The sequence below is a fragment of the Haematobia irritans genome, chromosome 2 (assembly GCF_050003625.1).
Source record: "Haematobia irritans isolate KBUSLIRL chromosome 2, ASM5000362v1, whole genome shotgun sequence".
Lineage (NCBI taxonomy): Eukaryota > Metazoa > Arthropoda > Insecta > Diptera > Muscidae > Haematobia > Haematobia irritans.
This window is the reverse complement of record NC_134398.1, coordinates 187,329,525-187,401,613: the sequence shown is the minus strand read 5'-3', so window position 1 is coordinate 187,401,613 and position 72,089 is coordinate 187,329,525. Positions and strand designations below refer to the sequence as shown.

The following is a 72,089-nucleotide window of genomic DNA, read 5'->3' as shown; positions in this document are numbered from 1 at the left end:
CGACGAATTTATTTTTTTATATTCTTCTTAATGACCAAATGATTGCTTAAGTGATCATAAATGTAGTTTTATAAGATTTTTTATGGACTTCAAGCTTTACCTTTAATCTAGCCGCCTCTTTGGAAAAATTTGAATAAATGTCAACACTCCAAATTTATGCCTATATATTATTTTCACATTTCGATTTTCGATATAATTGACATTTAAATCATTTCGATGATTATTGTAAATTAAGAATTTAAAAAAAATTTTTTTTTAATTATTTTATCATTATAAAATGTATCGTAAAATTTAGTAGGGCAAATAGCCTGGACTATAAGGTGACACAAAATGCTAACATGATCACACGTGGTATATTCAAAGTGCGTTAACAAGGTCACCGATTCCTCCGAAAAAAATATATAATATGCAAAATGGTAAATGGTAAATAAAGAACATCTTCATACCATATTTTTTTCAAAAAAAAAACATTGTATGTGTTTTTTACAAATTGTGGTTGTATCTTAAAAAGTACGGTGCGAATTAAGCCATTTTTTCTTACAAATAAACAATTTGATTTTAGTAGAGAATTTAAATATTATTTAACTCCCAATTTGTAGTTTTTGGAATTTTTGGTCAAAATTTGATTTTTATTTTTGACTTCAGATTACTCAGAAGTACAATAAATTTAAAAAAATAAAAAAATAAAACAAATCATATTTTTAGAAATAGGGCTATAATATATTACACAACAAACATGCTTTCATAGAATTCGGTCAAAACTTTAAGACGCACGAATTTTTTTTTGGTTGTATCTTTAAAGATACAGTGCACATTTAAGGTTAAGTATGTGATCAGTTTTAATTGTTATTTTAAAACTTCATATCTATTTACGCTTATGATCTATAGAAGAAAGTCCTAAGCCCCAGCCGAAGGCCACCGCTTATACCACTTTGATATCGCGTTGGCGCACTTGTCCTTAGGAAAAAATCTTAAAAATGCAAAAGCTTGAACCCGCTTGTTTTAAGTTCGCGTTAACCTCGCCATCCATATCAAATCTGTTGCAATACAATGGTATTCCGAATAAAAACCTTAAAAATTTCTCTATTTTATTTTGTAATCGATTCTTTTCACATGTTGTATTTTCGATTGTATTAAATTCTAAAAAAAAATTTAAATGCCTTAAAAATTCGGGCGAATTTTTTTAAAAGCTTTTTGCAATGAAACCTAGTAAGCGATTAATCCTCACAAATTAAAAGAGGCCCCATTGGGATTTATTTCATCATGAAGCGTCTCTCCACATTAGTGGCCCTGTTCCATTTGGGTTTTAGGGCTCTTTTTCCTGGGACCCATTTTCTTACCTTAGGGTGTCCTTTCCTAATAAAAAATAACACACTAAGGTTTATTATGGAACAACACCCCAAAACCCGAATATTGATAGAGTGGTAGAATTATTGATGTTTTGGTAGATTTTGCAAATTATTCCTCTCTAACTAAGTCGTACCTCATAAATTTTCTATAGAAATAAAGTCTTGAGAAAGTTTTCTATAGAAATAAAATTTTGAGAAAATTTTATATAGAAATAAAATTTTGTCAAAATTTTCTATAAAAATAAATTGCTCACAAAATTTTTATGTTTTGACAATTTTGACAAAAATTTCTTTAGAATAAAAATTTTAATACAATTTTCAATAGAAATAAAATTTTGACAATTTTTTTTATAGAAATAAAATTTTGAAAAAAATTTTATATAAATAAAATTTTGAAAAAAAAAATTTTATATAAATAACATTTTGACATAATTTTCTATAGAAGTAAACTTTTGACAAAATTTTCTATAGAACTAAAATATTCACAAAATTTTCTATAGAAATAAATTTTTTCTGGTTGATTATCGTTGACCTTTTTATTTATTTTTAAGAATTATTTTTCATAGTTTCGGCTAAAGGTCGATTAAAAAACATAGATATAATGTTTTATTTTATTTTTATTTCCAATATTTCGGTTGACTTCGCCAAAGCCGTTTTCAAGGCTGAAGTGAAACAAAAAATAGATTTTTTTTAATTTAATTACAAAAATCACTAACAAACAAATATATAATAGTTTAATAATTTATTGTTTGGTTTTGTTTGTTAGTGATTTTTGTAATTAAATTTAAAAAAAAAAACAATCTGTTTTTTGTTTCACTTCAGCCTTGAAAACGGGTTTGACGAAGTCAACCGAAATATTGGAAATAAAAATAAAAACAACATCATACCTATGTTTTTTAATCGACCTATAGCCGAAACTATGAAAAATAATTCTTAGAAATAAGTTTTTGGCAAAAGTTTTTATAGAAATAAAATTTTGACAAAATATTCTATAAATATAAAATTTTGACAAATTTTTTTATAGAAAGAAAATTTTGACAAATTTTCTAAAGAAATAACATTTTGACATAATTTTCTATAGAAATAAAATTTTGACAAAATTTTCTATAGAAATAAAATTTTGACAAAATTTTCTATAGAAATAAAATTTTGACAAAATTTTCTAGAGACATACAATTTTGTCACAAATTTCTATAGAAATAAAATTTAGACAAAACTTTCTATAGAAATAAAATGTTGACAAATATTTATATAGAAATAAAATGTTGACAAAATTTTCTATAGAAATAAAATTTTGACACAATTTTCTTTAGAAATGAAATTTGGCAAAATTTTCTATAGAAATAAACATTTGACAAAATTTTCTATATAAATATAATTTTGACAAAATTTTCTATAGAAATAAAATTTTTACAAAATTGTTATAGAAATAAAATTTTGACAAAATTTTCTATAGAAATAAAATGTTGACAAAATTTCTATATTAATAAAATGTTGACAAAATTTTCTATAGAAATAAAATTTTGACAAGATTTTAATAGAAATATAATTTTGAGAAAAATTTCTATCAAAATGATGTTTTGACAATTTTGACAAAAATTTCTATAGAAATAACATTTTTTATACTATAAAAATTTTAATAAAATTTTCAATAGAAATAAAATTTTGACAAATCTATAGATATAAAATTCAATTTATGTTTGTTTATTTGTTTGTTTGTTTGTTTGTTTGTATGTACCGAGTTGGCTCCGAAACGGCTGAACCGATTTACTTGAAACTTTCAGAGATCGTAGGGGGCGTTCATATGGTGAAAATAGGGTACCTCATTTTTTGACACCTGGTCGCGGAGGGGGGCCTCCCATTCGTCGGACTTTTTGAAAATTGGACCAAAGTTGACCGATTTGGTTGAAATTTTCGTTGAAGATTGGGGTTGGCATCTAGACAAAGATCCGCTACTTTTTATTTCGATATTTGGCGGCGGAGGGGGCCTTCCCTTTCTTCGACTTTTTTTTAAAGTACAGTGAAAAAACTGAAATTCTCTAAATTATCTGAGATTTACAGAAAACATGTGGTGAGGTTATGGAATTAATATGGGGTACCCGATGATTTCATATGTGGATGGGGAGGGGGACCTCCCCTTGCCCTACTTTTTGAAACTTGGAACAAAATTATGCGATATGCTTGAAATTTTCATTGAATGTTGGGGTTGGCATCTAGACAAAAATCCGCTACATTATTTTTCGATATTTGGTCGGGGAGGGGGACCAACCCTTTGCCCGAATTTTTGTTTTTTGAAAGTTCAAACGAAACTAAACTCCCCCGACTGAAATTTTACGGAAAAAATGGGTTATGAAATTTATATCAGGTTCCTGATTTTTTAATAAAAATAAAAGGGCATAGGGAGACATCCGCTTCTCTTAAGTACATACAGAGAAACAATTAAACTTTACCGAGTTACTTGAAATTTACAGAGGACTGGGGAGAGGTTACGATATTAATAGTTGATACCTGATTTTGTGATATTTGGACGGAAGAGAGGCCGCGCTTTAGGCTTATAATTTGCTTGACATTTTCTGGGACGTTTACAAAAGATACGCTACATCACTTTTCGATATTTGGTCGGGGAGGAGGTCCTCCTCTAAAACTGCAAAAAAAATCTTAAGTTTTCTTGAAATTTACAAAAGCAGTTGGGGAAGGTTATGAACGAAGAGGCAACCTTCCTTGCCCCACACTTGAAGGAAAGTTTCAAGAATTTTCACGGAAGGTTAAGGGTGCTATTCACTACGGTGTTTGTCGATATTGTATCGGGGAAAGTGACGTCCCTTTAAGATAATAGAAAAAAATTTAAACATTGCCGATCTACTTGAAATTTACAGGGAACGTTGGATGAGGTGATTAAATTTATACATGATTTTTAAATAAGTATATGATTTTTTTATATCTGGTTGGGGAAGGGGAAAATTGAAATAAACTGTGTCGATTTACTTCGATAGAATTTATAGGGACCATTCAGTAGTTGCGAAATTAATAACGGGTACGTGATAGTCCGATATCAGGTCGGAGTGGAGCAAAGGTGGTGAGAGGGTTCCCTTTTGTCCTTTTCCGTTTTTTTTTTTTTTTTTTTTTGCTTAAATTGAAAGTAGAGGGTTGTCCGTAAATGGGAACTCTGTACATAATTTTATGATGTTTTCACACAGGCTTCTGCCAGACTTCTTTTTAGTAAAGAACTTAAATTTACATGAAATTGGTAGCCAACGTAGAGGGTGCATCATTTTCCAACATTTTTGCAAATGTTAATGTGGTAAAATTTTTTACTACTTTTGCTTTCCGATTTTACTTTTCCCGATTTATTGGATGGGAAACAGTAATTCTTGTATGTTATTATAATATAGTGCTTAATTTTCAGATATGTTGAGGAGAAGGATACCTTTCCTTGACAAAGCACACTTAAAATTCACAAGAAATATAGAAGATTGTCCAACTACTTGAATGCAGAATTTGGAGGAAAAGGTACACCCTCTCACGCCGTATTTGTACCTATAAACGAAAAATCAAGTAGTCCGATTTGTTTAAAAGAATTCAAATCTTTTCGAATTTGTTTTCAGCACCAAGGATATAGTTGACTAAGTTAACGCAAAATGTTCCTCCAACGCTTCGTAAGGCGCAGCGAAGCGGGCCGGGTTACGCTAGTATTTATATAGAAATAAAATTTTGACAAAATTTTCTATAGAAATAAAATTTTGACAAAATTTTCTTTAGAAATGAAATTTGGCAAAATTTTCTATAGAAATAAACTTTTGACAAAATTTTCTATAGAAATAAAATTTTTACAAAATTATCTATAGGAATAAAATTTTGACAAAATTTTCTATAGAAATAAAATTTTGAAACATTTTTTTGATAGAAATAAATGTTTGGCCTAATTTTCTGTAGAAGTAAAATTTTGACAAAATTTTCTATAGAAATAAAATTTGACAAAAGTTTTTATAGAAATAAAATTTTGAAAAACAATTCTATAAATATAAAATTTTCTATAGAAATGAAATTTTGACAAAATTTTCTATATATATAAAATTTTTACAAAATTTTCTATAGAAATAAAATTTTGAAAAAATTTTCTATAGAAATAAAATTTGGACAAAGTTTTCTACAGAAATAAAATTTGGACAAAAATTTCTATAGAAATGAAATTTTGACAGAATTTTCTATAGAAATAAAATTTTGACAAAAATTTCTATAGAAATAAAATTTAGAAAAAAAAATTCTATAGAAATAAAATTTGGACAAAATTTTCTACAGAAATAAAATTTTGACAACATTTTCTATAGAAATAAAATTTTAGACAAAATTTTATATAGAAATAAAATTTTGACAAAATTTTCTATAGAAATAAAATTTTGACAAAATTTTCTATAGATATAAAATTTTGACAAAATTTTCTATAGAAATAAAATTTTGACAAATTTTTCTGAAAAAAAGTTTTGACATAATTTTCTATAGAAATAAAATTTGGCAAAATAAGATTTTTTGTTTGGTAGTTTTTTGGTAAAATTTTCTCCAAACTGTGGTCGATTATTTTGGGCTCGAGTGGCAAACGTGGTCTTAGTTCATTCAGGTTTTTGAGGCTCATTTTTATTCTTATGAAAAAGTTTCAATTAAACGAATTTCTATCGTAGATTTCTCAAAAAGATCCAATTGTATTCTTGAAATAATTTAATTTTAATTTATTTCCTTTTTAAAGACTTCGTTTAGGGTTTAGACTTCATTTGCATGGGGTCCATATTCATGCGTCGTTGTTTTGTAGAACTGGAAAAAAGATCGTTCACTACCCAAATTATGTAATTTAAAAAATTATAAATGAAAATCAACCAGTTTCTAAAATATTCAAAATGTATTCAAAATTTTCTTGATAACATTGATATTTAATTTATTTCCTTTTTAAAGAAAATAAAAATTTGTTGCATGACTAAATCACACATTAACATTAAATCTCACACATACTCTTATATTGCCATTATTGACTTTTCACCAGCTTTTGTTTTATCAGTACATCTTTACAGGCGTTAGTGATAAGGTGGTGTAAATACTTCCGTTATATTCAAATTACATTCCGAAATATCCGTTTTGCATTTTCGTATTTTTAAAGAGTTTTTCATACACGCACACACACACCCTCTTGCCCTTATTCCTAGAATTTATTTTATTCAAATCTAGAAACAAAGTAAATTATTTCCGGTTTCATATAAATGGTGTGAATATCTTTATCCATGGTCGATGATAGAAAAGGCCACTTTGCCATATGGTTTTTTTTCTATACTAGAAAGAGGTGTATGTTGTACAACACACCACATCTCACCAACAGCACTGTTACTACATTCCTCTACACCCCCCTTGTATATCCACAAAAATATCCACTTTGTGCATGAATGTTTGGTGTGAAAAAGCACCAAGAGTTGAAATCCTTCATTATTGAAGCCAGTGTTGCCAATTTGGTGCTTTTAGCACCAAATTTAGTGCTTTTTGATTTCTAAAAAGCACCAAATTGCATTTTTGGTGCCTTTTCAAAAAAAGCACCAACTTGGTGCTTTCTGGCATTTTCATTTAGTGCTTTTTTATTTTGAACAGTATTAAGTTTAATTGATACAAACATTTTGATTAGACTTTTAAGAGCCGAAGAAACTCAAATTTATTGCCAAATATAGAATTTGATTGTTATGAAGTTGGTATTGATTATTTTTTAATTAATATTGTTATTTAGGGTATTCTGTAGGAAAGTCGAGCGATGAGTGTCGAATTTTTTAATTTGGTAAAGATGTCATTAAAAACGTTTGTATTAAATCCACAAAAGCACGCACAACTGAAATAAGCAATAGACTCCTTCCACATATTAATATTTTTAAAGTTGAACAATATCACTGATCAAAATGAATTGGACGAAAGTATTAAAACTGATCAAGGTGTATACTTGAATAGCGGTGCATAATGGTGAGTACTAAGTTAGAGTTTTGCCGCTAAAGTGAAAACTATATCAGTAAAAATGGGCATAAAATTATGCATATTTGCTGCAAAGTTTATTATAACTTGATGGGGAAAAGCCAAAAGCTAATTTTCACAAAGTTTGTATTCCTTAAAATGATTAATTAATGAAAAGTAATTGTGAAAAAAATGACTATTTTAGCTCGAAAATTCGTTCATTCATTCATTGAAATTCAATTCACAAAAGTTCTATAATCCATCTTCGGAAGTTTTTTTTTTTTTTTTTTTTTTTTTTTTTTTTTTTTTTTTTTTTAGTAGAACATGGAATTTATAATATTTTTTTGGTGCTTTTTGGCCTTGGGAAGTTGGCAACACTGATTGAAGCTGTTGCTCTAAACTCTCTTAAAGTTTACATTGAGTGTCCATTTATATGTGAGTATGAGTAGTGGCTACGAGTCCCCATAGATGTGAAGTATGACCATCATGATATTCCATTGTATTTGTTGAATGAAAAATTCGGCTTATATCAACACTCAGTGGGAATTGAAACTCAAAAATGTTATGCTAACATTACTTTTGCTTGTGTTGGTTATATTGATGAATCGAAATGAGATGAAAACATCGGTTACGTTAGCCAGAGTTGCAATCTGTTAACAGACACTAAACTAGAGGACCAAAGTGTTATGATGATGAATATCGAAAAGGGAGATTTTTTACTTTTTATATTTCGAGACTTGGCAACCCTAGTATTTCAGTTTGTAAACTTAGAGATTTTTGGGGCTAAGTACAAAAATAAATGCTAAATTTAGCTGCAAATTTATTTTTGCTGCAACATTTTATTTCTGTAAAAAATTTTGTTAACATTTTTTTTAAATATTATTTCTATAGAAAATTTTGTCAAAATTTTATTTCTATAGAAAACTTTGTCAAAAATTTATTTCTTAAGAAAACTTTATCAAAATTGTATTTCTATAGAAAATTTTGTCAGAATTTTATTTCTATAGAAAATTTTTTCAAAATTTTATTTCTATAGAAAATGTCAAAATTTTATTTCTATAGAAAATTTTGTCAAAAATAAATTTTTTGTCAAAGTTTTATTTCTATAGAAAATTTGTCAAAATTTTGTTTCTATAGAAAATTTTTGGAAAATGTTTGTTTCTATGGAAAATTTTGTCAAAATTTTATTTTTATAGAACATTTTATCAAAATTTTGTTTCTATAGAAAATTATGTCAACATTTTATTTCTATAGAAAATTTTGTCAAAATTTTATTTCTATACAATATTTTGTTAAAAGTATATTTCTATAGAAAATTTTTGTCAAAGTTTTATTTCTGTAGAAATTTTTGCAAAATTTTATTTCTATAGAAAATTTTGTAAATTTTTATTTCTATTGAAAATTTTTGCAAAATTTTATTATTATAGAAAATTTTGTTAAAATTTTATTTCTATAGAAACTTTTGTCAAAATGTTATTTCTATAGAAAATTTTGTCAAAAATAAATTTCTATTGAAAATTTTTTCCAAAAATTTATTTCTATAGAAAATTTTGTCAAAATTTTATTTCTATAGAAAATTTTTTCAAAATTAAATTTCTATAGATGTTTTTCAAAAATTTATATTTATAGAAAATTTTGTCAAAATTTTATTTCTATGGAAAATTTTGTCAAAATTTTATTTCTATAGAAAATTTTGTCAAAAAAAATTTCCATAGAAAAGTTTTTTCAAATATTTATTTCTATAGAAAATTTTTTCAAAATTTGATTTCTATAGAAAATTTGTCAAAATTTTGTTTCTATAGAAAATTTTTTGGAAATTTTTTTCTATGGAAAATTTTGTCAAAATCTTATTTTTATAGAAAATTTTATCAAAATTTTATTTCTATAGAAAATTATGTTAACATTTTATTTCTATAGAAAATTTTGTCAAAATTTTATTTCTATACAACATTTTGTTAAAAGTTTATTTCTATAGAAAATTTTGTCATAATTTTATTTCTATAGAAAATTTTATCAAAAATAAATCTCCATAGAAAATTTTTTCAAAAATTTATTTCTATAGAAAATTTTGTCAAAATTTTATTTCTATAGAAAATTTTGTCAAAATTTTATTTCTATAGAAAATTTTGTCAAAAATAAATTTCCATAGAAAATTTTTAAATGCTAAATTTAGCTGAAAATTTATTTTTGCTGCAACATTTTATTTCTGTAAAAAATTTTGTTAAAATTTTTTTAAAATATTATTTCTATAGAAAATTTTGTCAAAATTTTATTTCTATAGAAAACTTTGTCAAAAATTTATTTTTTAAGAAAACTTTGTCAAAATTGTATTTCTATAGAAAATTTTGTCAGAATTTTATTTCTATACAAAATTTTTTCAAAATTTTATTTCTATAGAAAATGTCAAAATTTTATTTCTATAGAACATTTTGTCAAAAATAAATTTTTTGTCAAAGTTTTATTTCTATAAAAAATTTGTAAAAATTTTGTTTCTATAGAAAATTATGTCAACATTTTATTTCTATAGAGAATTTTGTCAAAATTTTGTTTCTATACAACATTTTGTTAAAAGTTTATATCTATAGAAAATTTTATCATAATTTTATTTCTATAGAAAATTTTTGTCAAAGTTTTATTTCTATACAATTTTTGCAAAATTTTATTTCTATAGAAAATTTTGTAAATCTTTATTTCTATAGAAAATTTTTGCAAAATTTTATTATTATAGAAAATTTTGTCAAAATTTTATTTCTGTAGAAAATTTTGTCAAAATTTTATTTCTATAGAAAATTTTGTCAAAAATAAATTTCCATTGAAAATTTTTTCAAAAATTTATTTCTATAGAAAATGTTGTCAAAATTTTATTTCTATAGAAAAATTTTTCAAAATTAAATTTCCATAGATGTTTTTCAAAAATTTATTTTTATAGAAAATTTTGTCAAAATTTTATTTCTATAGAAAATTTTGTCAACATTTTATTTCTATGGAAAATTTTGTCAAAATTTTATTTCTATAGAAAATTTTGTCAAAAATAAATTTCCATAGAAAATTTTTTTCAAATATTTATTTCTATAGAAAATTTTTTCAAAATTTGATTTCTATAGAAAATTTGTCAAAATTTTGTTTCTATAGAAAATTTTTTGGAAATTTTTTTCTATGGAAAATTTTGTCAAAATTTTATTTTTATAGAAAATTTTATCAAAATTTTATTTCTATAGAAAATTATGTTAACATTTTATTTCTATAGAAAATTTTGTCAAAATTTTATTTCTATACAACATTTTGTTAAAAGTTTATTTCTATAGAAAAGTTTGTCATAATTTTATTTCTATAGAAAATAAAATTTCTATAAAAAATAAATTTCCATAGAAAAATTTTTCAAAAATTTATTTCTATAGAAAATTTTGTCAATATTTTATTTCTATAGAAAATTTTGTAAATTTTTATTTCTATAGAAAATTTTTGCAAAATTTTATTTTTATAAAAAATTTTGTCAAAATTTTATTTCTATAGAAAATGTTGTCAAAATTTTATTTCTATAGAAAATTTTGTCAAAAATAAATTTCCATAGAAATTTTTTTTCAAAAATTTATTTCTATAGAAAAATTTTGTCAAAGTTTTATTTCTATAGAAAATTTTTGCAAAATTTTATTATTATAGAAAATTTTGTCAAAATTTTATTTCTATAGAAAATTTTGTCAAAATTTTATTTCTATAGAAAATTTTGTCAAAAATAAATTTCCATTGAAAATTTTTTCAAAAATTTATTTCTATAGAAAATTTTGTCAAAATTAAATTTCCATAGAAATGTTTTTCAAAAATTTATTTCTATAGAAAATTTTGTCAAAATTTTATTTCTTTCGTTAGAGAGAAATATTTTGCAAAATAAAGAATTCTACCAATATGACAAATCAGTACAGATTTAAATTTAACTCTCTACTATAGAAGGTGGCTCATAGGTAATGCAAGAAATGAAGGCGCAATTTTTTTTAAATTTGTTTGTTCAAAAGCAAAAAATCACGTAAATAACATAAAATTTTATAATCAGTTTAGATTTGCTACGAAATATGGTCTTCAAACGACCGACAAAGCTACCACATCCTGCACAAAAGTGGCTCTGTGGTATTTTGTCCCATTCCCGGCGAAGAGCCGGGAATTAGGTGATCGACACTTTTTAAGTGTCAACCTTACTCTCCAAAATGCCCCAGGCGCAAAAGTCGAACGGATTAAAATCCATTGTCCGTACGTCCATAGAAATCGCCGGTAGAAGTGAAGCGAGCTATACCCTTTTTAAGCCAATTTGGTTGCCACGAACTGTGTGCAATGGTTCGGAGCCTGAAATTTTTGGCTGCCCTGGACTTTAATACTGTCTTTAGGAAATTTTCCCTATAATATTTAGCATTTTTATTGACCCCACGGCCAATGAATACAAGCGAGAAGCTACCATCAGCCGTTACGGTGGCACATCATTACCTTCGGCGCTTGAGTTCTGGTTAACCCATACCGGGTTAAAAGCATGCCTTGATGACAAATACACTTTTTCCAAAATTTTTGTCGAACTAATGCATGATATACTTTATTCGCCTACATTGGAGCTGATCTCTTTTACTCCTCACTAGGACCCACCCTAATATCCACCATCACTTTCATTCATGCACATATGTAAGTGTATACTTTTAAGTGTGTACATTAAGTTTTTAAACACATAAAACCGCTGGAACCGCTGACATTTTGAACTTCAATAGCCACTGAACAAAAACGTGGAATAGTGATAGTCCAAGCAAACCAAACAAAAGCTCCTTTCAGTGGCCACTCAGTTAGACGAATGGAACGGCAGCAGCAGCATCGGTATCATCAACATTGTCATCATCATCGTCAATCCTATTTTGTTGTATATTAACTTAGCTCACTCAGTTGGGAAAAGTTGAAAAGTTTATTTTCCAAAAATTGGCACAGCGAAAAGGGATATTCAAAAGTGGTCAAGGTTCATTAGGTTAGATAGGGGCAGCCCTAGACTATTCAGTTCATTGTGATACCACAGTGGTAAACTTCTCTCTTATCACTGAGTGCTGCCCAACTCAATGTTAAGCTCAATGACAAGGGTCCTCCTTTTTATAGCCGAGTCAGAACGGCGTTCCACATTGCAGTGAAACCACTTATAGAAGCTTTGAAACACCAATATCTGTCTCTTGGAGGAAACCCATAACCATAAACAGGCATCCCAAACATTTTATTTATAATCGTGTAGTGTACAAATAGAGTAGGCGATACATTGTGGATTACGTATGTGGGTGAATCCTCTTTTTGTTATAGTGTAAACTTAGTGGCGGCTATTGTAAAGGGTGATTCTTTTGAGGTTAGGATTTTCATGCATTAGTATTTGACAGATCACGTGGGATTTCAGACATGGTGTCAAAGAGAAAGATGCTCAGTATGCTTTGACATTTCATCATGAATAGACTTACTAACGAGCAACGCTTGCAAATCATTGAATTTTATTACCAAAATCAGTGGCAGAAAATCCGCTTTTTTATCGACAAATTTTGTTCAGCGATGAGGCTCATTTCTGGTTGAATGGCTACGTAAATAAGCAAAATTGCCGCATTTGGAGTGAAGAGCAACCAGAAGCCGTTCAAGAACTGCCCATGCATCCCGAAAAATGCACTGTTTGGTGTGGTTTGTACGCTGGTGGAATCATTGGACCGTATTTTTTCAAAGATGCTGTTGGACGCAACGTTACGGTGAATGGCGATCGCTATCGTTCGATGCTAACAAACTTTTTGTTGCCAAAAATGGAAGAACTGAACTTGGTTGACATGTGGTTTCAACAAGATGGCGCTACATGCCACACAGCTCGCGATTCTATGGCCATTTTGAGGGAAAACTTCGGAGAACAATTCATCTCAAGAAATGGACCGGTAAGTTGGCCACCAAGATCATGCGATTTGACGCCTTTAGACTATTTTTTGTGGGGCTACGTCAAGTCTAAAGTCTACAGAAATAAGCCAGCAACTATTCCAGCTTTGGAAGACAACATTTCCGAAGAAATTCGGGCTATTCCGGCCGAAATGCTCGAAAAAGTTGCCCAAAATTGGACTTTCCGAATGGACCACCTAAGACGCAGCCGCGGTCAACATTTAAATGAAATTATCTTCAAAAAGTAAATGTCATGGACCAATCTAACGTTTCAAATAAAGAACCGATGAGATTTTGCAAATTTTATGCGTTTTTTTTTTAAAAAAAGTTATCAAGCTCTTAACAAATCACCCTTTATTTCGTTCATCCCTTATGTTCAAATATTCACCGTCGAGCATATACATCCCCAACAAAATAAAAATGGACATGTTGAGTATCATTTTGAAACTACGCATATCAATGGATGTGAAGGACGTGTATACTCGCAGGTTGAAAACTAACAAAAATGTTGCGGAAAATAAAACAAAACCTAGGCGAAACCACTCACAATACTTCCCAATCTCTATATTGAGATACAAGCGACCAGAAGCAGTGGTTGGAAGCACAGAAAGACTGGAAATCATCTTCAATAGAGTACCTACAAAACAGTAATATCTCAGTCTCAATAGAGACGTCAGCCTCAATAGTATCAGGAAGACATTAGTCTCAATAATCTCAGAGAGACCTCAGTCTCAAAGGAGACCTCAGTCTCAAAGGAGACCTCAGTCTCAAAGGAAACCTCAGTCTAAAAGCAGACCTCAGTCTCAAAGCAGACCTCAGTCTCAAAGGAGACCTCAGTCTCAAAGGAGACCTTAGTCTCAACGAACAACTCAGTCTCAAAGAAGACCTTAGTCTCAAAGGAGACCTCAGTCTCAAAGGAGACCTCAGTCTCAAAGGAGACCTCAGTCTCAAAGGAGGCCTCAGTCTCAAAGGAGACCTCAGTCTCAAAGGAAACCTCAGTCTCAACGAACAACTCAGTCTCAAAGAAGACCTTAGTCTCAAAGGAGACCTCAGTCTCAAAGGAGACCTCAGTCTCAAAGGAGGCCTCAGTCTCAAAGGAGACCTCAGTCTCAAAGGAAACCTCAGTCTCAAAGGAGACCTCAGTCTCAAAGGAGACCTCAGTCTCAAAGGAGACCTCAGTCTCATTAGAGACCTCAGTCTCATTAGAGACCTCAGTCTCATTAGAGACCTCAGTCTCATTAGAGACCTCAGTCTCATTAGAGACCTCAGTCTCATTAGAGACCTCAGTTTCATTAGAGACTTCAGTCTCAAAGGAGACCTCAGTCTCATTAGAGACCTTAGTCTCATTAGAGACCTCAGTCTCATTAGAGACTTCAGTCTCAAAGGAGACCTGAGTCTCATTAGAGACCTTAGTCTCATGAGAGACCTCAGTCTCATTAGAGACCTTAGTCTCATTAGAGACCTCAGTCTTATTAGAGACCTCAGTCTCAAAGCAGACCTCAGTCTCAAAGGAGACCTCAGTCTCAAAGAACACCTCAGTCTCATTAGAGACCTCAGTCTCATTAGAGACCTCAGTCTCATCAGAGACCTCAGTCTCATTAGAGACCTCAGTCTCATTAGAGACCTCAGTCTCATTAGAGACCTCAGTCTCATTAGAGACCTCAGTCTCTTTAGAGACCTCAGTCTCATTAGAGACGTCAGTCTCATTAGAGACCTCAGTCCCATTAGAGACCTTAGTCTAAACGGAGAACTCAGTCTCAAAAGAGACCTCAGTCGCTTAGCAGACTTCAGTCTCAAAGGAGACCTCAGTCGCTTAGCAGACTTCAGTCTCAAAGGAGACCTCAGTCACAAAGGAGACCTCAGTCTCAAAGAAGACCTTAGTCTCAAAGGAGACCTTAGTCTCAAAGGAGACCTCAGTCTCAAAGGAGACCTCAGTCTCATTAGAGACCTCAGTCTCATTAGAGACCTCAGTCTCATTAGAGACCTCAGTCTCATTAGAGACCTCAGTCTCATTAGAGACCTCAGTCTCATTAGAGACCTCAGTCTCTTTAGAGACCTCAGTCTCATTAGAGACGTCAGTCTCATTAGAGACCTCAGTCCCATTAGAGACCTTAGTCTAAACGGAGAACTCAGTCTCAAAAGAGACCTCAGTCGCTTAGCAGACTTCAGTCTCAAAGGAGACCTCAGTCTCAAAGGAGACCTCAGTCTCAAAGAAGACCTTAGTCTCAAAGGAGACCTCAGTCTCAAAGGAGACCTCAGTCTCAAAGGAGACCTCAGTCTCAAAGGAGGCCTCAGTCTCAAAGGAGACCTCAGTCTCAAAGGAAACCTCAGTCTCAACGAACAACTCAGTCTCAAAGAAGACCTTAGTCTCAAAGGAGACCTCAGTCTCAAAGGAGACCTCAGTCTCAAAGGAGGCCTCAGTCTCAAAGGAGACCTCAGTCTCAAAGGAAACCTCAGTCTCAAAGGAGACCTCAGTCTCAAAGGAGACCTCAGTCTCAAAGGAGACCTCAGTCTCATTAGAGACCTCAGTCTCATTAGAGACCTCAGTCTCATTAGAGACCTCAGTCTCATTAGAGACCTCAGTCTCATTAGAGACCTCAGTCTCATTAGAGACCTCAGTTTCATTAGAGACTTCAGTCTCAAAGGAGACCTCAGTCTCATTAGAGACCTTAGTCTCATTAGAGACCTCAGTCTCATTAGAGACTTCAGTCTCAAAGGAGACCTGAGTCTCATTAGAGACCTTAGTCTCATTAGAGACCTCAGTCTCATTAGAGACCTTAGTCTCATTAGAGACCTCAGTCTTATTAGAGACCTCAGTCTCAAAGCAGACCTCAGTCTCAAAGGAGACCTCAGTCTCAAAGAACACCTCAGTCTCATTAGAGACCTCAGTCTCATTAGAGACCTCAGTCTCATCAGAGACCTCAGTCTCATTAGAGACCTCAGTCTCATTAGAGACCTCAGTCTCATTAGAGACCTCAGTCTCATTAGAGACCTCAGTCTCATTAGAGACCTCAGTCTCTTTAGAGACCTCAGTCTCATTAGAGACGTCAGTCTCATTAGAGACCTCAGTCCCATTAGAGACCTTAGTCTAAACGGAGAACTCAGTCTCAAAAGAGACCTCAGTCGCTTAGCAGACTTCAGTCTTAAAGGAGACCTCAGTCGCTTAGCAGACTTCAGTCTCAAAGGAGACCTCAGTCTCAAAGGAGACCTCAGTCTCAAAGGAGACCTCAGTCTCAAAGGAGACCTCAGTCTCAAAGGAGACCTCAGTCTCAAAGGAGACCTCAGTCTCAAAGGAGACCTCAGTCTCAAAGGAGACCTCAGTCTCAAAGGAGACCTCAGTCTCAAAGGAGACCTCAGTCTCAAAGTAGACCTCAGTCTCAAAGGAGACCTCAGTCTCAAAGGAGACCTCAGTCTCAAAGGAGACCTCAATCTCAAAGGAGACCTCAGTCTCAAAGGAGACCTCAGTCTCAAAGTAGACCTCAGTCTCAAAGTAGACCTCAGTCTCAAAGGAGACCTCAGTCTCAAAGGAGACCTCAGTCTCAAAGGAGACCTCAGTCTCAAAGGAGACCTCAGTCTCAAAGGAGACCTCAGTCTCAAAGGAGACCTCAGTCTCAAAGGAGACCTCAGTCCCAAAGGAGACCTCAGTCTCAAAGGAGACCTCAATCTCAAAGGAGACCTCAGTCTCAAAGGAGACCTCAGTCTCAAAGGAGACCTCAGTTTTAAAGGAGACCTCAGTCTCACAGGAGACCTCAATCTCAAAGGAGACCTCAGTGTCAAAGGAGACCTCAGTCTCAAAGGAGACCTAAGTCTCAAAGAACACCTCAGTTTCAACGGAGACCTTAGTCTCTTTAGAGATCTCAGTCTCATTAGCGACCGCAGTCTCATTGGAGACCTTAGTCTCATTAGAGACCTCAGTCTCATTAGAGACCTCAGTCTCAAAGAACACCTCAGTCTCAACGGAGACCTTAGTCTCATTAGAGACCGCAGTCTCATTAGAGACCTTAGTCTCATTAGAGACCTCAGTCTCAATGGAGACCTCAGTCTCAAAGGAGACCTCAGTCTCAAAGGAGACCTCAGTCTCAAAGGAGACCTCAGTCTCAAAGGAGACCTCAGTCTCAAAGGAGACCTCAGTCTCAAAGGAGACCTCAGTCTCAAAGGAGACCTCAATCTCAAAGGAGACCTCAGTCTCAAAGGAGACCTCAATCTCAAAGGAGACCTCAGTCTCAAAGGAGACCTCAGTCTCAAAGGAGACCTCAGTCTCAAAGGAGACCTCAGTCTCAAAGAAGACCTCAGTCTCAAAGGAGACCTCAGTCTCAAAGGAGACCTCAGTCTCAAAGGAGACCTCAGTCTCAAAGGAGACCTCAGTCTCAAAGGAGACCTCAGTCTCAAAGGAGACCTCAGTCTCAAAGGAGACCTCAGTCCCAAAGGAGACCTCAGTCTCAAAGGAGACCTCAGTCTCAAAGAAGACCACAGTCTCAAAGGAGACCTCAGTCTCAAAGGAGACCTTAGTCTCAAAGGAGACCTCAGTTTTAAAGGAGACCTCAGTCTCACAGGAGACCTCAAAGGAGACTTCAGTGTCAAAGGAGACCTCAGTCTCAAAGGAGACCTCAGTCTCAAAGAACACCTCAGTCTCAACGGAGACCTTAGTCTCTTTAGAGATCTCAGTCTCATTAGCGACCGCAGTCTCATTGGAGACCTTAGTCTCATTAGAGACCTCAGTCTCAAAGAACACCTCAGTCTCAACGGAGACCTTAGTCTCATTAGAGACCGCAGTCTCATTAGAGACCTTAGTCTCATTAGAGACCTCAGTCTCAATGGAGACCTCAGTCTCATTAGAGATCTCAGTCTCAATGGAGACCTCAGTGTCAAAGGAGACCTCAGTATCAAAGGAGACGTCAGTCTCTAAGGAGACGTCAGTCTCAAAGGAGACGTCAGTCTCAAAGGAGACCTCAGTCTCAAAGAAGACCTCAGTCTCAAAGGAGACCTCAGTATCAAAGGAGACGTCAGTCTCTAAGGAGACGTCAGTCTCAAAGGAGACCTCAGTCTCAAAGGAGACTTCAGTCCCATAGGAGACCTCAGTCTCATAGGAGACCTCAGTGTCAAAGGAGAACTCAGTCTCAAAGGAGACCTCAGTCTCAAATGAGGCCTCACTCTCAAATGAGGCCTCAATCTCAAAGGAGACATCAGTCTCAAAGGAGGCCTCCGTCTCAAAGGAGACCTCAGTTTCAAAGAAGGTCTCAGTCTCAAAGAAGGCCTCAGTCTCAAAAGAGGCCTCAGTCTCAAAGGAGACCTCAGTCTCAAAGGAGACCTCAGTCTCAAAGGAGTCCTCAGCCTGAAAGAAGGACTCAGTCTCAATAGTTTCAAGGTGACATCAGTCTCATTAGATACCTGAGTCTCAACTTCTTAAACTGTGAAGAGAAAATTGAAAATCTCGAAAGTGACAATAATCTCCAAAATAGACTTTAGACTTCCAAGAATGCCTCAGTCTCCATAGAATGTTCCAATAGACCTTACTCTCCGAAGAGAATAGACCATATGCTCCATGCAAATACACATTATTATCCATAAAGACATACAGGATTTGTCTTTACATTCGTAAAATCTCTAAAGGGTCATCGCTTTCTTAAGATATTATAGAATTTCTTCATAATCGATTATGACATTCCGACGAAGCCACTGTGCGCTACTAAAAAATATATGTGAGTGTCATCATGTGAGGTTAGACATAATGGGAACATATCGCCCATGCTCGTATTGTTAATGTATCCAATGCTGATGTTGCATTAGTGAGGATTGGAGTAACAAAATAACATTGGTCCTAAAAAGATCGGCCATATATAGATAAGACTGGAAGTGTGTTTGGACACACACAGCCACAACCACACACACATACTCACAAACAATTTCTATTCATACCAAAAGGGGATATCAAGATACGACCATTGAAACCAATATTTGCTTATCACACATTGATAAGCGTTAATTTGTTTAAGCTTATTATTCGTGTTCTGTCTAAAGTCAGAGTTTTTGGAGAGAATGACAAAGACCAAGAGGATTGAGTTTCCAACACATACACACCCAAATTAGTTCAAAAGTGAAAAGTTCGTTTCCTCATTGAAGTACATATTCTGGATGGTAGGCAAGTGTGCCCAAGTGTGTTTGTGTTTTGCTTTTTCTTTTTTCCACATTCAGAATTGTGTGACTTGGCTGTAACCTTTTTGGGATAATTCCCTTAGAGCATGCCATCAACATTGCTCCAATTAGAAATATACATCTTTATGTTGGAGCATACATTGGCCCTATATTGTACATTGTACATCTATTCCATATTCGTATGAAGTGTTGTTATCTTCTTATCTAAAGTTTTTGAAATTCAAATATTAGTTTAGCATTTTACATTTTTATGGAATTAGTTAACACCTTAAAATTATGTTGGCATTTGCCAGTGACACAAATTCAGTTGATTTGCCATAAGCCATGATGTTCTTTTGTTCAATTTTACTCCACCCACTTTTACACTCATCTTTGACTAATGAAGCATGGATTATGGGTGTTTAAGTTTTTATGACAAAGTCATTAAACAAAAAAAAAAACAAAACTTCCAAATGATATCATATGCTTGAATTGAATAAATATTATTTTAATATTCTAAACAATTGGAGATTATTTAATGAGACAATATTTGTGTTTTGTGTGTGTGTTTTTTTTGTTATTTGCTTCATATATGTTTAAGGCAATACAATGTGTAAGATATATTAAATTTATTTTTTAAATTAAATTTAACATTAGTTTTGAGTCATAACATGCGCTATAACAAACAGGGATATTTTTCGACAAAGCAAACCCACACACAACAAATATATTTTTTTCTGATTCAATCACGAAATTAATTGATCCAATTAATTTTTCAATTGCAATGTTTTCAATCACAGAAATGATAGTATCAATTAAAAAAATTAATTGACAATCAATTAATTGAACCAATTTAAAAATTAATTGATACTATTTATTTGTATGATTGATTTTTATTTCAATTAAAAAATTTGTTGAATCAATTACATTTTTAATTGAATATTTTTTATAACTCAATTAAGATTTTAATTGGAAAAATTTTCGTGAAATTTTTTTTTTCTGTGCAGTAGCTGTGTACGGATGTCACGTCTAGTGGCCACAGTTGGTAGATTTCTACCGAAAATGGTAGATTATTTACGGTTTGGAAGATTGGTAGAATTCTTGATGTTTTGGAAGACTTTGCAAACCATTTCCCTCTAACTGAGAGGTACTTAACAAATAACATTTTTGCAAAAATTTTTTAGAGAAATAAAATTGTGACAAAATTTTATATAGAAATGAAATTGTTACAAAATTTCCTATTGAAATAAAATTTTGAGAAAATTTTCTATAGAAATAAAATTTTGACAAAATTTCCTATAGAAGTAAAATTTTCAAAAAAAAAAATTATAGAAATAAAATTTTCGCACAATTTCCTATAGAAATAAAATTTTGACAAAATTTCCTATAGAAATAAAATTTTGAAAAAAAATTTTTATAGAAATATAGAAAAAAAATTTTATTGAAATAAAATGTTGACAAAATGTTAAAAAAAAATTGACAAAATTTTGTATAGGAATAAAATTTTGACAAAATTTTTTATAGAAACAATATTTTCTATAGAAATAAAATTTTAAAAAAATTTTCTATAGAGATAAAGTTCTGACAACATTTTCTATATTGAAATAAAATTTTGGCAAACTTGTCTATAGCAATAAAATTTTGACCAAATTTTCTAAAGAAATTACATGTTGACCAAATTTTTTACAAAAATTTCTATAGAAATAAATTTTTGAAAAAAATGTTCTATAGAAAAAAAAATTTTTAAATTTTCTATAGAAATAAAATTTTCACAAACATTTCTATAGGAATAAAATTTTGACAAAATTTTCTATAGAAACAAAATTTTCTATAGAAACAAAATTTTCTTAGAAATAAAATTTTGAAAAAATTTTCTATAGAAATAAAATTTTGACCAAATTTTCTGTAAAAATAAAATTTTGACAAAATTTTCTATAGAAATAAAATTTTGACAAAATTTTCTGTACAAATAAAATTTTGACAAAATTTTCTATAGAAATAAAATTTTGACACAATTTTCTATAGAAATAAAATTCTTCCAAAATTTTCTATAGAAATAAAATTTTCGCAAAATTTTCTATAGAAATAAAATTTTAACAAAATTTTGCATAGGAATAAAATTTTGACAAAATTTTGTACAGAAATGAAATTGTTACAAAATTTCCTATTGAAATAAAATTTTGACAAAATTTTCTATAGAAATAAAATTTTCGCAAAATTTTCTATAGAAATAAAATTTTGACAAAAAAAAATTATAGAAATAAAATTGTGACAAAATTTCCTATTGAAATAAAATTTTGACAAAATTTCCTATAGAAATAAAATTGTGACAAAATTTTCTATTGAAATAAAATGTTGACAAACTGTTCTATAGAAAAAAAATCGACAAAATTTTGTATAGGAATAAAATTTTGACAAAATTTTCTATAGAAATAAAATTTTCATAAACTTTTCTATAGGAATAAAATTTTGACAAAATTTTGTATAGGAATAAAATTTTGACAAAATTTTCTATAGAACCAAAATTTTCTATAGAAATAAAATTTTGAAATAATTTTCTATAGAAATAAAATTTTGAAAAAATTTTCTATAGAAATAAAATTGTAACAACATTTTCTATATTGAAATTAAATTCTGGCAAAATTGTCTATAGAAATAAAATTTTGACCAAATTTTCTATAGAAATAAAATTTTGACCAAATTTTTGACAAAAATTTCTATAGAAATAAATTTTTGAAAAAAATGTTCTATAGAAAAAAAAATGTTGACAAAATTTTCTATAGAAATAAAATTTTGACAAAATTTTCTATAGAAATAGAATTTTGACAAAATTTTCTATAGAAATAAAATGTTGACACAATTTTCTATAGAAATAAAATTCTTCCAAAATTTTCTATAGAAATAAAATTTTCGCAAAATTTTCTATAGAAATAAAATTTTAACAAAATTTTGCATAGGAATAAAATTTTGACAAAATTTTGTACAGAAATGAAATTGTTACAAAATTTCCTATTGAAATAAAATTTTGACAAAATTTTCTATAGAAATAAAATTTTCGCAAAATTTTCTATAGAAATAAAATTTTGACAAAAAAAAATTATAGAAATAAAATTGTGACAAAATTTCCTATTGAAATAAAATTTTGACAAAATTTCCTATAGAAATAAAATTGTGACAAAATTTTCTATTGAAATAAAATGTTGACAAACTGTTCTATAGAAAAAAAATCGACAAAATTTTGTATAGGAATAAAATTTTGAAAAAATTTTCTATAGAAATAAAATTTTGACCAAATTTTCTGTAAAAATAAAATTTTGACAAAATTTTCTATAGAAATAAAATTTTGACAAAATTTTCTGTACAAATAAAATTTTGACAAAATTTTCTATAGAAATAAAATTTTGACACAATTTTCTATAGAAATAAAATTCTTCCAAAATTTTCTATAGAAATAAAATTTTCGCAAAATTTTCTATAGAAATAAAATTTTAACAAAATTTTGCATAGGAATAAAATTTTGACAAAATTTTGTACAGAAATGAAATTGTTACAAAATTTCCTATTGAAATAAAATTTTGACAAAATTTTCTATAGAAATAAAATTTTCGCAAAATTTTCTATAGAAATAAAATTTTGACAAAAAAAAATTATAGAAATAAAATTGTGACAAAATTTCCTATTGAAATAAAATTTTGACAAAATTTCCTATAGAAATAAAATTGTGACAAAATTTTCTATTGAAATAAAATGTTGACAAACTGTTCTATAGAAAAAAAATCGACAAAATTTTGTATAGGAATAAAATTTTGACAAAATTTTCTATAGAAATAAAATTTTCATAAACTTTTCTATAGGAATAAAATTTTGACAAAATTTTGTATAGGAATAAAATTTTGACAAAATTTTCTATAGAACCAAAATTTTCTATAGAAATAAAATTTTGAAATAATTTTCTATAGAAATAAAATTTTGAAAAAATTTTCTATAGAAATAAAATTGTGACAACATTTTCTATATTGAAATTAAATTCTGGCAAAATTGTCTATAGAAATAAAATTTTGACCAAATTTTCTATAGAAATAAAATTTTGACCAAATTTTTGACAAAAATTTCTATAGAAATAAATTTTTGAAAAAAATGTTCTATAGAAAAAAAAAATGTTGACAAAATTTTCTATAGAAATAAAATTTTCACAAACTTTTCCATGGGAATAAAATTTTGACAAAATTTTGTATAGGAATAAAATTTTGACAAAATTTTCTATAGAAACAAAATTTTCTATAGAAATAAAATTTTGACAAAATTTTCTATAGAAATAAAATTTTCGCAAAATTTTTTATAGAAATAAAATTTTGACAAAATTTCCTATAGAAATAAAATTTTGAAAAACAAAATTATAGGAATAAAATTGTGACAAAATTTTCTATTGAAATAAAATGTTGACAAACTGTTCTATAGAAAAAACAAGTAAGGAAAGTCTAAAGTCGGGCGGGCCGACTATATTATACCCTGCACCACTTAGTAGATCTAAATATTCGATACCATATCACATTCGTCAAACGTGTTGGGGGCTATATATAAAGGTTTGTCCCAAATACATACATTTAAATATCACTCGATCTGGACAGAATTTGATAGACTTCTACAAAATCTATAGACTCAAAATTTATGTCGGCTAATGCACTAGGGTGGAACACAATGTTAGTAAAAAAATATGGGAAACATTTAAATCTGAAGCAATTTTAAGGAAACTTCGCAAAAGTTTTTTTATGATTTATCGCTCGATATATATTTATTAGAAATTTAGGAAAATTAGAGTCATTTTTACAACTTTTCGACTAAGCAGTGGCGATTTAACAAGGAAAATGTTGGTATTTTGACCATTTTTGTCGAAATCAGAAAAACATATATATGGGAGCTATATCTAAATCTGAACCGATGTCAACCAAATTTAACACGCATATCTACAATGCTAATTCTACTCCCTGTGCAAAATTTCAACTAAATCGGAGTTAAAAATTGGCCTCTGTGGTCATATGAGTGTAAATCAGGCGAAGGCTATATATGGGAGATAAAGGGTGATTTGTTAAGAGCTTGATAACTTTTTTTTAAAAAAAAACGCATAAAATTTGCAAAATCTCATCGGTTCTTTATTTGAAACGTTAGATTGGTCCATGACATTTACTTTTTGAAGATAATTTCATTTAAATGTTGACCGCGGCTGCGTCTTAGGTGGTCCATTCGGAAAGTCCAATTTTGGGCAACTTTTTCGAGCATTTCGGCCGGAATAGCCCGAATTTCTTCGGAAATGTTGTCTTCCAAAGCTGGAATAGTTGCTGGCTTATTTCTGTAGACTTTAGACTTGACGTAGCCCCACAAAAAATAGTCTAAAGGCGTCAAATCGCATGATCTTGGTGGCCAACTTACCGGTCCATTTCTTGAGATGAATTGTTCTCCGAAGTTTTCCCTCAAAATGGCCATAGAATCGCGAGCTGTGTGGCATGTAGCGCCATCTTGTTGAAACCACATGTCAACCAAGTTCAGTTCTTCCATTTTTGGCAACAAAAAGTTTGTTAGCATCGAACGATAGCGATCGCCATTCACCGTAACGTTGCGTCCAACAGCATCTTTGAAAAAATACGGTCCAATGATTCCACCAGCGTACAAACCACACCAAACAGTGCATTTTTCGGGATGCATGGGCAGTTCTTGAACGGCTTCTGGTTGCTCTTCACTCCAAATGCGGCAATTTTGCTTATTTACGTAGCCATTCAACCAGAAATGAGCCTCATCGCTGAACAAAATTTGTCGATAAAAAAGCGGATTTTCTGCCAACTTTTCTAGGGCCCATTCACTGAAAATTCGACGTTGTGGCTCGTTAGTAAGTCTATTCATGATGAAATGTCAAAGCATACTGAGCATCTTTCTCTTTGACACCATGTCTGAAATCCCACGTGATCTGTCAAATACTAATGCATGAAAATCCTAACCTCAAAAGAATCACCCTTTATATACAAATCAGAACCGATTTCAACCAAATTTGGCACGCATAGTTACAATGCTAATTCTACTCCCTATGCAAAATTTCAACTAAATCGGAGCAAAAAATTGGCCTCTGTGGGCAATTGAGTGTAAATCGGGCGAAAGCTATATATGGGAGCTATATCTAAATCTGAACCGATTTGGCTGATATTTTGCAAGTTTTTCGAGACTCATAAAATATTCGGATGTACGGAATTTGAGGAAGATCGGTTGATATACACGCCAATTATGACCAGATCGGTGAAAAATATATATGGCAGCTATATCTAAATCTGAACCGATTTTTTCCAAAATCAATAGGGATCGTCTTTGAGCCGAAACAGGACCTTATACCAAATTTTAGGACAATCGGACTAAAACAGCGAGCTGTGCTTTGCACACAAAAATAAATCAACAGACAGACGGACAGACAGACAGACGGACATCGCTAAATCGACTCAGAATTTAATTCTAAGCCGATCCGTATACTAAAATGTTGATCTATGATTACTCCTTCTTGGCGTTACATACAAATCCACAAACTTATTATACCCTGTACCACAGTAGTGGTGAAGGGTATAAAAAATTGACAAAATTTTGTATAGGAATAAAATTTTGAAAAAATTTTGTATAGAAATAAAATTTTCACAAACTTTTCTATAGGAATAAAATTTTCACAAAATTTTGTATAGGAATAAAATTTTGACCAAATTTTCTATAGAAACAAAATTTTCTATAGAAATAAAATTTTGAAAAAATTTTCTATAGAAATAAAATTCTGACAACATTTTCTATATTGAAATAAAATTCTGGCAAAGTTGTCTATAGAAATAAAAATTTGACCAAATTTTCTATAGAAATAAAAATTTGACCAAATTTTCTATAGAAATAAAAATTTGACCAAATTTTCTATAGAAATAAAATTTTGACCAAATTTTTGACAAAAATTTCTATAGAAATAAATTTTTGAAAAAAATGTTCTATAGAAAAAAAATTTGATCAATTTTCTATAGAAATAACATTTTCACAAATGTTTCCATAGGAATAAAATTTTGAAAAAAAATTGTATAGGAATAAAATTTTGACAAAATTTTCTATAGAAACAAAATTTTCTATAGAAATAAAATTTTGAAAAAATTTTCTATAGAAATAAAATTCTGACAACATTTTCTATATTGAAATAAAATTCTGGCAAAATTGTCTATAGAAATAAAATTTTGACCACATTTTCTGTAAAAATAAAATTTTGACAACATTTTCTATAGAAATAAAATTTTGACAACATTTTCTATGCAAAAATAATTTTTTGACAAAATTTTCTATAGAAATAAAATTTTAACACAAGTTTCTATAGAAATAAAATTTTGACACAATTTTCTATAGAAATAAAATTCTGACAACATTTTCTATAGAAATAAAATTCTGGCAAATTTCGAAATAAAATTCTGGCAAATTTCAAAATTTTCTATAGAAGTACTATTTAGACAAAATTTTCTGTATAAAAATCATTTTTACAAAATTGTCTATAGAATAAAATTTTGCGACAATTTTCTATAGAGAAAAAATTTGAGAAAATTTTCTATAGAAAAAAAGTTTTGACAAAATTTTCGATAACATTTTCACAAAATTTTCTATAAAATTGAAATTTTGACCAAATTTGCTATAGAATAAACTTGTCTATAGAATATAATTTTGCGACAATTTTCTATAGAAAAAAATTTGAGAACATTTTTTATAGAAAAAAAGTTTTGACAAAATTTTCGATAACATTTTCACAAAATTTTCTATAAAATTGAAATTTTGACCAAATTTGTTATAGAAATAAACTTGTGAAGAAATTTTCTATAAAAATAAAATTCTGACAAAATTTTCTATGAGAATAAAATTCTGACAAAATTGACAAAAAATAAAAAACTATAGAAAAAGTAAAAACTATTTGCTACAAGTACTTGCAGCAAAACTATCAACCAATTATCAGAACAAATTCTGATAGTTCACCAAACCCAAAGTGAACCACACTTAGGTTAGGTTAGGTTGGGTAGCAGCCCGATGTATCAGGCTCACTTAGACTATTCAGTCCATTGTGATACCACATTAGTGAACTTCTCTCTTATCACTGAGTGCTGCCCGATTCCATGTTAAACTCAATGACAAGGGACCTCCTTCACATTGCAGTGAAACCACTTAGATAAGCTTTGAAACCCTCAGAAATGTCACCAGCACACTTGAACCTTCCGAAAAAATGTTTATCATAGTCGGCTTTTGCCGAAATAAATCTTTGTGATGATGCTGATGAGGAATGTGGTAATTCCGAAACGTGCCTCCATTCAACCATCTTGCAGCCTATAGGGCTTTGCCCAAATAAATTTGACAAACATTCTTTTCCACTGTTGGTTAAACTACAATGCATGGTTTTAAGCTGAAATCAAAAACAACAATAATGATTGAAAAATAAACCAACAATAACAAAACGGATGAAATAAAATTTTAACAAAATATGAAATAAAAATAAAATATTGACAAAATTTTATAAATTCAATAAAAATTTTCAAAAAAAATATTCTGTGAAAAATTTCAGGACGGTAGTTTACTCCAAAAATAAACCCACCTGGATTGCCTTGAAATACGGATTCGACTGTAAATAGGATGTCCCCTGTCATTGAGCTAAACATGGAATCGGGCAACACACAGTGATAAGAAGAGTTCACAACTCTGGTAATTTTATTGTAAAAAATTGTTTGTTTGTAGTTAAATTTTATTACTTTTTTCCACAGCCTAATGAAGTATGTCTCAAAAATATTATGAAGTAAACCTGGGTATGAAGTTCAATGACCATACACATAGTTCAATATGAACTAAAGCAGAATACATTTTTCTTACGATTCCAAAAACTAGTAAGAATGAACTACTTGCTGTATGGTTAAAATGGTCCTGATCTGACTCCAATAAGTTTTTTCTTTACTTTTAATTCATTTTTTCTTCTATGAGAGGGTGTAATTTCGAAAGTAGCCATAAGATTCAAAGCCATGATGGAAGATATATGAGCATTTCTGCCTGATCGCCTTTTTTACCTTCTCAAATTAAAATTACCATTAAAATTACCATTTTTGAAAAAAAAAAAACAATAAAACAAATTTAAATCTTAAGATACGTATTCATCTCCCTCGGTTTTTATGATGATGATGATAATGATGCCTAACCATCATGGATAGTAGGGTAGGTGATCCATGTACGATCACATTTATGTTTGTTTGCAACAAAATGACATCAATTAATTTTCATCATTCTTATCGCACGAGACGACATACTTGAAATGCAAGACTCTTGCCTTTGCCTTCATAATGGCCCTTCATTTGAATTACAAAATTGCTTTGATGATGCATTTTCTAAAAAAAAATAAAAAAAGAGGCAAACCAAAAACAACAATCTAAAATTGTTTCAGTTGCAACCAATGATAATGGAGGAAGAGAGGGCAAAAAGATCAAACAGCCCACATTAAATGAATGCATGCTCCCTAATATCATTAATTTGTTTTGAAACTCATTAAAAAGTAAACATAATTCTGTTATCATACAAATTGTCCCCTTGTAATGTATATGACGATCATCATTATAAAACTGTAATGGGTAGGGTTGATTGGGTTTTTAGTTGCATAGTTCAAATCCATTTGGTGTATGCATTTGACAAACGGAAATATAAAGTTCCTATCACAATCGTATTGAGAAACATAAGAAGAAAATTGACTTGGAGTAAAAATAAATAATAATAATAATAATAATAACATTGATCGACTTAATATTTATAATAATAATATTTCTAATAAGAATAAGAATAATATTTCTTTAGATAGAAAATTTTGTCAAAATTTTATTTTTATATTCCTATAGAAAATTTTGTCAAAATTTTACTTCTATAGAAAATTTTGTCAAAATTTAATTTCTATAAAAAATTTTGTCCAAATTTTATTTCTACAAAAAATTTTATTTCTATAGAAAATTTTATTTCTATAGAAAATTTTGCCAAAATTTTATTTCTATAGAAAATTTTTGATAAATTTTATTCCCATAGAAAATTTTTGAAAAATTCTATTTCTATAGAATATTTTGTCAAAATTTTATTTCTATAGAAAATTTTTGCAAAATTTTATTTCTATAGAAAATGTTTGCAAAATTTTATTTCTAGAGAAAATTATTGAAAATTTTTTTTTCTATAGAAAATTTTGCAATTATCTATAGAAATTTTCTATAGATAATTTTGTCAAAGTTTAATTTCTATAGAAAATTTTGTCAAAATTTTATTTCTATAGAAATTTTTTTCAAAATTTTATTTCTATATAAAATTTTGTCAAAATTTCATTTCTATAGAAAATTTTGTAAAATTTTATTTCTATAGAAAATTTTGTCAAAATTTAATTTCTATAGAAAATTTTTGAAAAATTTTATTTCTATAAAAATTTTTGCAAATTTTTATTTCTATAGAAAATTTTCTCAAAATTTTATTTCTATAGAAACTGTTTGCAAAATTTTATTTCTATAGATAATTTTGTCAAAGTTTAATTTCTATAGACAATTTTGTCAAAATTTTATTTCTATAGAAAATTTTGTCAAAATTTTATTTCTATAGAAAATTTTGTCAAAATTTTATTTCTATAGAAAATTTTTGCAAAATTTTATTTCTATAGAAAATTTTCGAAAAATTTTATTTCTATAGAAAATTTTCGAAAAATTTTATTTCTATAGAAAATTTTCGAAAAATTTTATTTCTATAAAAATTTTTGCAAATTTTTATTTCTATAGAAAATTTTGTCAAAATTTTATTCTTATAGAAAATTTTTTCAACATTTTATTTCTATAGAAAATTTTGTCAAAATTTTATTTCTATAGAAAATTTTGTCAACATTTTATTTCTATAGAAAATTTTGTCAAAATTTTATTTCTATTGAAAATTTTATTTCTATAGAAAATTTTTGAAAAATTTTATTTCTATAGAAAATTTTTGAAAAATTGTATTCCTATTTAAAATTTTTGAAAAATTTTATTTCTATTGAAAATTTTATTTCTAGAGAAAATTTTGTCAAAATTTTATTTCTATTGAAAATTCTGTCAAAATTTTATTTCTATAGAAAATTTTTTCAACATTTTATTTCTATAGAAAATTTTGTCAAAAATTTATTTCTATAGAAAATTTTATTTCTATAATAAATTTTGTCACAATTTTATTTCTATAGAAAATTTTGTCAAAATTTTATTTATATAGAAAATTCTATCAAAATTTTAATTCTATAGAAAATTTTGTCAATATTTTATTTCTACAGAAAATTTTGTCAAAATTTTATTTCTATAGATAATGTTTGTAAATTTTTTTTATAGAAAATTTTGTCAAAATTTTATTTCTATAGAAAATGTTTGCAAAATTTTATTTCTATAGATAATTTTGTCAAAGTTTAATTTCTATAGAAAATTTTGTCAAAATTTTATTTCTATAGAAAGTTTTGTCAAAATTTTATTTCTATAGAAAATTTTTGAAAAATTTTATTTCTATAGAAAATTTTTGAAAAATTTTATTTCTATAAAAATTTTTGCAAATTGTTATTTCTATAGAAAATGTTGTCAAAATTTTATTCTTATAGAATATTTTTTCAACATGTTATTTCTATAGAAAATTTTGTCAAAATTTTATTTCTATAGAAAGTTTTGTCAACATTTTGTTTCTATAGAAAATTTTGTCAAAATTTTATTTCTATAGAAAATTTTGTCAAAATTTTATTTCTATTGAAAATTGTATTTCTATAGAAAATTTTTGAAAAATTTTATTTCTATAGAAATTTTTTGAAAAATTGTATTCCTATTGAAAATTTTTGAAAAATTTTATTTCTACTGAAAATTTTATTTCTATAGAAAATTTTGTCTAAAGTTTATTTCTATTGAAAATTTTATTTCTATAGAAAATTTTGTCAAAATTTTATTCCTATAGAAAATTTTGTCAAAATTTTATTTCTATAGAAAATTGTATTTCTATAGAAAATTTTATTTCTATAATAAATTTTGTCACAATTTTATTTCTATAGATAATTTTGTCAAAGTTTAAATTCTATAGAAAATTTTGTCAACATTTTATTTCTATAGAAAATTTTTTCAACATTTTATTTCTATAGATAATTTTGTCAAAGTTTAATTTCTATAGACAATTTTGTTTCTATAGAAAATTTTTTCAACATTTTATTTATAGAAAATTTTGTCAAAATTTTATTTCTATAGCAAATTTTGTCAAAATTTTATTTCTATTGAAAATTTTATTTCTATAGAAAATTGTTGAAAAATTTTATTTCTATAGAAAATTTTTGAAAAATTGTTTTCCTATTGAAAATTTTTGAAAAATTTTATTTCTATAGAAAATTTTTGAAAAATTTTATTTCTATAGAATATTTTGTCAAAATTTTATTTCTATAGAAAAATTTTGTCAATATTTTATTTAAATTTTGTCAAAGTTTAATTTGTATAGAAATTTTTGTCCAAATTTTATTTCTATAAAAAATTTTATTTCTATAGAAAATTTTATTTCTATAGAAAATTTTATTTCTATAATAAATTTTGTCACAATTTTATTTCTATAATAAATTTTTTCACAATTTTATTTCTATAGAAAATTTTGTCAAAATTTTATTTTTATAGAAACTTTTGTCAAAATTTTATTTCTATAGAAAATTTTGTCAATATTTTATTTCTATAGAAAATTTTTGCAAAATTTTATTTCTATAGAAAATTTTGCAAATTTTTATTTCTGTAGGTAATTTTGTCAAAATTTTATTTCTATAGAAAATTTTTGAAAAATTTTATTTCTATAGAAAAATGTTGTCAAATATTTATTTCTATAGAAAATTTTGTCAAAATTTTATTTCTATTGAAAATTTTATTTCTATAGAAAATTTTTGAAAAATTTTATTTCAATAGAAAATTTTTGCAAAATTTTATTTCTATAGAAAAATTTTGTCAATATTTTATTTAATTTTTTTGGATCACCCTTTACACATTTCTGTCACTTTGTGCCACTCTGTATCTATGTGTATTGCAGCCTAGACAAATGTTATTAGTCAGTCCAACAACCATTAATCAGGATTGCTACGTGCCTCCCTGCTTCAGCGCGTTGTCATAACACCCTGTTTGATTAATATATCATTTTATCAACACCGTGTCATATTTATTGCAGCCGAGACAAATGCTTATAAGCAAATTTTTGAATTTGCCCAATAAACACATACGTTTGAAAAGTTCTAAATTTTAACAATTTTTCAAACATTTTTTCAAAGGATTAGGGTAATATTCAAGTTGAGAAATTGTTGAGAAAATCGTTTTCTCAACCAAAAACAGACGTTACCCTCAACAGTAAAATTCAACACATTAAGGCCGGTATGCACCTCTAGCGAAAAATTTCATTCCCATAAGAAATGCATTGCTATTTATGCTAAAGAAATTTTCGGTAGCGTTCAATTTCGTAAGCTGGTACGCACCTCTAATGAAACGTTTAATTTATTACAATCATTGTGTGCGTAAAAGTTTTAAAAGGTCTGTAAATAATAAACAATTTATTTGAGGAATATTTGGAACATATATTAACACTTTTGAAAAGCGATTAGCTGGTTTAAAATTTGTGTACACAGCCCTGTGTTTTTATTGTAGACTTAAATAAATTTTTGCTACCGAAAATTTCGCTAGAGGTGCATGCCGGCCTTTATCCTCATGTTACGGCTGTAACAAAGAAACGATTTTTTTCCAGAATTTTCTACGTTTGTTGCGGCTGCAACCATGTGTTACGGCGATAACACGTTCGAGGCAGAATTATAATAAAAACGTCACCTTATTAACATGAAATTCCTTTAGGGAATTTTATAAATAAAATGATTTTTTGATTTTCACGAAACGAAAGTGTTTTGTTTTATTATCTAAATAAGATACAAAAAATGGAAGTTACAAAAAATGTAATAACTTTAATCGAAAGGTCTTACTTAATTCTATTCTTCTCGACGTTTTCTGGAAAAAGAACAGTTTGATTCGAGCGGTACTTTCAAGAAACTTATCACAAAGTAAGACAAAATAAAATATAAAAGTGTCAAAAATATGGTGATGTCTACTAAACATAAAGAAATCAAAACACAAAGGAAAAGTGATAAAATACACTAAATAACATAAAACAAAATAAAGCGAATTCAATCTGATCTGATCAATCTGACTGACGTTAGATTTAAAATCAAATAATTAAAAAAAAAGTTATTAAATGTAGACGTTACATTTTAAAATTCAAAAAATAAAATAAATAAATCCGCAACACCTCAAATTGAAATGCATCGCAGTCAATAATATCTCAAACAATTTTCAATGCGAGTCAAATTAAAAATGAACATAGTTGCAAATACTTCTCAACCAAAATTTGTATAAATGATATCCCCACTTCAAATTGAATGTCAAAGCCAAAATTTCATGAATTTTGTATAATTTATTCATTTTCATCTAAATAATACGCTTTACAGACTATCAGTTATTCCGGACGGAATGTCGGTATTTGTAAAGAGTCTTACAGTGTGACGGATCGTTACGACTTGTCGGCGATGACCAAATTATCGGTAAATGTGTTATCGATCCCATAAACATGCAGCAGTATCGCCTTAACTTATAAAGCGCATAAAATACATTATAATACACAACACTACATAATACACTTCAATGCTAGTTGAAAAATAATTATCTTATTAAACATATTAACTAATAAGAACAATACAACAAACAACAAAACTTTAAATATCTTAAAAACTCTTTGTGAACACTTTTGCATATATAATTCGATTTCCTTCCAGTTCCATTAAAATTAATGAATAATAATATTAAAATTAATTAATATGCAGGACCGCGTATTAGAATAGATTTTTAGCAGAAGGAATTCACAAAATATCCATTTTGAACTGATTTTCATTTTCATACAGAAGTTGTTGATTTTAACACTTTGTTGTTTTTAACAATTTTAATTGGTTGCACTTTGAAATGCTTCTGGAAACTTGTTTTGTCGATAAGCCACTAATTTTTCATCTGTCAGCTGCCTAATGTTTGTAAAAATTTAGCATCTAAAGATTTTGGTTTTTCTGCAAAGAGATTTAAGTTTAGTGACTTAAAATTGTATTTCATTTTTTATTTTCACTTTCCTATTATTATAAACTATTTGGTTATTTGTCTAAAATTTTCCATTTTTTTAATTTCTTGCAATTGACCACGAACTTCGTTGCACAAATAAGTATTGAAAACCACATGGTTTTTGTTTTGTTGCATTTTAGGGTAGTGTTTTGTCAAAGTTTTCTCATATTATCTTCAACGCCTTTTCAAAGATTTCGTCAACATTTTGGCAAATTGGAAGTAATTCGCAAACAATTTGAAGATGTATTGAAGATGAGCTATTTCAAGTCAAGTTGAATTTATGTTGAAAATTATATTTACCCTCAAGGCCAGTATGCACCTCTAGCAAAATTTTCGGTAGCAAAAATTTTTTTAAGTCTACAACAAAACAACAGGGCTGTGTACACAAATTTTTAACCAGCTAATCGCTTTTAAAAATTGTTAATATATGTTCCAAATATTCCTCAAATAAATTGTTTATTATTTACAGACCTTTTAAAACTTTTACGCACACAATGATTGTAATAAATTAAATGTTTGCTGCCAAAATAGGTTTTTGACAACCCTGTTATTTTCATTAGAGGTGCATTTCTTATGGGAATGAAATTTTTCGCTAGAGGTGCATACCGGCCTATAAGCATCCGCTCTTGAATGTAAACCTCCCTTTGTATATTACTTCCCAATAAACACAAACGTTTGAAAAATGCCAAATTTCAACAATTTTTCAAACATTTTTTCAAAGGATTAGGGTAATATTCAAGTTGAGAAATTGTTGAGAAAATCGCGTTCTCAACAAAAAACAGACATTACCCTCAACAGTGAAATTCAACACATTAGCAATAATATCTCAAGTGTTATCCTCAAATTGAAATGCATCGCTACTCAATAATTTGTCAAACAATTTTCGATGCGAGTCCAATTCAAAATTAACATCGTTGCAAATACTTTTCAACCTAAATTTGTATGAATAATATCCCCACTTCAAATTGAAAGTCAAAGCCAAAATTCTATGAATTTTGTATAATTTATTCATTTTCATCAAAATAAAATATGTAATAATACACTACACTACATAATACACTACAATACCAATTGATAAATAATAATCTTATTCAACAAATCTTATATCAATAAATAAGAAAAAAAAAACAAACAACAAAACTTTAAATATCTTAAACATTATTAGTAAACACTTTTGCATTGATAATTCGTTTTCATTACTTTTGGTGTCATAAAACAGCATTAAGATTTATTAACAAGCGGGCAATTTGAAATTAGGAACGTACTGGACCGCGTGTTAGAATTGATTTCCAGCAGAAGGAATTCACAAAATATCCATTTTAAACTGATAATAGCATATGAATTAAACTGACGATGTGATGCCCATTTTCATCCAGAAGTTGTTGATTTCAACAATTTGTTGTTTTTAACAATTTTAATTGGTTGCACTTGTAATGTTTCTGGAAACTTTTTCTTGTCGATAAGCCACTCATTTTTCATTGGTCAGCTTCTTAATGTTTGCAAGAATGTAGCATCCAAAGATTTTGGTTTTCTGCAAAGAGATTTAAATTTAGTGACTTCTCTAAAGTGTTGATTTAATTTTTCATATTGACGTACCAATTATTATAAACTATTTGAAGCAGTTCCAGTTAATTGTCCACCATTTTTTCATCGGTCAGCTTTTTAATGTTTTCAAGAACGTAGAATCCATAATTTTAGTTTTCTGCAAAGAGATATACATTTAGTGACTTCCTTAAAGTTTTATTTCATTTTTTATTTTCACTTACCTATTTTTATAAACTATTTGCTTATTTGTCTAAAATGTTCCATTTTTTATTTCTTGCAATTGACCACGAACTTCGTTGCACAAATAAGTATTAAAAACCACATGGTTTTTTCGTTGCATTTTAGGGTAGTGTTTTGTCAAAGTTTTCTCATATTATCTTCAACACCTTTTCAAAGATTTCGTCAACATTTTGGCAAATTGGAAGTAATTCGCAAACAATTTGAAGATGTATTGAAGATGAGCTATTTCAAGTCAAGTTGAATTTATGTTGAAAATTATATTTACCCTCAAACTGAAAAGTTGTTGCAATTGAAAAACGCTCATCCTGTGTTTATTGGGTTGCTAGAGTTGCCAATGAATCGCCCATGGCTTTTCTTTTAAAATACAACACTGTGCTGTACTTTGACAGTTTTCATATGCGCTTGGTGCATTGAGATCTAGTGATGAGAAGTTGATATGCACCAGAGTTGTAAACATTCATATAATTATACGAAAACTTTTTGTTTTTAAATATACAAAAAAATTATGTTTGTAGATAAGTTAGAAATTCTTGTCCGTTTAATTTTGTCAGATATGCCTAACTAATAATGCCTTTTTATATTAATTAAGCAGTATTTTATATGCCAACCTAATGGTATAATTGTACCATTTTCATTCTGACCGTACCACAGCATTGCCGTTACCATCACTATTGACAGAAATGTACATTTTGTGATATACGCTTGAAATTCGTGTAGTGAATTTTGGAAAAGTTATTTGTTTTAGTCAATAAATTGATTGCTTATACAAAGAAATTGTATAAAACTATTAAAAGTTTTATACACTCTTTGCGTAGTATACGGGTTTTCAATACGCGATTACATGAGGCGCTTGCGAAAGCCATCTGCCAAAGGAAAAAGTGGAGACGATACAATAGCAACAACGACGACGAGTAGCAGTAGTGCAAGCGACAATTTGATAGCCGTCACCATCACTGCTGGAATAGAGGACAGTGCGACGCATGATACCAATATTGATAATACTGAATTTGGAACGTCGTCAAAGTCGTTGGTGACAGCAACTGCACCACCAACGAAACCATCATCATCATCGAAAGCATCGAGGCGAGGCGCCATAATGGACACCACAAATGGTGGAGGGACGACAACGAATTGTCTTAGCGCTGATGTTTTCAAACATTTTGAGAAAACGGGAAAATCTGAATTGTACGGAAAATGCTTTCTTTGTTTTTATAACATCTCCTAATTTTATGTGTTAACCACCAACTATCCCAACATCAGCAAAGGCAAAATCTTATTAAAGTCAGTCCTTTTAGAAACATTTGCTTGGATATTAAAAAACACACACACAATTTGTCTTTGCGAAACGCCACTTAAGAATCCTTCACACATTTATACAATAAACACTCGAATCTCTATGTATGTGTGTTGTGCTTGCAGTTCAATGATCTGACTGACTTTTGGTGACAGCATTCTTGAAGTTGATTGTAACCCTCTTGATATTTGGACAATTCATTCTCTTCACTATTAGTATCAAATCTCTATTCCTCACAACAAAAAACACAATCAAAAAAGCATTCCCGTTCTAAAGCAAAAGTTTTCTTCTTGAATAATTTCCTTTTTTTAGTTTAAAATATTTGAAACAATATGTTCGAGACAACGAAAGTCCATATATGGGTGCAAAGAATGAATTTAAATTTGGTGTCTCCAGTGCTATCTACGATCTGTTGTGGCAAGGTGTACGATGTACCTTGAAAAAGGATACGATCTTAAATACACTGAGTGAAGTTGTGGTAAGTATTTATTAATGTATTTATCTAATGTATTATCTATTTGTGCTGTAGTACTGTCTCAAGATACGAGATTATACAGAGAACGTTGTTTTGTGGCTGCTCAGAATAAATCTACTTTGTCCTATTTGTCCAATTTTTGACTAGTCCATCGATTTTTTTGATTTGTTACCCAAATTGCCTTGAAGGCTTTTAATATTACAGCTAATAGAGAATGGCCTATTTCGGAAGTTTCAATTATCACTTACATTTTTTGATATCCAATGCACAAATTTTTCCCAATATGGTATAAAAGATAATAAAACGCTGCCAGCTCATATTAAAGATAAATTCGATTAGATTGCGAATTCAATATAAAAAAATACTTTATAAAGACACTGGGGTTCGCGTTAACTCACTTTGGACTAGTTAGTTTTTACAGGCAGGAATGGCCTAAACTCTACTTAAGCAATACCTCGGAATTTTCTACATCTTCATAGATGGTAGAACTCTTAAGATCAGATTGCAATAACAACTTGTTTCCTGGCGGAAGTAACAGGATAAGTGGTTATTCGGTTATAAAGTATAATTCAATATTTGTTTGTTTTTGATAGAGTCATAAAATGGTATATCAGGTATATTATAAAACAGGTTCTGGACCATTGACATGATGGAAGAATAGGTCCAATCTGATATTAAATTCGAATAAATCGAGCAAATAACATAAAAAAAAATTCCACTCCAACTAAGAGGTACTTCAAAAACTTTTTCCTTTTTTTGACAATATTTTCTATAGAAATAAAATTTTGACAAAATTTTCTATGGAAATGAAATTTTGACAAAGTTTTCTATAGAAATAAAATTTTGACAAAATTTTCTATAGAAATAAAATTTTGACAAAATTTTCTATAGAAATAAAATTTTGACAAAATTTTCTATAGAAATAAAATTTTGGCAAAATTTTCTATAGAAATAAAATTTTGACAACATTTTCTATAGAAATAAAATTATGACAAAATTTTCTATAGAAATAAAATATTGACAAAATGTTCTATAGAAATAAAATTTTGACAAAATTTTCTATAGAAATAAAATTTTGAAACAATTTTCTATAGAAATAAAATTTCGATAAAATTTTCTATAGAATAAAGTTTTTGACAAAATGTTCTATAGTAATATAATTTTGACAAAATTTTCTATAGAAATAACATTTTGACAAAATTTTTTATAGAAATAAAATTTTGCAAAAATTTTCTATAGAAATAAAATTTTGCAAAATTTTTTTATGGAAATAAAATTTTGATAAAATTTTCTACAGAAAAAATTTTGAAAAAATTTTCTATAGAAATATAATTTTGGCTAAATTTTTATAGAAATGGAATTTTGATAAAATTGTATATAGAAATAAAGTTTGGACAATATGTTCTATATAAATAAAACTTTGGTGAAATTTTCTATAGAAATAAAATTTCGACAAAATTTTCTATAGAAATAAAATTTTGACAAAATTTTCTATAGAAATAATATTTTGACAAAATTTTCTATAGAAATAAAATGTTGACAAATTTTTCTATAAAAATAAAATTTTGACAAAATTTTCTATAGAAATAAAATTTTGACAAAATTTTTTATAGAAATAAAATTTTTACAAAATTTTCTATAGAAATAAAATTTTGCAAAAATTTTCTATAGAAATAAAATTTTGACAAAATTTTCTACAGAAATAAAATTTTGACAAAAGTTTCTATAGAAATAAAATTTTGACAAAATTTTCTATAGAAATATAATTTTGGCTAAATTTTTATAGAAATGAAATTTTGACAAAATTGTATATAGAAATAAAATTTGGATAAAATGTTCTATAGAAATAAAAATTTGGTTAAATTCGCTATAGAAATAAAATTTTGACAAAATTTTATATAGAAATAAAGTTTGGACAAAATGTTCTATATAAATAAAACTTTGGTGAAATTTTCTATAGAAATAAAATTTCGACAAAATTTTCTATAGAAATAAAATTTTGACAAAATTTTATATAGAAAAAAAATTTTGACTAAATTTTCTATAGAAATAAAATTTTAACAAAATTTTCTATAGAAATAATATTTTGACAAAATTTTCTATAGAAATAAAATGTTGACAAAATTTTCTATAGAAATAAAATTTTGACAAAATTTTCTATAGAAATAAAATTTTGACAAAATTTTCTATAGAAATAAAATTTTAACAAAATTTTCTATAGAAATAAAATTTTGACAAAATTTTCTATAGAAATAAAATTTTGACAAAATTTTCTATGGAAAGAAAATTTTGACAAAATTTTCTAATCTTTTTCAGAATAAGATTTTTTGTTTGGTAGTTTTTTTGGTAAAATTTTCTCCAAAGTTTGGTAGATTATTTTTGGTTCAAGTCTGACGATATTTTCGTAACAATGTTAGCCGCTGCGCTTGTTAAATCGAAATTCTTCTTAGGAATGGAGATATTAACCGATTTATATCCATATACGATTTAAAAATAAAATTTAAATTTTTTTTTCCAAAAGTTTTAAAGTCTTGTTTTTAAATAATCGGTTCGTTACAACCGGTTTCCGGTTTAAATCCGGGTCTTTTTTATTCTACCCGAAAAAAAACACTTGTAAACAAAAAATAATACTACTTTTCATTGATAATATTAAATTCATCAGTTCATGCCTCCGGTTCTCGCAGAGATATCTGCTCAATTAAACTTTCACCAACAGATGGAAATGTTGGCTACAATTTACGGGTTAGTACCTTTACATTGAACACTTTTTGATTTAACACCGGTTTTGTAAAAAATCGGGTCAAAACTACACAAAAAAATAGTCTGATAAACTCGGGTCACACCTCATTTGAAAGGTGATACCTTTACCTTTTTAAGTATGTTTTTACTTATATTTTAGACCGAATAACCGGTTCTCCGGTTACTTTCGGAAACCTTTTACTTTTACCGGTTACTTTCGGAAACCTTTTACTTTCGACATAAAATTTTAAATCTCTATCGAAAAAAGGTTTTTGTTTTTTGTTTTTAAGAGGTAGAGCTAGACTAGTGTTGCTTCCAGGAATTCGGTTTCCTCATTTTGATTGTACAGTGGGTTTTGTCGACACAACACACAGTTCTGATAGGCTTGTATTTATCCATCGATTATGACAATCTTCTGCGTTCATAGATATTGCCAAAAAAATATAAATCTACTAATGCCATGCCTTCAGGAATTAATAGATAGACTGCAGTTAGATTTTAAAAAATGGAGATATTATACCGCCCTTGAATCTTTATTTCATATTACGTGACTTTTTATCTCTAAATTCCCAAAAAGAGACTACAGTACAAAAATACATAATTCAAGATCCACACACAAAAAAATTTCACGAAAAATTTTCCAATTAAAATTTTAATTGAGTTTTAAAAAATATTCAATTAAAAATTTAATTGATTCAAAAAATTTTTTAATTGAAACAAAAATCAATCACAAAAATAATAGTATCAATTAATTTTTTAATTGGATCAATTAACTTTTTAATTGACCTTCAATTTATTTTTTAAATTGATACTATCATTTCTGTGATTGAAGACATTTCAATTAAAAATTAATTGGATCAATTAATTTCGTGATTGAATCAGAAAAAAAATTTTTGTGTGCAATTTCTCTGTCCCCACCGGTAGAGTGAGTTATGTTACTTAAATCAATGTCTTGTTTGTTTTATTCTTTTTACAGCCCCTACATGAAGACTTTCCCTCCTTAATATTGGATGTTGTAAACGTTTTGGATGCTGAGACCTCACTGATGACCGATGGCATACAAGAGGAGCGTCTGATGTTCTGCCAATTACTTAAAGATCTGGAAAAGGTTATACCTGATAAACTTATAAAAGAGAGACTGGAAATTGACACTCTACAAGAAGTTGGTATAGTTAAGAATAAAGTTTTCTACACGAAATTCATAAAAATCAAAACAAAATTATAGTAAGTAAATTTATTATTAAAAACAAAATAATGTTATCAACTATGTATAAGTTTTGCATGCATTTGTTTTTGTATAATCATACATAGATCTTAGTATTTTTTTGTATAATTTAATAACAATTCGATTACCCAGAATATGAATATTTTTGAGCTAAAGTTTTAGGTCAATCAATTTTTTTTTAATGGAAATCAATGATATGAACATCAAAATACTTAAAACTTAAGTGGAATAATTAAACATTTTTAAATATTCATGCATAAATTGAGTATAATCCTTTCAAGTCTTCAATGTCATATGACCTAGCCAGTGTTTGAAGCCTGTTATAAGGAAAATACATTTTATTTTTATTAAGAAAATAACCAAGACTATAAGCAATTAAGCGACTGTTACAAAAATATAAATATATAATATATATAAAAATATTCTGTTTACATATGTTATGATTTTAAAAATTTCTGTCGATTATTCATCAAGTAGCCTAAAGTATATATAAACGTAATAAATCTTTTAAAAATCGTAGCCAAAGGGTTAATACATGAACCATTACCATTTTATATAATTTATTTTTTACAATTTTATAAATTCATTATACTAACGAATATATCTGTGTTTTCTAATCTTCTTTTAGTTACAAACAACGACGTTTTAATCTATTCCGTGAAGAGAGTGAAGGTTATGCCAAACTTATAACGGAATTAAATCAAGAATTTGAGGAAGATGTTACTTCTGATAGCATTATGGACATTATAAAGTCTTTAATAGGTAAACATATTTTTAAATGTGTTTTTATTTTTATATTGATGAATTTGAATACTTTGCAGGATGTTTTAATTTGGATCCCAATCGAGTTTTGGATATAATCTTGGAATCATTTGAATCAAGACCAGAACGTTGGCAATTGTTTATACCATTGCTAAGGGCTTATATGCCAAATGGTTCTATAATCTGCGAAGTATTGGGTTATAAATTTCGTTATTTTGCTGATACAAAAACGCCGCGATCATTATTTCATGTATGCTCACTGTTATTGAAATATGGTGTAATCGATTTGAATGATATTTACGTATGGGTAAATATGAAAGAAACAAATTATTAATGTCGATTTCGTTTCTGCATTTTGTTAAATATTGTCCGTCCAAAGTATAGTGTCATTGTAAAGCTTTTGCTAATTCATAATATTATGAAATGTTTCGCATTTTTAGAATCGAAATCGCCATAAATTTCGAATAGCAAGAAAAATTAATTTGTTGTTTGTGTTTTTGTAGCTAACACCCACAGATAGTGTGATAATAAGCGAATGGGAACAAGATCTAGCTGATGCTAAGGAATTTGTAAGAAAAATGAATGTCATTGTAACGAACAAAGATAAAGAACCCACCGAGCCAGAACCAGAAAAGGAATACAATTCAGTGAGTATTGCAGTGAATTAAAAAAAGATGAATGTCTATGATCACATATCCACTACCAGGTGAATGTGATTCATTTCCACAATCTTGGTTATATACTCACCATATTCACCTGAATTTTCGTAAAATTAATTCACTACAATAAGTGGTGTTGAAAATCGAATTATATCCGCGATGGATATATTTCCGGTTGAAAAAAAATTATTCAAAGAAATGGTGAAAGGTTTTATTTATAGTGCATATACAGTTTATTATCAATCACGTAATAACTAGGGTTGCATTTTATATTTCGGAATTGGGAACACGGTTGCCACGGTTGGTAGAATTTTACCAAAATCGGTCGGTTTGTTACTGTTTGGTAGAATTGTTTATGTTTTCGTAGATTTTGCAAAATATTCCTCTCCAACCTAGAGGTACTTTACAAATTTTCTATTGAAATAAAGTTTAGATTTCAACAGATTGTTTTTTCTATACAAAACACATTTTGTCAAAATGTTATTTCTATAGAAAATTTTGTCAAAATTTTATTTCTATAGGAAATTTTGTCAAAATTTTATTTCTATAGGAAATTTTGTCAACATTTTATTTCTATAGGAAATTTTGTCAAAATTTTATTTCTATAGGAAATTTTGTCAAAATTTTATTTCTAACAAAATTTTGTAAAAATTTTATTTCTAACAAAATTTTGTAAAAATTTTATTTCTATAGAAAATTTTGTCAAAATTTTATTTCTATAGAAAATTTTGTCAAAATTTTATTTCTGTAGAAAATTTTGTCAAATTTTTATTTCTATAGAAAATTTTGTCAAAATTTTATTTCTATAGAAAATTTTGTCAAAATTTTATTTCTATAGAAAATTTTGTCAAAATTTTATCTCTATAGAAAATTTTATCAAAATTTTATTTCTATAGAAAATTTTGTCAAAAATTTCTATATATAGAAATTTTTGCAAAAATTTTATTTCTATAGAAAATTTTTGCAAAACTTTTATTTTATAGAAAACTTTGTCAACATTTTATTTCTATAGAAAATTTTGTCAAAATTTTATTTGTATAGAAAATTTTGTCAAAATTTTATTTCTATAGAAAATTTTGTCAAAATTTTATTTCTATAGAAAATTTTGTCAAAATTTTATTTCTGTAGAAAATTTTGTCAAAATTTTATTTCTATAGAAAATTTTGTCAAAATTTTATTTCTATAGAAAATTTTGTCAAAATTTTATTTCTATAGAAAATTTTGTCAAAAATTTCTATATATAGAAATTTTTGCAAAAATTTTATTTCTATAGAAAATTTTTGCAAAAATTTTATTTTATAGAAAACTTTGTCAACATTTTATTTCTATAGAAAATTTTGTCAAAATTTTATTTCTATAGAAAATTTTGTCAAAATTTTATTTCTATAGAAAATTTTGTCAAAATTTTATTTCTATAGAAAATTTTGTCAAAATTTTATTTCTGTAGAAAATTTTGTCAAAATTTTATTTCTATAGAAAATTTTGTCAAAATTTTATTTCTATAGAAAATTTTGTCAAAATTTTATTTCTATAGAAAATTTTATCAAAATTTTATTTCTATAGAAAATTTTGTCAAAAATTTTATTTCTATAGCAAATTTTTGCAAAAATTTTATTTTATAGAAAACTTTGTCAACATTTTATTTCTATAGAAAATTTTGTCAAAATTTTATTTCTATAGAAAATTTTGTCAAAATTTTATTTCTATAGAAAATTTTGTCAAAATTTTATTTCTATAGAAAATTTTGTCAAAATTTTATTTCTATAGAAAATTTTGTCAAAATTTTATTTCTATAGAAAACTTTGTCAAGATTTTATTTCTATAGAAAATTTTGTCAAAATTTTATTTCTATAGAAAATTTTGTCAAAATTTTATTTCTATAGAAAATTTTGTCAAAATTTTATTTCTATAGAAAATTTTGTCAAAATTTTATTTCTATAGAAAATTTTGTCAAAATTTTATTTCTATAGAAAATTTTGTCAAAATTTTATTTCTATAGAAATTTTTGTCAAAATTTTATTTCTTTAGAAAATTTTGTCAAAATTTTATTTCTAACAAAATTTTGTCAAAATTTTATTTCTAACAAAATTATGTCAAAATTTTATTTCTAACAAAATTTTGTCAAAATTTTATTTCTAACAAAATTTTGTCAAAATTTTATTTCTATAGAAAATTTTGTCAAAATTTTATTTCTAACAAAATTTTGTAAAAATTTTATTTCTAACAAAATTTTTGCAAAAATTTTATTTCTATAGAAAATTTTTGCAAAAATTTTATTTTATAGAAAATTTTGTCAACATTTTATTTCTATAGAAAATTTTGTCAAAATTTTATTTCTATAGAAAATTTTGTCAAAATTTTATTTCTATAGAAAATATTGTAAAAATTTTATTTCTACGAAAAATTTTGTCAAAATTTTATTCCTATAGAAAATTTTGTCAAAATTTTATTTCTATAGAAAATTTTGTCAAAATTTTATTTCTATAGAAATTTTTGTCAAAATTTTATTTCTTTAGAAAATTTTGTCAAAATTTTATTTCTAACAAAATTTTGTCAAAATTGTATTTCTAACAAAATTATGTCAAAATTTTATTTCTAACAAAATTTTGTCAAAATTTTATTTCTAACAAAATTTTGTCAAAATTGTATTTCTATAGAATATTTTGTCAAAATTTTATTTCTATAGAAGATTTTGTCAAAATTTTATTTCTATAGAAAATTTTGTCAAAATTTTATTTCTATAGAAATTTTGTGAAAATTTTATTTCAATAGAAAATTTAGTCAAAATTTTATTTATATAGAAATTTTTTCAAAATTTTATTGCTATAGAAAATTTTGTCAAAATGTTATTGCTATAGAAAACTTTTCCAAAATTTTATTACTATAGAAAATTTTGTCAAAATTTTATTTCTATAGAAAATTTTGTCAAAATTTTATTTCTATAGAAAATTTTGTCAAAATTTTACTTCTATAGAAAATTTTTGCAAAAATTTTATTTCTATAGAAAATTTTGACAAAAGTTTCTAGTAGTAAAATTTTGAAAAAATTCTATAGAAATAATATTTTGACAAAATTTTTATTGAAATAGAATTTTGACAAAAATTTTGATAGAAATAGATTTTGACAATGTTTACTTGTCTCAATCGTACGACTAGAACTACACAGAGCAGTTAATTCTGAGTGGTGAGTTTCACAAATCACCCGAAAATTCACAATAAGGGAATTGAAAATAAGTGAAATCAAAATAAATTAAGTATTAATTTAATCAAATAAATAATTAAAAATAAAACCTTTCAAGTTTTTTAAGTGAGTACGTTTTTTAATCGGAAATGCATCCATCAGCAGGGACATAATCCAACTTTCACCATGACTTATTGTGAAACACAATGTTTTTTTTTTTTTTTTGATTTGAAATCGTTTGTGTTTTTGATTTGAAATCGTTTTTTATATGTTTCTTTGATATCTTTTACGAAAATTGTGTTTCACTTGTGTTTCACCAAAATTTTTGGTGAATATGGAGAGTGGAGCAAGAATTGATAAATATTCCTTGACACTGGATGTGCAAATATAGGCAAAAAACCTTAGTAACTGATTTGATAGCATGATTATGACTCTTATATTTTCGACAATGTCCACAAGATGCTCTAAATTTAAGACTCTTCAGAAATTTAAGTCATATCTCTCGTGTTATCGAACTTTCCCTTTCTTTACAATTTTAATATGTTTCTTTTAATTCCCTTTATTTCTAACTAAATATTTCCCCCCTCTAGGACAAATATTATGCCAATCAAAAATTTGGCTTATGTGAAGGTCTACTTAAAGTTGGCGATTGGGATAATGCCCGGAAAATAATCAAAAAACTGCCCGAACAATCAGTGGTAGTGCATGAGCCCATTGCACGTGCCCTATCCGAATTGATACACATTAGCATTGATCATGTGTATCGTACGAAATGTTTTAAAATTTCACCAGCAGCTACATTACAAAAACGACGTCTAAGTGATGATTCAAAACTACTGCAGAAAATCAGAGCCAAAGATTTTTGCGATTTGCGAAATTATGTTATACCAATGGTTATAGCATTGGGACCATCGTTACATTTCGATACAGTGCTCATGTATAAATTGATACGTGTTATGCGTTCGATTATCACGGATATGGGAGTGGATAGTCAAAATATGCCTCCACCAAATAGTGAGTCGGAAACGTTGTATAATGAGGTGATGACAATTATGGACGCAGCAATTTTACCCGCCTTATCATATTTGGATTGTAATTGCCCAATGGCTGAGGAAATCTGGACGGTTTTGAAATATTTTCCTTATCATTATCGGTAAAAATGATTTTCTCATAAAATCTCATCTTCCTTTATTTCATTTTTTTCTTCTCTTATAGTTATGCTCTTTATGCCCGTTGGAAAAATGATACCTACCAATTGCATCCTCAGCTTATACGTCGTCGTGGCAAAGCCCAAAAACATATTAAAGCCATAATGAAACGTGTTAGTAAGGAGAATGTCAAACCAGTTGGTCGTCTTATAGGCAAACTTAGTCATTGTGCCCCTGGTTTCCTTTTTGACTATGTGAGTTGTGTTGCAGTTTTTTCGTAATATTTATTTTTCTAATTGTTTTTTATCCATAGATTCTTTTACAAATTCAAATTTATGATAATTTGATTGGCCCTGTCGTTGATTCTCTGAAATATTTAACTTTCCTCTCCTTTGATTGTTTGGGCTATTGTTTAATTGAGGCCCTTACAATGGCCGATAGAGACCGTTTTAAACATGATGGCACTTCGATATCATTGTGGTTACAAAGTTTAGCCTCATTTTGTGGTGCAATTTTTAAGAAATACAACATTGAATTGAGTGGGTTATTGCAGTATGTGGCCAATCAATTAAAATCACAGAAAAGGTAAATTCTACTTTATAATATTGTACTAACATTTATAGAGGACAGAGCTATAGTATCCGGCCGTGCCCGGGCATGGTGTGGTGCTTTTGCACAACAGAAAGGGTCGGAGTGGAGGCGCCCAACGTGGGTCCATTAAAAATTGACAAATCTTCCAAAAATTTTCTATATATATAAAATTTTGCCAAAATTTTCTATATACATAAAATTTTGACAAAATTTTCTATGCACATAAAATGTTGACAAAATTTTCTATACACATAAAATTTTGAGAAAATTTTCTATAGAAATAAAATTTTGACAAAATTTTCTATATAAATAAATTTTTAACAAAATTTCCTATAGAAATAAAATTTTGACAAAATTTTCTATAGAAATAAATTTTTGACAAAATTTTCTATAAAAATAAAATTTTGACAAAATATTCTATAGAAATAAAATTTTGACAAAATTTTCTATAGAAATAAAATTTTGACAAAATTTTCTATAGAAATAAAATTTTGACAAAATTATCTATAGAAATAAAATGTTGACAAAATTTTCTATAGAAATAAAATTTTGACAAAATTTTCTATAGAAATAAAATGTTGACAAAATTTTCTATAGAAATAAAATTTTGACAAAATATTCTATAGAAATAAAATTTTGACAAAATTTCCTATAGAAATAAAATTTTGACAAAATTTCCTATAGAAATAAAATGTTGACAAAATTTCCTATAGAAATAAAATTTTGACAAAATTTTCTATAGAAATAAAATTTTGACAAAATTTTCTATAGAAATAAAACTTTGACAAAATTTTCTATAGAAATAAAATTTTGACAAAATATTCTATAGAAATAAAATTTTGACAAAATTTTCTATAGAAATAAAATTTTGAGAAAATTTTCTATAGAAATAAAATTTTGAAATAAAATGTTGACAAAATTTTCTATAGAAATAAAATTTTGACAAAATTTTCTGTGAAAATAAAATTTTGACAAAATTTTCTATAGAAATAAAATTTTGACAAAATTTTCTATAGAAATAAAATTTTGGCAGAATATTTTATAGAAATAAAATTTTGAAAAAAAATTCTATGGAAATAAAATTTTGACAAAATTTTCTATAGAAATAAAATTTTGACAAAGTTTTCTGTGAAAATAAAATTTTGACAAAATTTTCTATAGAAATAAAATTTTGACAAAATTTTCTATAGAAATAAAATTTTGACAAAATATTCTATAGAAATAAAATTTTGACAAAATATTCTATAGAAATAAAATTTTGACAAAATATTCTATAGAAATAAAATTTTGACAAAATTTTCTATAGAAATAAAATTTTGACAAAATTTTGCGAAAATTTTCTATAGGAATAAAATTTTGCGAAAATTTTCTATAGAAATAAAATTTTGCGAAAATTTTCTATAGAAATAAAATTTTGCGGAAATTTTCTATAGAAATAAAATTTTGCGAAAATTTTCTATAGAAATAAAATGTTGCGAAAATTTTCTATAGAAATAGAATTTTGACAAAATTTTAAATAGAAATAAAATTTTGATAAAATTTTCGATAGAAATAAAATGTTGACAAAATTTTCTATAGAAATAAAATTTTGCGAAAATTTTCTATAGAAATAAAATTTTGCGAAAATTTTCTATAGAAATAAAATGTTGCGAACATTTTCTATAGAAATAAAATTTTGACAAAATTTTATATAGAAATAAAATTTTGATAAAATTTTCGATAGAAATAAAATGTTGACAAAATTTCCTATAAAAATAAAATTTTGACAAAAATTCCTATAGAAATAAAATTTTGACAAAAATTTTCTATAGAAATAAAATTTTGACAAAATTTTCTGTGAACATACAATTTTGACAAAATTTTCTATAGAAATAATATTTAGACAAAATTTTCTATATAAATAAATTTTTAACAAAATTTCGTAGGAAATAAAATGTTGACAAAATTTTCTATAGAAATAAAATTTTGACAAAATTTTCTATAGAAATAATATTTAGACAAAATTTTCTATATAAATAAATTTTTAACAAAATTTACTATAGAAATAAAGTTTCTATAGAAATAAAATTTTGACAAAATTTTCTATAGAAATAAAATTTTGACAAAATTTTCTATAGAAATAACATTTTGACAAAACTTTCTATAGAAATAAAATTTTGACAAAATTTTCTATAGAAATAATATTTAGACAAAATTTTCTATATAAATAAATTTTTAACAAAATTTACTATAGAAATAAAGTTTCTATAGAAATAAAATTTTGACAAAATTTTCTATAGAAATAAAATGTTGACAAAATATTCTATAGAAATAAAATTTTGACAAAATTTTCTATATAAATAAAATTTTGAAAAAATTTTCTATAGAAATAAAGTTTTGAAAAAATTTTGTATAGAAATAAAATTTTGACAAAATTTTCTATAGAAATAAAATTTTGACAAAATTTTCTATAGAAAAAAAAATTTTGACAAAATTTTCTATAGAAGTAAAATTTTGACAAAATTTTCTATAGAAATGAAATTTTGACAATATTTTCCATAGAAATAAAATTTTGACAAAAATTCCTATAGAAATAACATTTTGATAACATTTTCGATAGAAATAAATAAAATGACAAAATTTCTACAGAAATAAAATTTTTGCAAAATGTTCTCTGGAAATAAAGTTTTGACAAAATTTTCTATAGAAATAAAATTTTGACAAAATTTTCTATATAAATAACATAAATCTTTTACTCGCCGAAGTTTTAAAAGAAATTTGCTCTTCATTAGGGATTTGCCGAATTATGAAAATTGCAATTTATTTGGTCTACATAATTTTGAACATAATTCTATTTCTCATATTATATTTTTACAGTTTGGATCTATTGATTTTGAAGGAAATTGTACAGAAAATGGCTGGTGTGGAATCCGCCGAAGAAATGACAAACGAACAACTTAATGCCATGTGTGGTGGAGAACTACTAAGGGGAGAAGTAAGTGACTCTTTAAACTGTCACAGGCAATCCTTAAATTAAATTTGTTTTCCACTTAGGCCGGCTATTTCAGTCAAGTTCGAAATACAAAGAAATCTTCGCAACGTTTAAAAGATGCTCTGGCGAATCATGATCTTGCCGTTACCATTTGCCTATTGATGGCTCAACAAAAACATTGTGTCATATATCGTGAAACTGCTCAAAGTCATTTAAAATTGGTTGGTAAACTTTACGATCAGTGTCAAGATACACTTGTGCAATTTGGTACATTCCTGGGATCTACTTATTCGGTGGATGAATATGTAGAGCGGTTACCATCGATTATTGCTATGCTGCAGGACTATCATATAAATTCGGATGTAGCCTTCTTTTTGGCAAGGCCTATGTTTACACATCAAATTAATGTGAGTTAACTCGAATAGCATTTAAAGTATTAGCCAATTTATTTTTCTAATTTCTTAGCAAAAATATGATCAATTACGCAAAGCAGATCCCAATGCCAAGAAATTGACAAATAATCAAAAGTTACAAAAATATTTGGAGGCAACAAATTTAATTATGAATCCCATTGTGGAATCTGTACGGCCCCTGCATGGTTTTAAAGTTTGGGAAGATATTTCACCGCAATTTTTTGTAACATTTTGGTCACTCAGCATGTATGATTTACAAGTACCCCACGATAGCTATCAAAAGGAGATTAGTAAGCTAAAGCAATTGTCACAGATGGCTGCCGATTCGAAAGAATCAAACGCTTCAAAAAATAAAAAAGAACAAGAGCGTTATATAGCCCTCATGGATAAACTGCAGGATGAACGTAAGAAACAACAAGAGCATGTGGATAAAATCTTACAACGTCTACAACAACAAAAGGATAATTGGTTTTTATCGAGATCAGCAAAATCGGCTAAAAATGAGACCATTACACAATTTCTTCAATTGTGTCTTTTTCCAAGGTTTGTTTCACAATTGAAAGTGAGAGCGAGAGAGCGTGATGAATAATTGAATTTTTCTCTCACATTTCAGATGTACATTCACTGCCCTCGATGCCTTATATTGTGCTAAATTTGTCCATACTATACACAATTTAAAAGCAGCCAATTTTTCAACATTGCTATGTTACGATAGAGTAAGTACACATTTTTTGGTTCTTTCCAGGGATATAAAATTAACGAAAATCTACTAATCAATCGACGTTGTCAAGAAAAGTAGAACTCGATTTTTAAAATCAACTTATTGATCCAGCAAAATCGACTAAAAGCCCTTCCGGATCGCAAATAAACGTACACTTGCGGTAGTCCACGAAACAATTTCTTTAATTTCGTTAAATGTTCAACAAAATTGTTATAGTGACCAATCTCGACTAATCGAAAGAGGAATGAAATGTAGGTTTTTTATGCAAAGTCGCGACATTAGAAAACGACTTTTCAAAATAGTAATAGTTTAGTTTTTAAAATTTTTAAAAAATCAAAAAATAGAATTTCTGACTTCGGAAAGAGTCGTAAATTCGAATGTTGACTTTTTCAAACATTTAAATTATGAAAAGGCAATTCTCCTAATTTGTATGCCCTAAACCAAATAGTGGTCAGGCTAAAATAACTTTGATCTGTAAGAGAATCTGTCTACGAGAAATATTGATCTTAGACTCCATCAAAAACATATATATCGATCGGCACAGAATCACCTCTTGAGTCTATCTAGCCTTTGGTGTCCATCCATCTGCCCATGTATTTGTTGTTCGCGAGATTCAGGTCGCAATTATTGATCGATTTTGATTAAATTGTGTTGTTTTGACACAAGGACACACGCTATTGAATCGGATGAAATTTAGATGGAGTCCCTTGTACAGAGCGGCTAATATGTAATGCAACAATGTAAAGCGTTTAGTTATCCGACAAAATCCGTCATACGCTGCACGAAAATAGCTTTGTTATACTATGGCAAATTCCAGACGAAGCGCCGTCTCGAGTTGATCGACACTTTGGTATTTTCTAATACCAATTCCACTCTCAAAAAAAAAAAAAAAAAAAATATTTGTCAAATTTTTATTTCTATAGAAAATTTTGTCAAAATTTTATTTCTATAGAAAATTTTGTCAAAATTTTATTTCTATAGAATATTTTGTCAAAATAAAATTTTATTTCTATAGAAAATTTTGTCAAAATTTATTTCTATAGAAAATTTTGTCAAAATTTTATTTCTGTAGAAAACTATTTTCAAAAATTTTATTTCTATAGAAAATTTTCGCAAAATTTTATTTCTGTAGAAAATTTGTCAAAATTTTATTTCTATAGAAAATTTTGTCAACATTTTATTTCTATAGAAAATTTTGTCAAAATTTTATTTCTATAGAAAATTTTGTCAAAATTTTCTTTCTAAAGAAAAATTTGTCACAATTTTATTTTTACGAAAATTTTTGTCAAAATTTTATTTCTATAAAAAATATTCGCACAATTTTATTTCTATAGAAAATTTTGTCAAAATTTTATTTCTATAGAAAATTTTGTCAAAATTTTATTTCTATAGAAAATTTTGTCAACATTTTCTTTGTATAGAAAATTTTGTCAAAATTTTATTTCTATAGAAAATTTTGTCAAAATTTTATTTCTATAGAAAATTTTGTCAAAATTTTATTTCTATAGAAAATTTTGTCAAAATTTTCTTTCTAAAGAAAATTTTGTCACAATTTTATTTTTACGAAAATGTTTGTCAAAATTTTATTTCTATAAAAAATGTTCGCACAATTTTATTTCTATAGAAAATTTTGTCAAAATTTTATTTCTATAGAAAATTTTGTCAAAATTTTATTTCTATAGAAAATTTTGTCCACATTTTCTTTGTATAGGAAATTTTGTCAAAATTTTATTTTTATAAAAAATTTTGTTCAAAATTTTATTTCTATAGAAAAATTTGTTAAAATTTGAGTTTGGTTGTAATCCATATCAGCCGCCCTGTACTGTATATAGGTCAATGTACCATCTTTAACATTTCCTGAAAATTTTAAGGAAATCTTAGAACTCATGTTTAATTTTTAAAAAGTCGGGTAAGTGGGGGGATCCTGCATTCCCCCTCCAATTTACAATTAAAAAAACAGGTACCCCATACTAATTTCATAAACTCCTCCCATGTCCTCTGTAAATTTCAAGTAAATCGAAACAGATTCCATTTTCGAATTATCGAAAAATAGTCTAGTCTTAGTTTTAACACCCTGAAAATTTCAAGCCAATCGGAGAACTAAAGTCCAATTTTCAAAAAGTACATAAAAGGGGAGGACCTCCTCACCACATTATCACTTCACGAGCTTATTCGGAACATTCAAACAAAAATACAATTCGATATATACAGTGAAACCTCTTAATTTTCCTGAGGCGTTTGCTATATTTAAATATTAAAAGTAACCTTTTATAAGTGAAAGTCTCCCAAATGGACAACATTTAGGTGAGTGTCCACTTCTGAGAGGTTTTACTGTATATGAATTCACCAATAATTCGAAGTTGCAGCATCAAAAATTTAATTTTCAAAAATTTCAATAATTGAAAGTCATATTTTTCAAAAGTTTAAAATGTCGAAAAATTGGCTTTTGAAAATTTGGAAAAGTCGGAGAAAAGTTGAAAGTAGATTTTTTCAAATTTTCAAAATATCGAAAAGTAAAATTTTCCAATTTGTTATTCTCATTACTATCTTTTGGCCTTGACAAAAATTAAAAAAAATTATATTTCTTTTATTTTTTTTTATAGATTTTTTGTGATATCACCTATTCGGTTACATCCTGTACCGAAAATGAAGCGACTCGCTATGGGCGCTTTCTCTGTGCCATGTTGGAAACTGTAATGCGATGGCATTCCGATCAGGCCACATTTAATCGTGAATGCGCAAATTATCCAGGTTTTGTTACCAAATTCCGTGTAAGCAATCAATTTTCTGAAGCAAATGATCATGTGGGCTATGAGAATTATCGTCATGTGTGTCACAAATGGCATTATAAGATCACAAGAGCCATAGTCTTCTGTTTGGATTCCAAGGAATATATGCAAATACGTAATGCTTTGATAATATTAATGCGTATATTGCCACACTATCCTGTTCTAGCCAAATTGGCCCAAATTATTGAACGTAAAGTGGAAAAAGTCCGTGAAGAAGAGAAAAATAAGAGACCCGATCTTTTTGTTATTGCTTCAAGTTATATTGGTCAATTGAAAACCAAAGCAGCACAAATGATCAAAGAAAGTGATTTCCATCAGGTCACCGAAAGACCTGTACGTGTGGAAGCAACAACAGGCACAAGCATAACGGCTGCTGCTGGGGTTTCTTCTGCTGCTGGTATTAGTACCTCTGCCACAGCAGCTACTACATCTACGACAGGTGTTATAAGTCTAACAAACAATGGAAGCAGCAATACATCTTCTTTGGCCTCCACAGATGTGAAACAGACAACAAATGGAGAATTAAAATCAGGTAAGAAATCTCAAGAAATTAAAATTATCCCATACCTTTTTTTCTACAGCTATTTTTCTACTTTCCTTTTAGATAAACGGGAAAAGGATCGCCCTGAACGTCCACCTAAAATGATTAAACTTAGCTCCTCCAGTTCAACTGCCACAGAACGTGAACGCGATAGGGATAGAGATCGTGATCGTAGTAATAAAATTATTGAATTAAACGAAGAGAATTCTATGTCAACGCCAATTCTAATATCAGAACGTGATACAACGGATCGTCACAGTAGTACCAGATCGATAAAAGATTCCAAAAAAGATGAACGATCCAGGGATCGTGAAAGGGATAGGGAACAACGGGAACGTGAACGCGATCGAGAGCGTAGCCAACTGCTGGATGATGTTATCACTGAGACAACTTCAAGTCGTTCGAAACGTGATAAACGCCGGGAGGAACGTTATCGTGACTCACAATCGGTGGAAGTTGTTGAGGCATCAATTTCTACCACTACCTCATCGAGTAATAAGAATGATTATGATCGTAATGCTGATCGCGATAGGGATCGTGAATATGAAAGAAACGTGGATCGTGCAAGAGATCGAGATTTAAGTTCTGTTTCAAATGAAAGTATTGGATCTATGCAGCAACCACAACGTCGTAGTCAAGATGTCATAGAATATGAAAAAGGTATGATGGTCATTTGAAAAAAAAAAAAAAATGTTAATTTCATTAGAAACAAAAAGGATTTATTCATACACATTTTCTGATTCAATGCAATCACAAAATTAATTTTTTAATTAAATGTCAATCAATTAAAAAAAGACTTGGTTAAAAATTTTTATTATTTTATTAGAAATTTCAATTAATTTTTTAATTGATTCAATTAAAAAATTAATTAATTAAAATTAATTGACGTTGATAACAAAACTCAATTAATTTTTAATTATTGATTCAATTAAAACATTAATTGACGTTGATAACAAAACTCAATTTTTTTAATTATTACAATTTTCAATCAATTTCCTACACACAATTTTTTTCTGATTCAATTAATTAATTAATTTTAATTACATTATTTTTTCACATATTAAATTCAAGTATTAATTATTCATTAATTAATCTTATTAATTTTTTTATTGAAATGTCTTCAATCATAAAAATTATAATATCAATCACAGTTTTAATTGGGCATACAACATAAAAAAAATTAATTGATTTAATTTAAACATTTCAATTAATTTTTTAATTGATTCAATTAAAAATGTAATTTTGATTTATTTCAGATCAAAAATTTGATTAAAGTCGATTTTAATTAAATCTGTTAAAAAATTAATTTAATTTTGCAATTGAAACTTGCAATTTTTTAATTAAATTGTTCATTGTAACAATTTCTTAACTAACTTTGTGTTTTATTAAAAACTGGGTTGTATCAATTAATTTTTTAATTAAAGGCGTAACTATTTTCAATCACTTTCTTAAAAAAAAAAATAAAAATAAATTTTAAAAATTTTTTCACTCATTTTTTATACCCTGCGCCACACTGTGGAACAGGGTATTATAAGTTAGTGCATATTTTTGTAACACCCAGAAGGAGACGAGATAGACACATGGTGTCTTTGGCAATAATGCTCAGGGTGGGTCCCTGAGTCGATATAACCATGTCCGTCTGTCCATCCGTCCGTCCGTCCGTCTGTCTGTGAACACATTTTTGTGATCAAAGTCTAGGTCGCAATTTAAGTCCAATCGCCTTCAAATTTGGCACATGTTCCTAATTTGGGTCAGAATAGAACCCTATTGATTTTGGAAGAAATCGGTTCAGATTTAGATATAGCTCCCATATATATCTTTCGCCCGATATGCACTAATATGGACCCAGCAGCCAGAGTTTTATACCGATTTGCTTGAAATTTTGTACAAACATAACACATAGTCGTCTAGTCAAGTGTGCAAAATTTGATTGAAATCGGTTCAGATTTAGATATAGCTCCCATATATATCTTTCGCCCGATATGGACTTATATGGCCCCAGAAGCCAGATTTTTGGCCGAATTTGGTTGAAATTTTGCACTAGGAGTACATTTAGTAGTACAGTCAAGTGTGCAAAATTTGATTGAAATCGGTTCAAATTTAGATATTGCTCCCATATATATCTTTCGCCCGATATGGACTAATGTGGTCCTAAAAGCCAGAGTTTTGGCCCAATTTGGTTGAAATTTTGCACAGGGAGTATATTTAGCTTATAGCTATGCGTGCCAAGTTTGGTTGAAATCGGTTCAGATTTAGTTATAGCTCCCATATATATCTTTCGCCCGATATGCACTTATATGGACCCAGAAGCCAGAGTTTTATCCCGATTAGTTTGAAATTTTGCACAAGGAGTACAATTGGTAGTATAGTCATGTGTGCAAAATTTGATTGAAATCGTTTCAGATTTAGATATAGCTTCCATATATATTTTTCGCCTGATATGGACTTATATGGCCCCCGAAGCCAGAGTTTTGGCCTAATTTCGTTGAAATTTTGCACTAGGAGTACAATTAGTAATATAGTCATGTGTGCCAAATTTGATTGAAACCGGTTCAGATTTATATATAGCTCCAATATATATGTTTCTCTGATTTCGACAAAAATGGTCAAAATACCAACATTTTCCTTTTTAATTGGAAATATTTTAGTTACAGTTTTTCTTTGTAGAAAAATTAGATTTTGAGTACACAGAAAAATATATTTTTGCTTTCAATCAAGAAATTAATTGTTCCAATAAATTTTTAATTGAAATGTCTTCAATATTTCTTTTTATTTTTAATTAAAAACTTAATTGATATAATTAACTTTTTAATCAAACTCAGAAGACTAAGTCTAAAAAAGTGATGGATATTTTTTTTAAATTTTTAAATAAAAGTCAGTTAAGAAATTAATTAAAAATAGTTACGTTTTTAATGGAAAATTTAATTGAGGTTGTCAATCAACATCAATTAAAAAATTAATTGAAATTTTGTTAATGAAATCAATTAATTTTTAATCAAGTATTTTTTAATGTCCAATTAAAACTGTGATTGATACCATAAAACCCTAATTGAAATCATTTTAATTTAAAAATTAGTTGTATCAATAACTTTCTTAATTGAATCAAACTTTTAGATATTTAAAGTTACTTTTGTAGTCTTTTTTATAACCATTTTATATTGCACTAAAGGCTTGGTTATTTTCACAATAAATATAAATAAATAATAATAATAAATTATTTTATGTGATTGATATATTAATCACCAAAATCCAAAAAAAATTCAATTAACAATTAATTGATACAATTATTTTTTGTGATTAATTGTTGTTTCAATCAAAAAATTTGTTTAACCAATTACATTTTTAATTGCATATTTTTTCAAAATTCAATTAAAACTATATTTGGAAAAATTTGGCGATATTTGTTTCTGTGTAGACAAATATCAAAAATTAAAAAAAAAACATAAGAATTGAATTTCTGTAAAAGATTTTCTGATACAATCACGAATTTAATTGATCCAATTAATTTTTTAATTGATCCAATTAAAAAATTATTTGATACTATTAAAAAATTAATTGATACTATTAATTTTTGTGCTCGATTTTTGTTCCAATTAAAATATTTGTTGAACCAATTAAATTTTTAATTTAATATTTTTAAAATTCAATTAAAATTTTAATTGGAAAATTTTTGGTGTTTTTGTAGACTCGAAACGTCGTAAAGTCGATGCATCATCTTCAAATTCAAAGGTTAGTATTTTGGTGGAATCGTAATTACCTAATTGTGTGAGAACTGCAGAGGCAGCGAAGACTTCCACCACAAAACAACAATAAGAACAACAGTAAAAGAAGGCTAAGAAAACAAAAAACAAACGACAATGAAACACAACAACAGTGAATCGTTATCCAACATTATCCAACTATAACAACACCCATAGTTGTAATGATGATGATGATGACAAACAACTAGAACAACAACAAAAATCTCATTCAAAAACACAGAGGAATTGTTGTTTCCGATCACAACAACATTCGGCACGATTTAGAGCACTACAGTGTGTGCATAAAAATCACTATCGATTCCATCCATCAACGCACAATTGCATTGAGTCATTTTTTTTTTATTTATATGTAGACACAATATATGTATTTTCTTTCTATGTAAAGTATTTCCATATAAGTAGATTTTAGAAATTAATTTTAACTATAATCCATTTAACACAGTCTCAGGATTTTATATAGACTTACCCCACCTAATAATTGATATAAATTATCAAGCAAAAAAAAAACAAACAAAAAAAAATTTGGCTGGACCAACTACTAAAGAAAAACGAAAAAATAATGCATACGAAGTAGAAGTCGTATTTTTAGCTAAAATTTTTTAATTCCGATTTCAAAGATTTTTTTTTTAGTTTTTTTTTGGATCAGTAAGGCTCAAAGTCATTCAATATTTAATTATTTTTTTTTTCCAATATTTTCGAACATCATCTTTGTAATAAGGGATAGAGTGTTATCCTCGCCACTGTATGTACATATAAAACCATAAGTGACGAAATCGTTTTACGTCTCTTATAATGTCTTGCCAAATTTTAAACATCATATTCAAAATGTTAAACCGAACCTGCCTTCAGCAACGAATGAAAAATAGATTCATTTTTGTTTTGTCGTCAGGCTAAAGTCATAGATGGCATATATCAAGCTTTTAATATGGCGTCACATAAACCGATCTCTAAATTTGTTCTCTTGATAACGTAGAATCCAATATTTTCATTCAAATTGTTTTCAATCTGTTGTAATTAGAAAATCATCACATTTTTTTAGTTTTCAATCACAAAATTAATTAATACAATAAATTTTTAATTAAAATTTCTTCAATGATAGTATTAACCATCAACGTCGATCAAAAAATAAATTGATCAAATTTTGATTAAAATTGTTTTTTTTTTATGCTTTGATTATTTTTGTTTTAATCAAAAAAAAGTTGAATCAATTACATTTTTAATCAATTAAAATTTTAATTGGATAAATTTTGGTGATATTTTTCCCTGTGTATGCCAGCGGATGATTTTATCCAATTTTTTTATTCGTTCATGAAATTTATCGACGCAATTAATTTTTAAATTGAATTCCAATTCAATCATGGAAATTATATTGATCATTGATGACAGTTAAAAATCTAATTGATCCTAATAAAAATTTATTCGATTCAACTAATTAATGATACTTTTATTGAATTGGTTTGTTCAAGTCATATAAAGATTTAATTGAAAAAAATATTGGTGTTATTTTTGTGTGTATATGAAATTAAAAAAATAATTAAACTCATTAAAAAACTAAACGGTGCAGTTCAGTTAGTGACAGATTTTTATTGATTTTTTTAATTCAAATGAGGATTCAATTAAAAAATTGTGGTATTTTTTTCAATTGGTCTATGATAAAATTAATCGTAATAAAACTTTAATTGATTCAATTAACTTATGTTATATAAATCGAATCATGGAAATCATATCGATCGTCTATTAAAATTTTAATTGATTCAATTAATTTTGTGAAACCTTTTTAATTTAATTTAATTTTTTCAAATTCAATGAGAATTTAATTACAAAAATATTGGTTGAATTTTTTTATGTATATTCAATTAAAAAATTAATTTATCTTTTTAAAAAGTTAATTGGTTCAATTAATTTAGTGACAGATTTTTTTTTTTTTTTTTCAAATTAAAATAAGGATTCAATTGGAAAAATTATGGTATTTTTTCTGTATGTGTTAAAAAAATTCATTGATCCTATTAAAAATTTATTTGATTCAAATAAGGATTCTATTAAAAATGTTTATGGTATTTTTTCTATGTACGTCGAGAGAAGTCGCGTTTATAATACTGCCGAATAATGTCTATTTTATATAAACCAATCTTCAAATTTTATTACATATGATTTCAATCCCAAGTGAATTCACAGAAAAATGTTTCCAATTAAAATTTTATTTGAATTTGTGTCTCATATATGAATATCTGTTTTAAATAACATGATCCGAGCCTTACTAATCCAACAAAAGCACTAAATTGTTAATATGACAAATATGAAAATTTTCAATAGCGACAGATATAAATACAATTTTTTTAAAGTTTAGTTGCAGTTGTAAAAATGAGTCCATTACTTCCTCTTTAAAAAAAATTTCGCCGTTTGAAATCGGATATTTAAAATTGCCTTTAATTACATAAAAATTAAATTTAAAAATTTACTAAAATGAACTCAACAAATATCATCAATAGCATGTATATAACTAAATTTGTATGATACTCATTATTTTATTAAGTAGTAAGAAAGATAACCTAAAACAAATAGGTTATTTGAAAAAAAAAAAATCATTGGAAAACAAATTGATTTAGTTTTGTGATATCTTTTTTCGAAAAAAAAAAAAACAAAAATAATAATAATATTTTAGAAATAATGCTACAATTGAATTGAAATCTACTTTAAGTTTATTATTAGTTAGTTTTATAAAAACCTATTTAGAATAAGTTATAGTTATAAGGTCATCATCGTTCCAGTATGTGATAACCGACATCATCTCAACATATCTGAAATTGGAGAAAGTTTTTTATTTCAACACTACCAACTACAAGGATACCATAGTAATACAATGCTAATAGAAGGAGATTTATCTGAAACATTAATTTAAAGGAAGTCGTTATATAGATGATATGAAAGACCGAAATTCTAAAGGATGCCATTATAGAACTTTGAAAGCAAACAACAATTTGAAGGAAAAAATGTTCAGCTCTTTATGGAAGCAAATATATTTTCTAAAAGAGAACAACTAAAAAACATAAAATATTCTACAAGCGCTACATTATGGACATCAACATCTCTTCTGAAAGTATAAAATTACCTACAAAAATAATCGCTGTATCTAAACTAGTAACCAAGCATTTTATCAAGTTGTCATAGTCATCAATAAATATTGTATACAAAAACGACGATAACGATGGATAAATGCAAGAAGAGAATATATCCTGGGACAACATAAAAATTAATAAGTTTTCTGTAAAAAAAAATAACAAAACTTCAATCAACATGCCGTTCCAAATCAACTTGATGAAGAAATTTCGAGTATTCCGATGCATTGTAAAATTTGAATTTCAGTGAGAAACGAGAGGGTTGTGGATCGCAAAATAAATAATGAAAAATAAATAAACGGTAGATGTTATGCCGTACATCAATTACAAGTTACATAAATTACAAAGAACGGGAAAACATCACAAGACTTTCGCCAAATTCATCGATTACCATCAATAAAATATATGCATATATGAAGTAGAGCAAATTGCTGATTGAAGACCTCGAAAACACCTTCTTCATCAGGGATTAGAAGAACTTACTTGCAGAGGCAACATCGTTATAAAATATAAGTAGCTTAGAGGTGAATCTAATAACTATAAACTAGCGCAAAAAATCTTTTGAAAAAGTCAACACTTATGATTGGATAAATATATTGGATTGGATATCAAGGAGCAACCCTAAAACTACAAACAATTACTCAGAACAAAAAACATTGGAAAAAGTTAATAAAAACTGAATTGGTGCTATTCGCTACTTTGGAAGAGTTAAACAGATCTTAAGATTAGGTCATCGAACATCATACGAGAAAAAAAAAACAACTTCAGAAAACAAACTCAACAACCCTATGATGGATATAAGGCACTGTTTTCAACGAATTGATGCCTGAGAATCTGGAAATACCCTAGAGATTGATCCCATATCTCATCAAGGAATTATACATCAAGGAAGAAATCAATCAGATGTAGAAATATGGAGTACTCCGACGCAGTTTAAAATTTCAATTTCAGCGAGGAAGGTGTGGGTACCACTTGAGATTATGTAAAAACTTCTTCAGAAAAAAACAAAACTCAAAAAAAGCAATGATGGATATAAGACATTGACTCCAATAATGGATCATGGACAAATTTCACCTAACATCCGTTTCATTAATTGGGAGTATTCGAATGTGTATCGCGATGATCGACTGCACTGTAGCCGAAGCTTCTGCAATTAAAATACAACTAAGAATCAGCCACAGAATTATTCGTACATCAAAGAGGAGATTTTTGCTGTTCCAAATCAACCAGATGTTAATGTACACATCTGCACAACGAATGAGCTGTGGATCATCAGCTATAGTGGATAAACGGCAGTGACAAGTGAAAAATTATGACCAAATTTCATCGCATATCCGTTAGTTGAGAGTATCAGATTATTAGTCTTCGAAAAACATAGGCAATACGATGGAATGCACTGAAGCCGTAGCATTTGGAAATATCATACAACCACTGAAATATTCATTCATCAAGGAGGAGAATATTGCCTTTCCAACCAGATGCTGATGTAGAAATTTCGAGTAGTAAGACGCAGATTAAAATTTGCTTTTGCTTTGTAGAACGAGTGGATTGTGGATCTTCTTACTGCAATACTATGGAAAAGCTATGTAGAACTTTAAGATTATATCAAAAATTCTTCAGAAAAAAACTCAACAAAACTATGATGGATATATGTTAGTGACTAGTGAAAAATTATGGCTAAGTTTCATCCTACATCTGTGTCATTAATATCCGAAGAACATGTACAGTGCTAAAAAAAATGGTCCCATGATGATCGACTGCACTGAAGCCGGCGCAAGGAAGGAATTAACCAAAGCCGAATTATTCGTTCATCCATGAGAAAAATGTTACTCTTTCCCAGATCTTGATAAAGAATTTTCCAGTACTATGATCTAGTTTGAAATTTGAATTTGAATGAGCAACGTAAGGAATTCTTTTGGAGCATCGCCTACCTAATTTATGTGGGATCTTCTTTGTGGTTGTCATATCTATCGATTCTGTTGTTGTTAACAGGAAACTTAACATTGATGATTCCCAAAAGCAAAAAAAGAAAAAAACAAGAAGATAACGTATATGGTGACGAGGGAAAACAAAGCTATAAAAATCTACAAAAAATATCGCCATAAAAAGTTACGTACTCTCCCCACAACAATACCATCGAAGTATTTTTTGTTGATGGATAACAAAAGCATTCTATTTCCGCAAATTCAGATGCAACCGCCAGGGATATTTATGTGGTCGTAATATGTTATTTATGCAGATCTATTCATTCCTATAAATCCAGTAATTGTCAATTCTGGAAATAACATTTGGCTGATAGTTATTCTTCAACAGAATCTGGGTTTTGTGCAAAACTACAAAATAAGACAATAGCTTTAACAACTTTACACCAGTATTTCAGTCATCGGCTATTATCAACTTTTTTCTTCGAAAATCAACAATCAACATTCAAATAGAAAATGACAGTTCAACTTGAGCAAATTCCAATATCGCAACTTGTTGATTTTTTGGCAATTTGGATACCTAATTGATATCATCATCAGCAGTGGTCTTCAGTAAGTCTTGGTGGGCCAAGATCAAGTGTTTGATGTACCTGAATTATTACGCTAGTTCGACGAGACAAAAAGGAGGGAAGGTATGAAGCGCCTCTAGCGGGCAATAGCAACCAACAATAACCGTTAAGCAGCGATGGAAGCAGTCAGTCAGTGAAAAATTTCAACATGATCTTCCGGATCAGGGCCAAGGTGCTATAACAACAACAAGAATCAGCCTAAACAACAGATTCATTTGAATTAATCTACAATCCAATACCAAAACCAACAATGGAAAATATGTATTGCGGTACCTTAAAGGAGGAATACAAAATCTAACTAAACAACCAATTTGAAATTTGAAGATATACGACTAATATAAAATTCTTCATTTTTAATTTGACACCTACAACTCAACTTAACCTTTTCCTTCGAAATACCTCAATCAACATTCAAATGGAAAATTCGATGCAATAGAGTTCCATATTCACGCAAAAAAACTATACGACTATAGGAAATATCGGAAGATCATCTCTACAAAATAATAAGGCATAGATATTTCCGAATCTGGATTAGAATCAGGATCAGGACCATGGTGCTATAACAACAACAATCAGCCTAAACAACAGATTTGATTTGAATTAATCTAAAAATCTACATCAACCAACAATCCAATAGCGAAACATCACAAAGTGGAAAAAATCTGTCAATGGAAAATATGTATAGCGGTACCTTAAAGGTGGAATTCGAACTCGAACTTAACATCCAATTTCAAATTGAAATTCTTCGTTTATAACTTGACACCTACATTTCCAACTTCTATCTCAATCAATATTTGAATGTTGAAATTCGATGCAATAGAGTTCAATATTCGCACAAAAAAAATATCGCAAATATCGGAAGATCTTCTCTACAAAAAAACCAGGGAACATCGACATTTTTTAAATCTAGATACCTATTGGATGTGGATATAATTAATTTGCCGAACAAAATGAATTAACTACTAGCAGTGGTCTTCAGTAGGCTTAGCCTTGGCTAACCAAGATCCCGTGGTATTACAGAGAAATTAGTTGATGTGCCTGAATTATTAACTTCATTAGTTATGCGGTCCTTTTTCCATTAGATTTTAAGACGAAAAGAAAAGGGGAAGAAACAAAGCGCTTCTAGCGGGGAATAGCGGAGATATAAACTAACATCAGCAGTTAAGCAGTGATGGGAAAAAGCCGAAGCGAAGTCCATATGATCTAGAGGATCGCCGTGTTCATTGTGCTATAGTAACAACAACAATCATTTTTATTAATCTTCAACTCCATGAATCTACAAAATCCAACATCAAAATCATCACAACAAGTGGTAAATAAATCTATCAAATGGAGAAGATGTGTAGCGGTGCCTTCTATAAGCAGTAACACCAACACCAACATAACTCCCAAGTTAGAAGATCTACGACTAAAATGAAATTTATATCTTAATGAAATAAAATATATTTTTTAAACTATTTCAAAAATAAAAGATCATCGTATCAAGGATTGCAAGTACATAGACGTAATTGGAATTTAATGTAATGCTGAATAATAGAAAATGTTACAATTACATTGACCACGGAATGGAATTATTAACGGCTATCAATTTTTCCTATTGAAAACATCTTCACACTCTCAAAAACCAGCTGCATCAATACGTCAGATAATCTCTTTGGAAAGTCGTCCAATTCGTTTACAATGGATTCTTCGTCAAAGTGATTCTTCTTCCGATTCCATTATAGAAACTTAACTACTTCCTATCTCTGTTCTACCTATCTAAGTGTAAGAGGAAATGTCATTACTTGTTATCTGTGAGCTTTCTAACGCTGCTGCTGTGTCTTGTTGTTGAGAAATGTTGAGAAGTGGCCAAAAAAGAATAATAGACTCTTGCTTTCAAATTAAAAACGCCCTTCCCCTTCTGCATCGTGGTCAGCGGTAAGTTTTTGATAAAAAAGAAACCAAAAGGAAAATAAAAAAGAAAACATTTTTTTAGCATAGGCTTATAGACGTAGGATATTTATATATGTATGAGCACACATTAGTACTATAGGGATAATTTGATGTTGATATTTAGATATAGCTATAGCTACTTGTTTTGTTTATGACGCAGGGGGTGTAGGTTGCTTTCCTTTATCTATGATTCAAATCCATATAAAATTGTTATAATTCCAGAAGCTAAATGTAGATGATCATAATGAACAATCGAAAAAGGAACGTGGTCTCAAGAGTAAAGAGCGTAAAGAGAAAATGACCGATGAAGAGAAAGATGCACGCAAGGAACGTAAATTGGGTCGTAAAAGGGAACGTTTAGAGGAAACGACTTCATCGGAACATAAGCGTCGACGAGATGGTAAGTGTGTTTATATTGAAATCTAAAATTTCCTATAGTAATGAAATTTTGAGAAAATTTCCTATAGAAATGAAATTTTGAGAAAATTTCCTATAGAAGTGAAATTTTGACAATATTTCCTATAGAAGTGAAATTTTGACAAAATTTTCTACAGAAATGAAATTTTGGTAACATTTCTTAGAGAACTAAAATTTTGACAAAAAATTCCTACAGAAATGACAAAAATTTCCTACAGAATTGACAAAATTTCCGATAGAAATATAATTTTGAGAAAATTTCCTATAGAAATGAAATGTTGACAAAATTTCTGTAGGAATGAAATTTTGACAAAATTTCCTTTAGAAATGAAACTTTAACAAAATTTCCTATAGAAATGAAATTTTGACAAAATTTCCTATAGAAATTAAATTTTGATAAAATTTCCTATAGAATTAAAATTTTGATAAAATTGCCAATAGAAATGAAATTTTGACAAAATTTCCTATAGAAATGAAATTTTGACAAAATTTCCAATAGAAATACAATTTTGAGAAAATTTCCAATAGAAATGAAATTTTGAGAAAATTTCCAATAGAAATGAAATTTTGAGAAAATTTCCAATAGAAATGAAATTGTGACAAAATTTCCTATAGAAATTAAATTTTGACAAAATTTCCTATAGAAATGAAATTCTGAGAAAATTTTCTATAGAAATGAAATTTTGAGAAAATTTCCTATATAAATAAAATTTTGAGAAAATTTCCTATAGAAATGAAATTTTGACAAAATGTCCTATAGAAATGAAATTTTGACAAAATTTCCTATAGAAATGAAGTTTTGAGAAAATTTTCAATAGAATGCAATTTTGACAAAATTTCTATAGAAATGAAATGTTGACAAAATTTCTAATAGAAATGAAATTTTGACAAAAAAATTCCTATAGAAATGAAATTTTGTAACAATTTCCTATAGAAATGAAATTTTGACAAAATTTCCTATAGAAATGAAATTTTGACAAAATTGCCAATAGAAATGAAATTTTGAAAGAATTTCCTATAAAAATTAAATTTTGACAAAATTTCTTATAGAAATAAAATTTTGACAAAATTTCCTATAGAAATGAAATTTTGACAAATTTTTCTATAGAAATGAAATTTTGAGAAAATTTCCTATAAAGGGTGATACGGTCAAAATTTGGTCAATATAAACTTGACGTATTTCTTTCAATTTTGCATTTAAAAAACCTGAACACCCCTCATTTTGAAGGTGTGTGTGTGTAGAATGTTGCTCCTATTTTGATTTTGGAATTCACTCTTTAGTTGTCAAAATGCCGTCCAAGCAAGAAGAGCAGCGTATCAAAATTTTGCTCGCGCATCGCGAAAATCCCAGCTACTTGCACGCAAAGCTGGTAAAATCGCTAAAAGTTGCCAAATCAACCTTACAAATGTAATTAAAGTGTTTGGGGAACGTTTGTCGACAGCCAGGAAGTCTGGATCGGGGGGAAATCGAAAACCGGAAGCCGCTGAGACGACAAAGAGAGTTGCCGGTAGTTTCAAGCGAAACCCTAACCCCTCTCTCCGAGATGCCGCAAATAAGCTGGGTGTATCGTCTACAACCGTGCATCGAGCCAAAAAACGAGCCGGACTATCGATTTACAAGAAGGTAGTGACTCCAAATCGCGATGACAAACAAAATACGCGATCCCGGAGGATGTACACGACAATGCTGACGAAGTTTGACTGAGTGGTAATGGACGACGAAGCCTACGTCAAAGCCGACTACAAGCAGCTTCCGGGACAGGAGTTTTATACGGCAAAAGGAAGGGGAAAGGTAGCAGATATTTTCAAGCACATAAAACTGTCAAAGTTCGCAAAGAAATATCTGGTTTGACAAGCCATCTGTACCTGTGGCTTGAAAAGCAGCATTTTCATAGCTTCCGGGACTGTCAACCAAGAAATTAAAGTGAAAGAGTGTTTGAATAAACGTCTGCTGCCTTTCCTGAAGAAACACGGTTGTTCCGTACTGTTTTGGCCGGATTTGGCATCTTGCCATTACGGTAAAAAGGCCATGGAGTGGTACGCCGCCAACAACGTGCAGGTGGTTCCCAAGGACAAGAACCCTCCCAACACGCCAGAGCTCCGCCCAATTGAGAAATACTGGGCTATTGTCAAGCGGAACCTAAAGAAGATCAAAAAAACTGGTAAGGACGAGCAGCAGTTCAAGGCAAACTGGCTTTCTGCGGCGAAGAAGGTGGACAATGTGGCTGTACAAAATCTGATGGCAGGTGTCAAGCGTGAGGCCCGGCAATTCGGATTTGGAAAAGCGAAAGCCTAACTGAATATTTTTCCTGAATTTTATACTAATTGAACTTGAAAAAGAAATTTAATTTGATTTTTTAAATAAACGATTTCACCGATTTACACGCGTTTTCCCTTGACCAAATTTTGACCGTATCATCCTTTAGAAATGAAATTTTGGGAAAATTTCCTATAAAAATTGTAATTTTTAGAAAATTTCCTATAGAAATAAAATTTTGAGAAAATTTCCTATAGAAATAACATTTTGAGAAAATTTCCTATGGAAATGAAATTTTGACAAAATTTCCTATAGAAATTAAATTTTTACAAAATTTCCTATAGAAATGAAATTTTGACAAAATTTCCTATAGAAATGACATTTTTACAAAAATTCCTATAGAAATGAAATTTTCACAAAATTTCCTAAAGAAATGAAATTATGAGAAAGTTTCCTATAGAAATAAAATTTTGACAAAATTTCCTATAGAAATGAAATTTTGACAAAATTTCCTAGAGAAATGAATTTTTGGCAAGGGGCACATTAGGAAACCACTCAAAATAACTGGATACCAATTTCAGAAAACATTCTGAAACCGCTGTGAGCTAACAATTTTCGATTTTTTTCTGTCAACACCACCGTAAGACGGACATGCTAATACACAACCCAACAATTCATTTTGAAAACACATGTCTTTAATACGAATTTAAAATATTTTCCCTGTTTTTTCTTCTTTACATTGCAGTACAAAATGGCGATGATGATCCACAACAACAACGGGAACGCGATAAATATCATGCCAGAGTAAGATTTCCCTGAAACACAAAAACGACCTCTACGTTTCATTTATTCTCAAACATTCCAAAACAATTTTTCATTAGGACAAATCACCGCATATACGCGATACGCGTGATACCCGCGAACGTTCCCATGAAAAATTCGAACGTGAACGAAGCTCTCGTGATGAACGTGCATATGGCGGTGGAGGAGGAGGTGGCGGTAGCAGTAGTAGCAGTACAACTGGCAACACAAAATCAACGAGAACCCGTATTGGGTATTAGAAGAGAATCGGCGATTTATGTGTGATATAATCGGCTGATGATAGTGTTTCTAAGCATTTTGCAAGCAAAGAAAATATTGAAAATACATTTAGATGTTAGATTGTCAGAAAAATTTCTTTCAACATATGCACTGATACTGGGTTCATATTTCTAAATAACCTCCGAATAGTTTTTTAATGGCATCAATACACACTATCTATCTCTATATAAAAAGCGACGCATTAAGAGAACATTTCAAACTATTTTAAGTGAATTCTCAATTTGATCATATATCTAAATCTAAAAAAATATGATTCTTTTTTTATGATAAACATTAATTGAACTTTTTAAAATGATTTATATATATAAAGAAATATTATTATTATTATAAGAATTATTGTTTTGTGCTACAAAATAAAGAAAAACAAAAACAACAACAAACAATATTGACATATTTTAGATGTCCTTATCACAAATTATTCACAATAATGATAACTTCTACTGTAAATCATACCAAACACTTTTTTCCTTTCCCCACACACCCTCACCATATATCGTATTAAGATACTTAGTAAGTGTAAAGATTAGTTGTTCAAAACATTGTAATTTCTAACCACTAAAATGTTAACAAAACACACGTTTTTTTTTTTCAAAACAAAAAAAATCATAACAACGAAGAGAAATCCTTCGGAAGTGTTGAGAGAATAAGCATTTGTTTGTCGGAGCTGGATAAGAAAATGGATAGAGTAGAAATAAAGACAAAAATAAAGAGACTTTTTGAATATATTAGAATTAATGCAAATGTGTTTTACTTTTATACATGGACGTTTTTATAGAACATTTTATTTCTATTGAAAATTTCTAAAAATTTATTTTCATAGAACATTTTTTGAAAACTTTATTTCTACAGAAAAATTCGTATAAAAATGAAATTTTGACAAATTTCATATAGAAATGACATTTTTGAAAAAAATCCTATAGAAATGAAATTTTGACAAAATTTCATATAGAAATGAAATTTTGAAAAACATCCTATAGAAATGAAATTTTTGACAAAATTCCCTATAGAAAAGAAATTTTGACAAAATTTCCTATAGAAATGCAATTTTAACAATATTTTCTGAAATTTTTATTTCTATACAAAATTTTCTG

General features: G+C 28.1%; 1 protein-coding gene and 1 long non-coding RNA gene across 2 annotated transcripts; one reads left to right on the top strand and one right to left on the bottom strand.

Moving 5' to 3' along the window:
- Positions 1–35,554: 35,554 nt before the first annotated feature.
- Positions 35,555–36,490, bottom strand: LOC142224412 (uncharacterized). The gene is made up of 3 exons (XR_012719152.1): positions 36,337–36,490; positions 36,167–36,272; positions 35,555–36,101 (listed from the first exon to the last, which is right to left on the bottom strand). It is a non-coding gene; the product is annotated as an uncharacterized LOC142224412 (long non-coding RNA).
- A 554-nt stretch (positions 36,491–37,044) lies between these two features.
- Positions 37,045–71,733, top strand: tho2 (THO complex subunit 2-like protein). Its single transcript, XM_075297045.1, has 19 exons — positions 37,045–37,540; positions 37,962–38,127; positions 41,840–42,087; positions 42,717–42,850; positions 42,910–43,157; positions 43,354–43,497; positions 47,280–47,842; positions 47,905–48,091; positions 48,151–48,422; positions 51,285–51,402; positions 51,462–51,806; positions 51,865–52,355; positions 52,426–52,528; positions 55,137–55,854; positions 55,927–56,523; positions 59,549–59,592; positions 67,446–67,623; positions 70,643–70,701; positions 70,779–71,733. The coding sequence occupies exons 1-19, from the start codon at positions 37,197–37,199 to the stop codon at positions 70,956–70,958; spliced, it is 5,139 nt and encodes a 1,712-aa protein (XP_075153160.1). The 5' UTR covers positions 37,045–37,196; the 3' UTR covers positions 70,959–71,733.
- Positions 71,734–72,089: the final 356 nt, after the last annotated feature.

Excerpts from the sequence above, each read along its gene's own strand:
- tho2 (XM_075297045.1), top strand. The coding sequence starts at position 37,197 with ATGAGGCGCTTGCGAAAGCCATCTGCCAAAGGAAAAAGTGGAGACGAT. Across the intron at positions 38,128-41,839 it reads ATACACTGAGTGAAGTTGTG|CCCCTACATGAAGACTTTCC; the intron begins GTAAGTATTTAT and ends TTCTTTTTACAG. Across the intron at positions 56,524-59,548 it reads TGTCATAGAATATGAAAAAG|ACTCGAAACGTCGTAAAGTC; the intron begins GTATGATGGTCA and ends GTGTTTTTGTAG.